Source organism: Apodemus sylvaticus, chromosome 22 (assembly GCF_947179515.1).
Source record: "Apodemus sylvaticus chromosome 22, mApoSyl1.1, whole genome shotgun sequence".
Taxonomy (NCBI): Eukaryota; Metazoa; Chordata; class Mammalia; order Rodentia; family Muridae; genus Apodemus; species Apodemus sylvaticus.
In genome coordinates, this window is record NC_067493.1 from 17264470 (window position 1) to 17335312 (window position 70843).

Genomic DNA, 70843 nt, shown 5'->3' on the forward strand with positions numbered 1-70843 from the left:
AATGTGACCATCCACAGACTTCAGCTGATGGGTAAAGGAGAGTCACTTCCTTGATATCAGTAGAACGGGAACCGAATTGGGCATAGATTCTCACGTCACCTTCTGCCCACAGTCCTTGGGCCCAAAGCAAGTCACAGGATGTGCACAGCTTTAAATGGGGCAATAAAAGGCAAACTTAGAAGAATGTGCCGAGAAAAGAGAATTCAGTTACGTCCAGCCCTGATGACTGGGACATCCCGTAAATGTCACTGGAGAAAGGAAGTTGGAGCAGAACACAGGCGTGTGTGACCACCCAGGAAGGTCTTCTTTCTAGCTCTGTGACCTCAACTAGGGACCGCCGTGAAGATTTTTCCCAGGAACAATGGCAGGTGTTAAAAGGCAGTCAGCCAGGAAGTCACTGGACCACAGAACACTGAGTCCTTGGGTAAGCAGGCCAAAGACCACCTCGGTGTAAGAAATATGCTTCACCCATCCACAGCCGACCTCCGGCAAGCCATTCCCCTGCACCGAGCTAAAAGAGACCACCTCTCCTCTATAACAAGTCCAATATTGTCTTTGTCAAGTTCACATGAACGACTTCCTCTTCCTTCCCTTGGTTGGAGCCTCAAACTTCCTAAGGTCTCGAGTGACCCCACTCATGGCTGAATTGGTGCCTGCTTGGTTTAGCATCTAACGTGTTTTAACAAGTGTGTGGGGGCGTGAGGAGACGCTGCAGGGAGCTGGCGGCCACCGATGTATACCAAGGGGACAAAGAAGACACAATCATAATTAATTTAAGAATTTGCCACTGAACCTTGATGTCACAAAGTCCCGGGATGGCATATGTAAGCTTTAGGCAGAGGAAACATTTGAGATTTCCTCGCTCACCGACCTATGATTCTTAATGAATATCCAACAACACAGAGTGGTCTAGAAAGATCTGGAAGGCCGCCTTGGTGGCTAAGAGCACTGGCTACTTTCGAGGAGGACCTGGATTACATTTCCAGCACCCACACAATGGCTCACAAGCATGTGTAACTCCATTTCCAGAGGACCCAAAGTCCTCTTCTGGCTTCCACAGGCACCAGACATGCAGGTGTACAGAAACATACATGCAGGGCAAAGATCTCTGAAAAGTACTCCTGGCTGGGCAGTGGTGGCACACGCCAGGAAATGTCCTCTGACTTGAGAGGTGCCATTCCTGTGCCTGCTGAAAATAGTCGTTCCAGTCACAAGAAAGGCTTTGGTTTCTCACCTTATCTACGTGAGATGGTACTTCATTACCCAGCCATATGACCCAAACAAGACGGCACCAATGGACATGCTGACATGGAAGGGAAAAACTCAAGGGGAACACAAAAAGCAGCAAAAATTATCTTCACCAGAAGAGAGCCCCCCAAATTGCTTATCTAATACCAAGTGGTCAGCTCTGAGACCATATACATAAAAGTAACTTGTTGTATTTTATGCTTATGTATTTAGGAATGTATCCATATATGTGTATGTGTATACATATATGTATATGATATATGTGTGTATGTATAGCATATGTATATGATATATATGATATATGTATGTGTATACAAGTCTATTGTTATATATGGCATATATATGATATATATGTGCATGTGTACATAAGTGTATTGTTATGTATAAGTATATGATATATATGATATGTATGTATGTATATATAAGTGTATGTGTTGTGTATAGCATATGTATATGATATTTATGATATATATACACATATACACATTTACACATATACACATACACACACACACACATATATATATATAAAACAGCAATTAAAGAAAAGAGAGATTGTGAATTTGAGAGAGAACAGACCATAGTGGTTTCATGGGAAGGGTTGAAGAGAGGAAACGGAGGGGAGAAATAATGTAATTTTATTACAATTTCAAAAAATAAATTATTATTTAAAAATATGCTTTATTGTCTTTAACGAAAAGAAAAGAGGCCGGTGCACGCCTTTAATCCCAGCACTTGGGAGGTAGATGCAAGAGAGGATCTCCATGAGTTTGAGGCCAGCCTGGTCTACAACAGAGAGTTCTGGGCCATCTGGGGCTACACAGTGAGAGCCTGTCTCAAACAACAACAGCAAAACAAGACAATAGAAACCCTAACATTCCTTAGGAATTCTTCCTGTCACAGAAGATGTGTGTTAAATGGATTTGTGTGCTTTTCCCCTCACTATGGACGCCTCTGTCGTGACTTCAAGATGGGAAAGGAAGATACTGATGATGTGTGGACGTTTCCACACTGTTGGTGGCAGTCCAAGCCATTCTCAGGACGGACGGACAGACGGACGGACGGAGGGTGTCTGTGACACACGGTTCCTGAGAAGTGGCGGAGAGAATATTCCAAGGTGGCGGCGATGAGGTCGGAAGTGATGGGACGCTTGTACGTGATGAGGTACCCATTTCTCAAATAAAAAAAAATCTGCGAAGAGAAGAATTATGACCACTATTTACAACAACTTTTCATAAACATCCCCAAATTCCAGGCACAGGACAAAAGACATGACTCACCCCACACGGAGGGCGGCCCAGCCAGGGAAGTGGCCCCGGGGAGGATTGCTTCCGTAATAAAGCCTGAGGGTGACTCTCAAGAGGTCTGTAGGAAGCTGATAATAGGGCATTTTGCTGGAGGGTCGCTGGTAAAAAATCTAAGTTTTGAAGAGCATTTCCTTAGTTAAAAATGTCTCACTTCCAGATCTTGACTTGAATGTTTACAGGTCCATGTCTGCAAAGACCTCAGACTTGTAATGACAGACAGATAACTGGTTTGTGCTTATAACTGTGTCTCACGGAGGATGGCTCCTGAGAGCGTGCCGTGAAGCCTCCATTGCTGCGGTTTGGGTCCTGCCCCACCTCCTTCTGTCCTCCCACAGGAAGCCTTCCCACACCATTGGAAGCATCTGCACGCACTGGGGCTTGTCAAAGGGCTGCACCCAGCCTCACTGCTCCCATCTGGTCTGAGGTGGGGTCAAGAGTCTGAATCTTAGTAACGTTTCACAAAGTTCTGAGGAGGAGACCTTCAGAACCAGTTCAGAAATATGGAAACCTAGTCAATTTCTCACATTTCTAATTGCTCACATTAGAAAAGAAATAGAAAGTCAGTACTGGTGTGCAGAAACCGCAGACCCTGGCACGTTGCTGGTTGAGGGTGTAATACAGTGGCCATGGACAGAAGTGTGCAGTCCCTCCAAAAGTTGTGGATTAAAATACCATGTGATCCAGGAACCCCTTATGTTGGACACATACTGAGCAGATCCAGAAGCAAGGTCTTAAAGACAGATTTGGGGCTGGAGAGAGGGCTCAGCAGTTAAGAGCACTGACTGCTCTTCCAGAGGTCCTGAGTTCAATTCCCAGCAACCACACAGTGGCTCCCAACCATCTGTAATGGGATCTGATGCACTCTTCTGGTGTGTCTGAAGACAGTGACAGTGTACTCATATATATATATAATAAATAAATCTTAAAATTATATATATATAATAAGGACAGATTTGCTTATTCACGTTCACCATGGCCAGAAGGGCAAAAGCACCCCAAATATCTACTGATGGATTATTGCGTACAGTTCATATTTGCCTCAGAATACGACACAGCCTCGAAATGGATGTGCTTTGAGAACATCAGTCTGTTTGAAATAAAGCTTTCACAACAGACAAATCAGTGCAAATGGATATAGAACCTGAAGGAGTCCAATTCTTATACAGAAGAGCAGAAATGTGCCAGGGCAGGGAGCTGAGGGGGCAGAGGGAGTGGTGGTAGGTGGGCACAGAGACTCACATAAATGGCAGTGAAGGGCACACAGTGCTATCAAACGCTTAACAGCCATGAACTACATACTTGGAAATGCTTCACCTGGCAAGCTGTGATCCAAGCACGGAGAGGTGACATAGGAGGATCATGAATTCAAGGTCATCTGCAGCTGAAATCTGAGTTCAAGACCAGCATGGGCTATGTGGGACCTTGTCTTGAAGAAATAACAAAAAGCAGACAGTGGTGTTGTGTGTTCAACACAACTTAAAAGTTATTTTAAAAATCAAATGGAAAGGCTGACACACAAAGAATAAATTGTTAGCCCTACGTTGTTTTGCAGATGGAAAAATCTGAGTCAAAATTCTCTTAACGAATATGGGATTCATAGAGACTGAGAAATCTTCACAGCCAAACAAGCGACACACAGCACAAATCCGAACCTAACCCACGGACACAGCCAGCACTCCATATTCAAGGACGGTTTTAAAGACGCCAAGGTCAGGGCTGGAGAGATGGCTCAGTGTCTAAGCCTACTCACTGGCTGCTCTTGCAGACGACCTGGGTTCACTCTCAGCATGAAATCACGCATACACATAAAATAAATAAATCATTAAAAACAAACCAAAAAGACCAATGTGTACGGATGCTTATTTTTCCCAAGGACTCATACAAGCTTCTTCAAATGTAGATTGAAGTTAGCAACTTACAAGGCTGGAGAGATGGCTTCAGCAGTTGAGAACACTGTCTGCTCTTCCAGAGGACCCAGGTTCAATTCCCAGAATCCACATGGCAGCTCACATCTGTTTGTGACTCCAGTTCCAGGGGGATCTGACACCCTCACCCAGGCATACATGCAGGCAAAACACCAATATACATAAATAAAAATCTTTTTAAAAAATAAGAAAAAGAAATTAGTAAGACATTAATCTCATCAAATTCGTCATTACAAGCTGTCTCCATTCTGTTATAAATACATGTTTCCTTAGACAAAATGGTGCACAGTTATTGCTGCATTGGAGTTTACTTTAAATCTCACTATTGGAGACAGTGCATCCCCCAAAGGATTTCTAGAAACTCCCCCATGTTCCAGAGCCTTGACCTATGACCAAATCCAGAGAAAGGTTTGGTATTGCCCAGCGATAACCTCCAATGACCTGGCCTCACAATTACCCACAAATTCACACCCAGGTTCCCTATGGCCGTCAACAAAACCTCCTACCAACCTTTTACTGATGACGTTCCTGGGCGGAGGGGCTCCATACACGCTCTCCAGTGGTTCCACTAGGGGCCCTCAGCCGGCAGCAGACAGATCCACGGACAGCCAAACCCCCAGGCTCTTTCCTCCTGTCTGATTTTCAGGAAGTTTCCTTCCAAATCTTTGAGTACTTCCTGTCCCCTTATCTCAGATACGTGTTTGGCTCAACGGGATTTTTTTTCCCTATAGGGCGTATATGGAACTCTAGAGGAAACAGGACAGACATAAATACACTTTGTTGAGGCTATAGGAGCTGGGAACAATAGCCCATTGCTAATAGGGACAACAAGCTAGCAAGGGGTGACTATTTTTCTACATGAATGTGACAATCACATTTACCCCATAGCTGCTTCCAATGAGCCAAAATTCTGTCTGCAATTTGCAATCACTTCCGGACCCACTGTCCACTTCAGGATGGGTGAGGGGACTGGGTAAGGCTGTAGATGCAGCTCCTCCCCCACCTGTCTCCTTGGGAAGGTGTGCCTCACTGTCAGGATGAAAGATAGGCAGACAGCGACACTGCAGAGAAATGTGAAGAGGGTACCAGGACTGCGGTTGTCTTTGGTCACAGGACAACTTTGGAAGCAAAACCACTTTCCTCGTATCTCCCAGGGCGACCATCTCCTCCCCACCACAGCCATGTCCTCCTGACACAATTACAACCCAAGTCCAGACTCAGCTCACACCTTCATGTGGGAGCTCGGAGAAAGAGATTTTTATTTTTTCAACTCTCACCCCACGTGATTTTCGTTTCTAGGATGGGCAGGTGAGGTCACAATCTATAAATAGAAAAGAAAGAAAGAAAGAAAGAAAGAAAGAAAGAAAGAAAGAAAGAAAGAAAGAAAGAAAGAAAGAAAGAAAGAAAGAAAGAAAGAAAGTATTTCCCTGGGGACTTGGAAAGGGGGTTAAATGTGGCCCAAGAACACAAGAAGCAGGCACACAGCCTGGAACTCTTGTTTCTGTGGCGTCTGCGGCTCTGGGCCCCAACCTAAGAAAGAGACACAGGAAAGACTGAAGGGAGAAGCAGCTGGTAAAAGTCTCCTAGCTGCTCTGCCTGGCCCTCCCCTCCTGGTCACCCTCCATTCTGGTCACATTGTTTGGTTTGGTCTTTCTGTCTTTGTTTTTATATGTATTTATTCATTCATTTATTTTTTTCTGAGACCAGCTCAGCTCCTACTGTGAGGCCAAACCTGGCCTTGAACTCAATGTCTTCCCACCTCAGCCTGCTGAGTTTGGGATTACAAACTGTGCCCCCTGCCCAGCTCTGAGCTGGCCTCTTTTCGGAAAGCAACTCCCTTCCAGGAAGTGGTGTTTGGAGGGATTGTGTTCCTTCCCCCAGGAAAGAAAGAGGGGGGGAGGGGGAGGAGGAGAGAGAGAGACACAGAGAGAGAAAGAAATGGTGGAGTGTGTGTATGCCTCTGGCCTAGTTCCCCATGAGCTAGAGGAAGCTGAGGCTTGAGGTAAACCTTGGGCTTCAGGAAGCTACCCAAAGGGGCCACTGGGCTGGCCAGGGAGAGAAGGAAGTGAGAAAGAGGGCCAGTGTGGGCTGGCCCTTTAAAGATGCCCTGATCTAAGGCGGGGCTTTTAAGGCCTTCTGTCTTGGTGCAGAGCCTTCTTATCCCCCAGGTCCTAAGGACCTGAGAACATGGCTGTACAGGAGACAGGACCCTGAGGGGAGTGACTTAGCTTAACTGAACCAGTGGAGTTGGGCTCCCTTCCATTTAAGAGGAAGGTGAACCTGCCGGGGCTGGGGAGAGGTTCTGGCCCCGGGAGAGTGCAGTAGGAAGCAGTGCCTGGGAGGAAGACCTTCTGAGACCCACCCTTCTGACACCTTGCAGACTTCCAGTTTCCCAGGAAGCAGCCAGGGAGGCCCTCCAGGGCCTTATCCACAAGGCTTGGGGCAGCACAAGAGCAGGTGGGGCAGGAGGAGCCAGGAGGAGAAGGCGTGGCCAAGAAAGACTGGGAAAGAATCGTCCCAAAGCAAACCTTTAAAAATCTCAACTAGTGCCGGGCGGGCGGTGTTGGCTCACGCCTGTAATCCCAGCACTCTGGGAGGCAGAGGCAGGCGGATCTCTGAGTTCGAGGCCAGCCTGGTCTACAGAGTGAGTTCCAGGACAGCCAGGGCTACACAGAGAAACCCTGTCTCGAAAAAAAACCAAATCCAAAAAAAAAAAAAAAAAAAAAAAAATCTCAACTAAAATTGTCTTCATAAAACTGCATTCTGGACTAATCTTATAGATGGTTCCATTGACGCCTTGGTGGGGGGAGGGGGGGGTTGGGGTTGGGGGCGGGGCGAGCTGGAAGCAAAGATGCTTAGAGGACTTAACTTGTCCTAAATAGAGACAACCTGAGAACCGGACCTGACTCGGGACGCTGGTTCCCTGGTGCCAGCACCAAATAACCTTATCTGATTGAAGCCACCTTCACGGTCACCACCCTGCAATTTTAATAAAAAGACTGTTGCATTTCAGTTTTTTCACGGCAAAATGCTGTTTGGTTTTGAACCAAGGGACAAGGGACTAAGGTGTGTATTTACATATCAATGCAGACCTGGCCTCCAGGTTCTCCCAGCATCCCTCAGTCCCTACCTGGCTTACCCTGCCTACAACCCTGAACTTTCCAGTCCAGGGGTTGGGCTATCCTTCCCCCAGAGGCTCCTCCCTATATAACCGAGACATTTTGGTCCTCCCCATGTGCTTCCCCTCTCTCTCCCTTTCCCCATTCCCTCCCTCTCCCCCCTCCCTCCCTCCATCCCTCTCTCTCTCTCCCTCCCTATGCACACCCTTTCTCTCTTCCCCCCCCCCCTCTCTCTGTCTCTCCCCACGGTGACCCTGACCTCGGTCCTAGGGGGCGGTGAACTCATCCAAGAGCACCTTCCCAATAAACTTGCATTTAATATAATCTAAATTGCCTTGAATTAGCTCATTCCCCCACCCCCCACACCCCCCCCATAGAAATAACCTATCAGATGCCATCTTGGACTTTGCCCGCAGGAGCCATGGCAACCACAGCAGAATAATACAAATGCTACTCAAGTCTGTGGCAATGGTCAAGGAGATACAGGGGAATCAGGATGCGCTCATCTGCAAGTGATCTATGGAAGACGTCCATGAGATTACCATCTATGATGGGGTGGGCTTTGTTGTGATAGAGATTTGGGGGGAAAGGGGTCACCCACGCTTCTGTAAATAAACCTTCATTTATGCTTGTTTCTTAAAAAGTGCAAAGAACCCACTGGGCTCATTGGACTTGGGTGAGATTGCTCCCTTAGCTTGTTGTTGCTGGTTTTCTGTGGTGAATAGACTCTCCCCAGGGAAAGTGACTCCAGGTCCCAGAATAAGAACTTCCAGTCCAATAGCGATAGCTCGCCGTGGTCTGTTTACGAGGTGCAGAGTTGGCATTCTTACCCACAAACCCACGGGACCACATTGCACAAGGCTGCATTGCACAAGCCGGTCCAGAGAACTGGGAGTCAAGCTTCCCGCCTCGTGACTTTGTTTAAGCCTGAAAATAAAACAGATAGGCCAAGGGAAAGCTCCAGAGTGACATGCATAGATGATGGAGAGAGAGAGAGAGAGACCGTGGGGGCTCCAGAAAACGACTCTGGAGCCCTCTGCTCAGTATGCAGGCGGCTGCACCACGGCCCCTCCTCTCCGTGGCTGAGGAAGACTGGGTCTGAGTCTTTACCACAGCTTTTAACTCTCGAAAGCTAGGGAGGGTCTTTCTAGAATCTTTCGACTTTCCACTTTCCCAGATGTGTGATTCTTTTTTTTTTTTTCAACTTCTGGCACCTTCTGAACCTTCCCTCCCTTTTCAAACCCTAGGGGAACTGCTATTTAACAGCCTGGCTCTGTTCTAGCAAAGGAGCACGCCTGGGAAAACCTGCATGTTCTGTGGGCCCAGGAGAGGGGGTTACTCTGTTAATGGCCACCAAAGGGTCATTGAAGACCTCACCTGTTCACTCCTTTTCTGTCACCCTCTCACAGACAGGCCACGGGAGGCATGGCTGGACACTGCATATTTGGATACCCACTGGATATTACCTTAGGGGCTGGGAAATATACTGATAAAATACCCGTTGGTCATACGTAAGGCACCAAGTTCAATCACAGGGAAATGAAAGTAAAGAAGTAGACAGGCAGCCGGGCGGTGGTGGTGGCGCACGGGCGCAGAGGCAGGAGGATTTCTGAGTTCAAGGCCAGTCTGGTCTACAGAGTGAGTTCCAGGACAGCCAGGGCCACACAGAGAAACCCTGTCTTGAAATAACAAAAAAGAAGAAGAAGAAGAAGAAGAAGGAGGAGGAGGAGGAGGAGGAGGAGGAGGAGGAGGAGGAGGAGGAGGAGGAGGAGGAGGAGGAGAGGAGAAGGAGAAGGAGAAGGAGAAGGAGAAGGAGAAGAAGAAGAAGAAGAAGAAGAAGAAGAAGAAGAAGAAGAAGAAGAAGAAGAAGAAGAAGAAGAAGAAGAAGAAGAAGAAGAAGAAGAAGACAGGCATGGCCAGAGAGAGGTAGCTCACTGGTTAAGAGCAACAACAGCTCTTACAGAGACCTCAGTTTCCATTCCCAGCACCCAGATGATGGCTTACAACCATCTGTAACTTCAGTTCCAGAGGACCCAGCTCCCTCTTCTGGCCCCTTCAAGCACTGCATGCATTTGAAGCACATCCTTAGACATAGGCACCTGCACTTATGTGCACATACCCCCTCCCCAAAACCCCACATATGCACAAAATTAAAAATAAAGACATGTTTAAACTGGTGGGAATTAAGGACAAGAACAGAGGTGGGGTACTGATGCGAGATAGTTCCCATCCATTCACATTGAGGCAATGAGAGGCAGTGATTGGAGGGGAGAGAGGAGGAGGAGGAGGAGCTAAGGGAAGGCGGGGCGGAGAGAAAGGGAGCCTGGGAACTGTAGGAAGGAGCAGGGAGGAGACTCAGATCCTGATGGCACCAGATTGTTTCTGGTCTGCTGAGAGGTTAGAAATATTGGGACAAAACTTTATCATTGTAATTTGGCATTATGTTATTGGGAGTTTCATACACATAAATATATTTGGTTAACGATTCAAGTTTAAGAGTCATGCTTTACCAGATACTTGTAAGTAGTGGGTGCTGGGCAGGAGAGTGGGACCCGCTGGAACTTGGAGCAGAGGCCTGGTGGGGTGGGACTATATTTTAACAACTTCCCACTACAGGGTACCTTTCTGGAATCAAAAGAGTTATACAAGGGTTGGCATTCAAATAACTTGCTTCATTAACTTCCTTTAGGCGTGAGGCATATCACAGGGACAACCCCTTGTCCTAAGTCAGGAAGGGTCTTTCTGGTAGCTGTACCCTGAGTCATCCCAGGAATAGCCCTCAATAAATGACTGCTGTGGTTCTGGGTCCAGTTTCCCCATGCGCACTGGCCTTGGTAGAAACATTAATCACATCCCCTTCACTTTAAGAAGTTTGACAGGGCTGGGCGGTGGTGGTACACGCCTTTAATCCCAGCTTTTGGGAGGCAGAGGCAGGCAGATTTCTGAGTTCGAGGCCAGCCTGGTCTACAGAGTGAGTTCCAGGACAGCCAGGGCTACACAGAGAAACCCTGTCTCGAAAACAAAACAAAACAAAACAAAAGTTTGACCTGGAAGCCATCGGAAAGAGTCACCCTCCTCGTGATCGATATCCCATCCCTTCGGGCATTCTCAGTTCTTGTTCTTAGAGCCATTGCTTAGTGATCAACACCATTTTGGGAGCAGATCCCCAAGAATCGAGTGTGGGTTTGGAGCTAAGGCACCTACCTCCTTAACATATGCTAACCATTCCGGACAACAAAGTTGCCCTGGCTCCCTTTAGTTGTCATAGATAACAAGTTCTTCTATACACTGCAGTCTTATCAAGCTCCTTCACTTCTTCCCACCCCTCCATCCACCTTTTCATGGTACAAGTTATTAACCCACTTTTCCCATGAAATAAATAACTCTTTACCAGCCATTCCATCTTCCCCGGAAAGTTTACCTCGAGGGTTTCTAAAAAATGAAATTTGGTACAAATCTCCTATTTTGTACTAAATTCTTAAAATGAATGACACCAGTGACCTAGGATATTATCTCATGAATGGGAATTTTTTATTTTAAGAATTTCTTTTTAAAGATTTCTTTTATGAGTATGAGTGTTTGACCAGGATACGGCTGTGCTCTGCTTGCATGCAGTGCTCCTGGAGCCCAGAAGAGGGCGCTAGAAGACCTAGAACCGGAGTTACAGATGATTTTTGAGCTGCCACATGGGTGCTGGAAACCAAACCCAGGCAGTGCTCTTAACCCCCGAGCCACTGCTCCACCTCCCTCATGGATGGAATATTGTGTGACAAAGATTTATTGCTTGAAGCCTTAACCCCTGCTGTGCCTATTGGGGCGCGCAGCCGGGGAAGTAAAGGGAAAAGGGCATCCTCCATAGCATACTTAAAAGGTTAACCTGGGTTACGAATCTAATAGGGGAGGGAGAGACTCCAGGAGCAAGATCTTGAGGACACAGTGAGAAGAGGCCAGCTGATGTCAAGGGGCCGAGGCTTCTTCAAACCAGGCCCCTCTCATCTTGGTGCTTGTCTTCCCATTGCTGCCCAGTACTGGGGCACAATGAAAGACTTCTTTCCTTCACGCTAACTCCTCGCTGCCCATCATGCATCTCGGACAGAAGGAAAGGAAAGCACCACGCATTATAAATTTGACTTATATAAGTTTTGAGCCAGGCGGTGGTGGCACACGCCTGTAATCCCAGCACTCTGGGAGGCAGAGGCAGGTGGATTTCTGAATTCGAGGCCAGCCTGGTCTACAGAGTGAATTCCAGGACTGCCAGGGCTACACAGAGAAACCCTGTCTCGAAAAAAAAAACAAATCCAAAAAAAAAAATTTTTTTTTTTGGAGGTTATATGACTAGCCTCCTCCCAAGCCCCCAAGACTAACTTTCTAGAATTCTTTTTTAATTCCCTATCCGAATAGAATGTCAAATCCTAACCGGGCAGTGGTGGCACACGCCTGTAATCCCAGCACTCTGGGAGGCAGAGGCAGGTGGATTTCTGAGTTCGAGGCCAGCCTGGTCTACAGAGTGAGTTCCAGGACACAAAAAAAACCCTGTCTCGGAAAAAACCAAAAATCAAAAAAAAAAAAAAAAGAACCAAAAACCAAAAACCAACCAACCAAACAAACAAACAAACAAAAAGAATGTCAAATCCTGTGAGTCTAACTCTAGATTTTTTTTTCCCTCTCAAAACGGCCCATTTCCAACACTGTTGCGTTCTGCCCTCACTCCCTCAAGTTTTCCTCTCAGTGGAGAAGCCGGACAGAAACAGTGCGCTTTACATTTGAGGTAGACTGTCTTCTGGTAGCACTGGAAAGAATGAATACAGTGCTGTGAGGCTGAATGGTACCATCAGGTGTAAAGGTTTTAGAGCAGTCAGATGTTGTCTTAAAGCTAAAAGATGGGGTTTATCCACTAGAGCAGACAGTGGAGGGAAGGACCAGAGACAGGCAAAAAGGATGACAAATAGATCGCATCTTTATTTTCTGTTATAACTGCATAGCTGAGACTGAGAGATGACTCACACACACACACACACACACACACACACACGCACACACAGACACACATGCATATATGCACACACACACACAAACATATATGGAAACACACACACCAATAGACACACACTCATACACACATACACGCACACAGACACACATGCATACATGCACACACACACAAACATATATGGAAACATGCACACCAATAGACGCACTCATACACACATACACATACACACATAAACATACACAGAAACACACACACCATACCCACACACTTACACATATGAAAACACACAAACATACACTATACACACACACCACAAACACAAATATACTCACACACATACCATACACACTCACATACACACACACACACACACACACACACACACACCATCTATGTGGGACCTTGATGTGTGACAGTCTGCAGCTTGGCTACAGCCAGTTTTCCCTGCCCCTCGGTTACCTAGCTGTTGCCAGGTAACCCAGCTTAGTATAAATGGAGGCTTCCCGCCCCTCCTCGCTCTCTTATCCTGCTCCCTCAACTCTCTCCTCTCTCCCCATCTCCTCTCTCCCTCTTCCACATAGTCATGGCCAACCCTCATCTCTCTATCTTCTCTTTCTCCTTTTCTCTCTTTATTCTTTTAATAATAAAGCATAAGACTATACAGTGTCTCTTATTAAACCCGCTGCCTACGAGCCTGGAGCAGCCTCAGGGTTTCCAGCCGCCATGGGAAAGGATTAGCCACCTCGCAGCCAAGCAGAGTCACTTTAACAGGTATCTGGGGCCATGCAATCGCCCCGCCTTCTGGGCAAATTCTTTTCAGCTAGGCTATCGGGCAGCACACGGTATATTTGGTCCTGCCAGTTTCCCAATTCCCTCAGGCTCTGCCTGCCAAAGCTCTCATATGCAGGACCTGCCACCTCCGCACCTTCCTTTTCCTTTTTGTCCCACACATATACACCCCATACACACAGACACACACACACACACACACACACACACACATACACACCCCATACACACTGGGAAGTTCAAGAGAATGGCACTGGGATCTAGTGCAGCCTTCTGGCTACATCCTAACAAGGCTGAAACCATCACGCAATGTTATAGAACAAGCATGGCGGCCTAGGCCTCTTTCCCACCAGGCTACAGAACCTTATCTAACCAGAAACACCTCCCAGAGGCACCAGCTCCGCCTAACATTCACATCTGAATATGGGTACGAAGTTTCCATCCCCTGGAAGGTGGGGTTGAAGTTGGGATCTCTCTCTCCCACACTCCATCTCGTGGTCCCCCTACCCATTGTCATAACCCCATGAATAAAACGGAGATTGGTCCTGATGCTTTGACTCTTTCAGGAGTCGGTGTGTCCAAATGCTAAAGGTCCTTGTCCCCAGTTGGTTTTTTATTGATCCATAGAGGATGCAAGCAGCTAATGGCTGGGCAAAGGGAGACGGGCAGGACGCTTAAAGTTGCCCCGGCTAGGAGATGAAGGATCACCAGGATGAGGTGGGAGGCGGGAGAGGAGAGCTCAGGAGAGAGAGCCAATGAGCCATGTGAGAATTTGGGTAAGTCGCCACGGAGAGCGGGAAAAGGTTTAGGAGTGCCCAGCCTCTGAGGTAGCCAAGGCATTTTAAATATAAGCTAATGTGTGTGTGTGTGTGTGTGTGTGTGTGCATGCATGTGTGTGCACGCGTGTGTGTGCGTGTGTGTGTGTGTGTGTGTGTGTGTGCATGCATGTGTGTGCACGCATGTGCACGAGTGTGCGTGTGCGTGCGCGCGCGCGCGTGTGCGTGTGTGCGTGTGCGTGTGTGTGTGTGTGTGTGTGTGTGTGTGTGTGTATGTGTGTTTTTCAGGGATCCAGAGATAGCTCCTGGGCAGGTGCATGTGTATGCATGCAATCTGCCTGAAGTCAAAGCAGTGCAGCACAAACTCACCTCTACAATTAACTCGTGCATTGAGTTGCTTTAACCGAGATGAAATTGGAAGTCCATTCACACGTCTGTTTGGAATCAAAGGAAGAAGTAAGGGCTGATGAGGTGGCGCAGAGGGCAAAGGTTCTTGCTGCCAAGCCCAATGACCTGTGTCCAGTTCCTCACATGATAGAGGGAGAGAATCGGCGCCTGGGAGTAGGCAGTCCTTTGACTCTTACAAATCGGTCATGGCAAGCGCCCCACAAGACGAAGTAAATAAATACACACGAAAATAATAAATAAATAAATAAATAAATAAATAAATAAATAAATGGAAAAAAAAACTGAAAGCAGCAGCAGCAGCAGCTGTAGCATGTCCAAATGAACAAATTCGTGGCCGGAATGCACCTGAGGAAGGAGCGACAGGTGGATGGATACAGAGTGTGTCTGGGCAAGAAGGGGACATCGGTCAGGATGTCAGCGCAGCAACACAATAGTCAAAGAAATGCATATTTGAGAAATAAACGGGAAAGAAAAGGTCACCCACAGAGTCCACCTTGGGTATATTCTGAGTGGAGATTCCCCTTAAAGTCCACAGAGGCCTGATACCAAGATCCACAACATTCTAGTCCTTTCTCTGACATGGTGTGGCATTTACAGCCAACCCAGCGGCCAGTCAGCAGCCAGCCAGCGGCCAGCCAGCAGTCAGCCAGCGGACAGCCAGCAGACAGCCAGCGGACAGCCAGCAGACAGACAGTGGCCAGCCAGCGGACAGCCAGCAGTCAGCCAGCAGACAGCCAGCAGCCAGCCAGCGGACAGCCAGCAGACAGCCAGCGGACAGCCAGCGGCCAGCCAGCAGACAGACAGTGGCCAGCCAGCGGACAGCCAGCGGACAGCCAGCGGACAGCCAGCGGACAGCCAGCGGACAGCCAGCGGACAGCCAGCAGCCAGCCAGCAGTCAGCCAGCGGCCAGCCAGCAGTCAGCCAGCAGTCAGCCAGCAAGCAGTCAGCCAGCGGCCAGCCAGCAGACAGACAGCAGTCAGCCAGCAGACAGACAGCAGACAGACAGCAGACAGACAGCGGCCAGCCAGCAGACAGACAGCGGACAGACAGCGGACAGCCAGCAGACAGCCAGCGGACAGCCAGCAGACAGACAGTGGCCAGCCAGCGGACAGCCAGCGGACAGCCAGCGGACAGCCAGCGGACAGCCAGCGGACAGCCAGCGGACAGCCAGCAGCCAGCCAGCAGTCAGCCAGCGGCCAGCCAGCAGTCAGCCAGCAGTCAGCCAGCAAGCAGTCAGCCAGCGGCCAGCCAGCAGACAGACAGCAGTCAGCCAGCAGACAGACAGCAGACAGACAGCGGCCAGCCAGCAGACAGACAGCGGACAGACAGCGGACAGCCAGCGGACAGACAGCGGACAGACAGCGGACAGACAGCGGCCAGCCAACGGCCAGCCAGCAGACAGCCAGCGGCCAGACAGCAGCCAGCCAGCAGTCAGCCAGCAGTCAGCCAGTAGCCAGCCAGCAGTCAGCCAGCAAGCAGTCAGCCAGCGGCCAGACAGCGGCCAGCCAGCAGTCAGCCAGCAGCCAGCCAGCAGTCAGCCAGCGGTCAGCCAGCGGTCAGCCAGCGGACAGCCAGCGAACAGCCAGCGGACAGCCAGCGGACAGCCAGCGGACAGCCAGCAGCCAGCCAGCGGACAGCCAGCAGTCAGCCAGCGGCCCTCTCCCACGCCTTCAGTTGCCTCTGATTGACTTATAATACCTGATACAACGCATAGCTGGTATGCTTGGTAGACACACTGTGCTAGTTCAGGAACAACGACAATGACAACGACGACAACGACAACGAAGACGACGACGACGACGAAGACGACCACGAAGTCTATGCATGTTCAGCCCAGATAAAATATTTTTATGAGTATTTTTATTGTTCGTTTTTTTCACAAAGACGGCTTCATTTCTTCACATTATATTATTACATTTCAAAGGCAAAAAACACAATTGTCCGTTCCAAATGCCAGCGTCAGATACAGTCCCCTGTATCTCCCCCGACCTATCCAACCCCCATGCTGCCCCTTGTATCCCCACCCCCTCCCCACTCAGCCTCCCTGCTGTAAGCTGACACAGCCTTTTCATTGCCCTCCTGAGCCTCTGATCTTTCCCAAAGGCCACTCCCCATAGGTTGCCAACCAAATGACAGACAGAAGAAATCACAGGATAGGACGTCATGGTCATAACTCCAGGGTGACTGAACCCTCAGTCCTTGAGCACCCAGTGAGGGTGCTGACCACAGCATCTCCTGCCCAGGCAACTGTCCAAACCCAACAGTAGTTTTGTGTTATCTTGGGCTTGAGGTCAAGGTAGTCCTGTGATCTCTAGGAGGTGCTCAAAGGAGCCCAAACTCCAGGAGGGCTGTGAACTGGTGGCACCCCACTCCCCGCAGCAGCTCAGAAATGTGCCCCTTCCAGGATAGGAGCTTCAGGTCTTTACCATAATAGATGAGTCACTCTAAGGCACAAAGAGCAGAAGACCAGGAACAGGCCACAGGCCGGTTATAGGAGCACAGTGAATTTCCAGGTGCTGCCACCCGGAGCCTCATTTTCCAGCAGCTGCTCCTGGGCGTGGCCCCCCAGCACCTGGGAGTGGGCGGGGCTTCCTTCTGGACTTTTTATAAACCGGCATGACTGATACTGTGTAGCTCTCTCTTATCAGTCTGCAAAGAAAATAGCATCCTGTAAACTAGCAATGGGTCTTTTGAAAGCACCCAAGGGTGGGGGTCTCCCAGCAGAACTGGATAACTTGGCTGCCCTACTTCCGTAATTCTGAGGGCGTACTCTGCCCAGGAATGCACACAGTAATGATACAGGCTGCTGCTGAGAGAGTAGAAAGAAGGGAGGATTTTTAATCGAGTTCCTCTTTAGATTCTCCTTGAAGCCTGGTCTACATAGTGACCAATCTGCCTCTGCTTCTAACTCCCGCAGGCTGGGATTAAAGGCAAGCAACCATCCTCGGCCCACCTTCAACTTTTTTTGTTGTTGTTTTGTTTTGTTTTTTCGAGGCTGGGTTTCTCGGTGTAGCCCTGGCTGTCCTCTGTCCTGGAACTCTCTCTGTACACCAGGCTGTCCGGGAACTCAGAAATCCGACTGCCTCTGCCTCCCAAGTGCTGGGATTAAAGGCGTGCGCCGCCACCGCCCGGCTCACCTTCAACTTTTAACATAACCTGATAAACCCCAGAAATTTCCTGTAAGAAAAACAGAGCACGATAGTGGCCGGGGGAGCCTGGGTCCCGAAAAGTGCTGTATAGCGGCTTTCTGACGCCAATAGAGGAGACTGGCTGATGTACCCAGTAAATAGTAGCAACACTTGAGTCTTCTTACAGGCTGAGTCTAGGGATTGGACTAGAACCGCAGTTCTCAGCCTGTGGGTCGCGACCCTTTCACAGAGGTCATCCAAGACCATTGGAAAACACAGACATTTATATTACATTCATAGCAGTGGCAACATTACAGTTATGAAATAGCAACAAAAATAATTTTATGGTGGGGGGTCACCACTACATGAATTGTGTCAAAGGGTCACAGCTTTAGGAAGCATGAGAACCCCTAGAGTGTGCCTTGCTTTAAACACATTGATCCACAGTCCAAAGGATCACCCTAGTTCCTTCTTTATAACGTCTTTTCCAGTCTCTTAACTGTTTTCTAGATAAGGGACTTACAGTTGCTGGTAGGTAATTAGCATCCATCCTGAATTATCTCGGGCTATCAAGACATAGCTAGGCAGTTACTGAGTCAACTTTAAAGCCATAGCTGAGGATTTTCCTTCCACCTCCGTCCAGGTTTGGCTTTTGTTCTGTTGTTAACGCATTTTAATGAACACGCACAGCATTGCAGGTAGCCGTGAGTTATTTGTGTCCATTTCTTTTTCATTATTTTATCTTATGGGTATGTGTGATTTGCCCGCACGGGTGTCTGTGCATCACAAGCATGTCTGGTGCCTGCAGAGTCCAGAAGAGGGCAATGGATCCCAGGGTGCTCTGAATCAAAGCCGGGTCCTCTTAACCACTGAGCCATCTCTCCAGTCCCCGCCCCCACACACCTTTCCATTAAACCTTTTTCTGATTAAATATAAACATAGAAGACACAGAACATTACACTGTCTGCAGTATTTAATAGGAAATTAAAAAAAAAAAAGTTAGCAATCACGCCAGGCAGTGGTAGAGCACGCCTTTAATCCCAGCACTTCGGAGACGGCAAAGGCAGATTTCTGAGGTCAAGGCCAGCCTGGTCTACAGAGTGAGTTCCAGGACAGTCAGGGCTACACAGAGAAACCCTGTCTCAGGAAAAAAAAATTTAGCAATCTACTCGAAGATCATAGCTATTAACATTTTTATATTAGTCTATGGGCTTTTCAAGTTTTTAAGATTTATTTATTTTTATTTTGTTTTAAGTGTATATGTAAGAGGATGCAAATATGTATGTGTGTATGTATGTATGAATGTATGTATGTATGTATATATGTATGAATGTATGTATGTGCACATTTGTACCGAGTACCCATGGAACTGGAAGACTGCATTGGGTTTACTAGAACTGGAGTTACAGATGTTGAGAGACTCCTCAAGGATGCAAAGAACCAAACCCAGCTCCTCTGCAAGAAATGTAAATGCTCTTAACTGCTGAGCCTTCTCTCCAGCCCCAACTATATGAACTTTTCTACACATTCAGATGGATACTTATTCTAGCAAATTTGGGATATAAAGTGTACTTTTTAGTTCACTGTTTTTCTCTATTTAATATCATAACATGGAAGTCTTTTCCTTATAATTAAACACTTTGTGAAAATAAAGCGACCTTTCTAAACACAAAACTGAATGTATACACTATTCTTCCACTATTTTATAGAGACATGTGTCTATTTCTAAGTACATACTTGATTACATTTAGATACATTCTTTTTCTTTGTTGTTTGGTTTTTTTGGTTTTGGGTTTTTTTTTTCTTTCTTTCTTTCTTTCTTTCTTTCTTTCTTTTTTTTTTTTTTTTTTTTTGGTTTTTTGGATTTGGTTTTTTTCTTCGAGACAGGGTTTCTCTGTGTAGCCCTGGTTGTCCTGGAACTCACTCTGTAGACCAGGCTGGCCTTGAACTCAGAAATCCACCTGTCTCTGCCTCCCAGAGTGCTGGGATTACAGGCGTGCGCCACCACCCCCCTACTTAGATTCTTTCAAAGTAAACAACTTCATGATCTATAATATCCATCTAATTAGCTTATGTGGATCTGTAAATTCATATCATTTCCTCAGCAGGACATACCAAGTAGACAATGTGTGATAATTGCAGTGCAGCTTGGTATGTTGTATTTCTAGAATGTGTGTGTGTGTGTGTGTGTGTGTGTGTGTGTGTGTGTGTGTGTTCTTTAATCCACAACTTTTTGGTCATATTCTATCCCTGCCCCAAGATGGCAGGGCAGGACAAAGACACATGTAAGTCACATGACACACTCAAGGAAGGACAGCAGTCAGACTGAATCCTGGGCAGGGAGGTCCTGGCCCTAGGCGATGAGGGAGTGCTGGCCTGGGTGAGCCCAGTGAGGGCCACCGGCCCTGCTGTCAAATGAAACTGGCCACGGCAGCCAGTTCCTCTGGTGTTATGTAGATAAACTTGCCCTGGTGGTCAGTCAACCTGTTAGAGTTCCCTCTGTCAGCAGGTCCTGCATAGAATGTGGTTTACGGTGTCCTGAGTCCTTAAGCCCATCTGGAAAGCCCGATCTTCCAAAAGCCCAATCTTGGACTGCTTAACGCAATTGATGAACTCTGTCAGGAAGCGAGGTTCAGCCTCCTCTGCCTCACGCTGAGCCTTTCGAGCCCGTTTTTCCTCTAGTTTCCCTAGTTTCTTGGCTCCAGTTTTCCCTGTTGTGTGAACCTCGGCTGGCTTCTTGATGACTTCTTCCTCCTGGGCTGGAATAACAGTTTGACCCTGTATAACAGTCTCATCCCCTTCTTCCCAGCCCACTCGCTGGGCTCGACGCTGGCCACGTCCCTCCGACATCGCTGGAGCCTGCTTCCAGTTCTCTGCCCTTCAGACTCCTGGGGCAAAGAGCCGCCTACCTGGCCTGCTCCTGCCCTCTCTTCCTCATTGTGCAGTGTTTCTCCCTGCTGCTGCCTGATCCCGGCTGCGAGTCAGGAAGAGGATCCGGCCACTGAGCAAAACCCTTGCCACCAGATATACCCAGGGTCCCATCACGACGACAGACAGCCTGGCAACGCAACCAGCGTGCCTGCAGGTCCCAGGTCGCCTAGAAAATATTTTCTTTAATTTTTTTTTCTTTCTTTTGATTTTTCGAGACAGGGTTTCTCTGTGTTGCCCTGAGCGTCCTGGAACTCATTCTGTAGACCAGGCTGGCCTCAAACTCAGAAATCAGCCTGTCTCTGCCTCCCAAGAGCTAGGATTAAAGGCATGCGCCACCACTGCCCGGCTAGACCAATTTGATGGTTTTTAAATTTTTTTTTGATTTGTTTTTTTTTAAGACAGGGTTTCTCTGTATAGCCCTGTCTGTCCTGGAACTCACTCTGTAGACCAGACTGGCCTCGAACTCAGAAATCAGCCTGCCTCTGCCTCCCAAATGCTGGGATTACAGGCGTGGACCAACTCCACCCGGCTTTAATTTTTTTTTTTTTAAATGCTGACTTAGTATAGTTTATTTGTATGCTTATGTGTTTGAGTTCTGTGTAGTGTGTGCATGCAGTTACCCTTAGAGGTCAGAAGAGGGCACTGGAGCCCCTGGAGTTGAAATCACAGACTGTTGTAAGCCATCCTGAGGTTACTGGGAACTGAACCTGGGCCCTCTGCAAGAGCAGCCTGGGCTCTTAGCCACTGAGCCATCGCTCTAGCCCTCACCTGAGGTTTTTACTAGAGATGTACAACAGTCCATAGTCACTTCACCTCACCCTAGACAAATGAATTATCATAAAAAAAAAACTTGCTCATTTGGAAGGTAAAAGATGTGTGTTTGTGAATTGTCCTGGTTGTGTGTGTGTTTGATCATAAATGAGGTTGAACATTGTTCCTCTTTCCTGTAGAACAGAATTTCAGTTAGAACCGCAGTTAGCTCAGGACTTCACTTTATAGACTGGTTTATGACTGAATGTTTTCTCGTATTATGAATATACCAAGCCGGGCAGTGGTGGCGCATGCCTTTAATCCCAGCACTTGGGAGGCAGAGGCAGGCAGATTTCTAAGTTCAAGGCCAGCCTGGTCTACAGACTGAGTTCCAGGACAGCCAAGGATATACAGAGAAACCCTGTCTCAAAAAAAAAAAAAAAAAAAAAGAATTGTAGTTTTCGTTTTCTTTTTTTTTTAGATTTGGTTTTTTCCAGACAGGGTTTTTCTGTGTAGCCCTGGCTGTCCTGGAGCTCACTCTGTAGACCAGGCTGGCCTCAAACTCAGAAATCCGCCTGCCTCTGCCTCCCAGAGTGCTAGGATTACAGGCGTGCGCCACCACCGCCCGGCATATGCCACCACCGCCCGGCATATAATTGTAGTTTTCTAAATGTTCTGGACCATCCTTATTTCCACAAGGCAGAGGATTGCTGCCATAAACCCAGCATCTCAGAAAAAAAATTGAGGTATCAAAAAAATACACATATCAGATAACTCCTAGCAACATATTTGGTGTTTAACTGTCATGTCTGAAACCATACCGCCTCATTTCATTCATTTGACAGCGATCTGCTGTGGCTGGCCTCTGTTCTAGGTGTGAAGGCTGTCACACTGCAGTCCACTGTGCTCGCGGAGCATGTGTCCTCTACAGATATAGGGACCAAAAGAGGTAAACAAATAAATGAGACCACGTAGAACGCGATGTGCTGAAGGAAAACAAACAGGTTGCTTTTACGATAGACAACATCAAAAGGAGCTCAGAGCCTGTCTCTCTAAGGTGACATTAAGGCTGATACCTAAAAGATATGTTAGGTTTCAATGTGTCCCCTGGAGACCCCTATGCTAGAAACAGTCTCCAAGGCATGTGTAATGAATGTATCTAGAGATGGGGCCTGTACTCGTTACTTAGTTAATTAATTGGTTAGTTTCAAGAGCTAGAATCTGTGGAAGAGGGAATCTCACTGGGGAAAAAATACCTCCAACCAGGCTAGCCTGTGGGCAAGCTTCTAGGGGCATTTTCTTGATTGATATTAATGTCAGAGAGCCCAGCTCACTGTGGACGGTTTTGTCTCTGGGCTGGTGGTCCTGGATTGTGTAAGAAATCAGGCTGAGCAGGGCAGTGGTGGCCAATGCCTTTAGTCCCAGCACTTGGGAGGCAGAGGCAGGCAGATTTCTGAGTCTGAGGCCAGCGTGGTCTACAGAGTGATTTCCAAACCCAGACTGAATGGAAAACCCACCATGAGGCAGAGTCTCTTTTGGGGGTATCCTGATCATTTCCCCTGCTGTGGCGGGCAGTAGATCACAATGAATTCATTACACACACACACACACACCACACGAGTCAATCAGGACTTCTCCTCTGCAAGGGAAGGCCGTTCATTCTTTCTCAAGGGCTCCCCTCCTGGAGAGATAACTCCCCACGGAAGTAGGCACGTTGGGGAGGGGCTTACTAGGTCCAAAGACTCTGTCCTACTGAGGAGTCAGGCTGCTGGTCTGGCTGGCTTCTAGTTTCCCTCTGCTCTGGGGAAGTGGGACCAGAGAACAGGAAGTCCACCGCCGTTGTCAGGAATCGGCATCTTCACAGTGGGATACCTCTGGTTTCCAGCTATGAGCCTGGTTTCGCTTTCTGTTGATCTGCACTTCTCTTAAGGGCCCCAGAGGCATGCGCAGTCTCCTCCTCACTGTGCTCCCTGCCCATGCATTTCTGCTTCAACGTGGGGACTGTGCATTTCTGACAGAAAGCTTCCTTTGGGCTATCCAGGCCCTGCAGAAGTACTAACCTAATACCTTTGTTGTGTTTTATAAAAAAGAAAGAAAGAAAGAAAGAGAGAGAGAGAGAGAGAGAGAGAGAGAGAGAGAGAGAGAGAGAGAGAGAGAGAAAGAAAGAAAGAAAGAAAGAAAGAAAGAAAGAAAGAAAGAAAGAAAGAAAGAAAGAAAGAAAGAAAGAAAGAAAGAAAGAAAGAAAGAAAGGACCAGGATGTGTTTGGTAGAGATATGGTGAGGTGGGAGGGTGTGTCTCTACAGGCCCATATTGAGACATCCCTTCCCCCTGAGGTACCAGTCGTATGATATCTAAGTATGGAATAGAGTTTATTTAGTGAGAAGGGGGGTTGAGGAGGGAGGAGAGACAGGGAAAGGCAGAGACAGAGAGAGAGAGAGAGAGAGAGAGAGAAGAAGAAGAAGAAGTAGAAGAAGAAGAAGACAAAGATGAAGGAGGAGGAGGAGTGAAGAAGAGGAGGAGGAGAGGAGAAAGAGAAAAGAGGAAAGGAAGAAGAGAAAAGGAGAGAGGAGAGGAGTGGCCAGCCAGGATCAAGTGGAGAGAGGGGGAGGGGGAGAGGAGGGTCAGAGAGTAAGAGAGGAGGGCTCAGCAAACAGCTCCTTTTATAGTGAGGCAAGCATACCTGGCTGATACCAGGTAAATGTGGGGCGGAGCCCAGAAGGAACGGTAACATCCTTGGAAGTGGAAAAGTCCTGACTTCCGATATCCTGGAGAGGGCCCTGGCCCTTCGTGCGTCCATCCGTTCTCCAGCGGCCTTCAGATGTTGCTTTCCAATGGACATCAGCAAACTCCCCGACCTTAGTCAAGCCAAGGAAGGCCTATTCAGCCTAAATGTCCCAAAGCCAAGGTGCTTACAGGTCTTAGAGCCACGCACAGAAAACAGGTATAGTTAAAGCTATATGCAGAATATAAAATATTCCCTGTGCTCACGGTAGTGAAAAGAATCTAGCGTGATGCCCGAGACTTATCTGCTGACTGGACAGGTGGCATCCTGATGGGCACAGGAAACAGGAGGTTAACAGATTATAAAGAAGATGGTATCTGTTGAGCACTGCAACTCCAAAAATCCAAAATGTTCCAAAAATCTAAAATCTTCTGAGCACTGGCGTGCCCCAAATTACAATATTTTCCTACTTTAGATTTTTCACATTAGGTATACTTAACCAGTAAACTATGAGAATAGTGGTTTTAATTACACTTCCTGACCCCTGAAATCAGAAACAAGAAACACATCTTGTTCCAAGCCTTTGGATAAGGGGCACACGGTCTATTCCGGTGGAAGCTCTGGGTGTTGGGTCTAGGGGAGGGTGGGCGATGGTTTTATAAAGCCAATGATATGTTTTGCAGAGCACGGTATGGTGCGGTGGGAAGGGGTACCTCAGCCAGCTCACGCTGAGACATCCCTCCCTCCTAAGTAGAGTAGAGTGTATTTGGGGGGCATGGGAAAGGGAGTTGAGAAGGAAATAGAGGCAGAGAAAGAGAGGGAGGAGAGGCGGGGGGGGGCGGGGAGATTGGCTGGGAACGCATAGAGAAGGGGGAGAAGGTGAGAGAAAGAGAGGTCAAGGAGAAAGGGCAGAGAGGAGACAATCCCTTTCATAACAAGCCACGCCTACCTGGCTGTTGCTAGGTAACCGTTGGGTGGAGCCTAGGAGAAACAGCAGTGGGTTTGAGGAGTGTGGGCAGCCTGTTCCAGACAGCCCAGTGACCGGCAGGGCTGTGGGAGTGAGGGTGGAACCGAGGTCTGTAGGAAGCGAGCTCTCAGAGGAAACTGCAAAGGGGCCTCCCAGAGCAACAGGAAGGCCAGCCGGGCCTGGTTCTGAAATCTAAATGGAACCTTTTGATCAGTTTCTAAGCAATGGAGGTCAAGGAAGAGAAGTTACAAATGTCTCACCTAGATAAACTCAGGTCTCTTTAGGCAAATCATTGACCGAGTCATATGGTCCTATTACCTTTGCTGTCTACAGTCTGCACTCAGGACAGAGCCGTAGTACACGCTTATCGGCTCAATGTTGGCACTGTAAGGCTTGAAGGCTTGGTGTAAGGGGGCGGGGCGGGGGCGGGGCGCTCTCATCACCTCTCAGTCAATTCGATCACATTCCTTTTGAAAACACGAGCTCGCAGTAGCCACGGTTTGTTTTTGCTGTTTCCTTTTAGACCATGGTCCTATCCTGCACTGCATGGGCGCTTCTGCACTTAGTGTGTCTACTCACGGGAGGACTCCACACTCCCCCACACTCCCCACAGTGGGAGCTTCTCCTGAATAGCATTGCATAATGCCATTCCTCCTATCCTTAGCTTAGACAAAGCATTTGTATAATCAGCCCATTTTTTTGTTGTTGTTGTTGTTAAATTATTTATTTGCATTTAATCAATTTCTGTTTGGGGATTTAGGGTGGAGTGCAGGCCTGCCGCAGCATGTGTAGGAAGGTTAGAAGACAGGTTATAGGAGTCAGTTCTCTTCTTCCACCTTGTGGGCTCCAGGGTTTGAACTTCGGTCCTTAGGCTTGGCCGCAAGCACCTTCACCTGCTGAGTTATCTTGTCAACCATTTAGTCCAAGTCTTCTCTCATAAGTCTGACATATTAAAATAGTCATGGTAAGCAGGGCTTAATATGATGAAAAGGAGAAATTCAGATACAGACCACTGGCATTAAAGGTCACTACTTGGTAACGATTAATAGTACACTCACTAAAATTAAAATTCCTAAGTCAGTGAACTAAAAAATGTAGAATTTCACAATTATGCTTAAGGTTCTGCCCTGAAGATTAAACCTGTGGACCTGTGGATGCACTTTTTGCACTTAAGCATTTATGTGGGGTTTTTGGTTGTTGTTTTGTTGTTGTTGTTTTGCAACAAGGCAGAAGCCCATTGAACCTTGTGAGTCTCCTGGTTAATCACAGATGCCCTGACTTTCTTCTTCATGCAAAAAGGTGGGATAGTAGAACAGTGTAGGAGAGAGGATGCTAATTTGTCTCTATAGTCGCGTGGCTTTTAGAGACCTTTTGCTGCCTATTGATTTCCATAAGAAATATGGCCTGGGACATAGATAACCTCTCTCCTCCTCCTCCTCCTCCTCTTCCTCCTCCTCCTCCTCCTCCTCCTCCAGAGCACCTGTTAGGCTTGCACTTTTCCACACATGACCTGTTCTAGCCAATGGCATGTAAGAAGTGACTTTTACCCTCTGTCTTAGTCAGGGTTTCTATTCCTGCACAAACATCATGACCAAGAAGCAAGTTGGGGAGGAAAGGGTTTATTCAGCTTACACTTCCACACTGCTGTTCATCACTAAAGGAAGTCAGGACTGGAACTCAAGCAGGTCAGGAAGCAGGAGCTGATGCAGAGGCCATGGAGGGATGTTCCTTACTGGCTTGCTTCCCCTGGCTTGCTCAGCCTGCTCTCTTATAGAACCCAAGACTACCAGCCCAGGGATGGCACCACCTACAAGGGGCCCTCCCACCTTGATCACTAATTGAGAAAATGGCCCACAGCTGGATCTCATGGAAGTACTTCCCCCACTGAAGCTCCTTTCTCTGTGATAACTCCAGCCTGTGTCAAGTTGACACGCAAAACCAGCCAGTACACCCTCTCTGGGGTAAACCTTCTAGAGCTGGTATCAGCTCCATCAAGTTCCCTTCCCTCTCCCCTGTGGCAGTGATAGTGTTGGGAAGAACACTTTATTCAGCACCTGTGTCCCTGAGTGAACACGACAGGAAACAAAAGTCTCCCCGGGACCCAAGGCGGGCATGCAGCTCAAGAGATGGTCACTGACCCCAGGGTAGTCATCTTGGAGCCCATTTGATTTTTATTTGAAAAGACAAGCCACTGAACTGAACATGTCACTCCTTGTGGTTAAGAGCTGTAACAAGCAGAGAGATGGCTCAGTGGTTAAGAGCACTGACTGCTCTTCCAGAGGTCCTGAGTTTAATTCCCACCAACCACATGGTGGCTCACAGCCATCCGTAATGAGATCTGACACCCTCTTCTGGTGCATCTGAAGACAGTGACAGTGTAAATTAAATAAACAGTATTTATTTAAATAAATAAATAAGTAAATAATCATAATGATAAGATGAAGAAGAAGAAGAGAAGGAGGAGGAGGAAGAGGAGGAGGAGTAGGAGGAGGAAGAAGAAGAAGAGAAGGAGGAGGAGGAGGAAGAAGAAGAGGAAGAGGAGGAAGAGGAGGAGGAAGAAGAAGAAGAAGAAGAGAAGGAGGAGGAGGAGGAGGAAGAAGAAGAAGAAGAAGAAGAAGAAGAAGAAGAAGAAGAAGAAGAAGAAGAAGAAGAAGAAGAAGAAGAAGAAGAAGATCATTAACATGTTTGCAAGAGATTGGAAATCAACCAAACTGTAGCTCAGGTAGCAGCACTGTTAGTCTAGGTATATGAAGATTGCACAGTGCTGTAAAACTGTCAAAAGTGGGATGTGGTTGTCTGGGGTCATCAGCCTGCCATTTCTCCTGTACAGAATATCCTTTACCAATTAGTCAGCTGCTTTAGTGGCCCTTCCCACTCTGAAGCTGTTCCAGTGTGCTGCCATCTTAAAATGTGTCTGGGGCTGGAGAGAGGGTGGCTCAGTGGTTAAGAGCACGTACTGGCATGGCGCCAGAACTCTGGTCTTGCCTAGACCACAAAAATAGCCCATATTCTAGACTGCTACTCCTTTATCAATATGGCTCTGGCCTGTTCACATCTGACCTTGACCTCTAGATAAGAGTAAGAGGCATAATTGCAGAATTGTCTCCACTTCCTGACCCAACCACTCCAGTGGAAGGTCTTCCCTTTTTGGACAGGTCCCCAAATCACAGAGCTTTTGTTTCTCTTCTGTTTGCTTCTCTTCCTCAGGAAGTAACACCCTATCAGCTGCAAGTGCGTTCCAGCAGTGCGTTTTGGGGACCATTAGCATCATTCCCACTGTCTAGGGGGGGTTCCTGTGGCTTTGTGAGACTTACTTATATCTTCTTGATAGAGGAAGAATGGACTTTCCGAGAGATTAACAATTCTCTCCCCCGCGGTGGGGCAGGGGTGGCTGGAGAGATGGCTCACTAATTAAAAACACTTACTGATCTGGGTTCCGTTTCTTTGTCCTCAGGGCAGCTCACAACTGCCTGTAACACCAATTCCAAGGGATTTAGCACCATTTTCTGCCCTCTGCACGGGGTGGAATAAATAATTACATAAAATGTAATGGATATTTCTTTTAAAATGTCCCAAGGCCAACACCTTCCCTACTCTAAACTCTCTCCTCTCGTGAACTTCCTGCATCTCTGTCTTCTTTCTGGCATTGCTTTGGCAGTTGCTTGCTGGGTCCGCTGGAATGCTACGGTGAACTGCAACCCTAGAGTGTGACGTTTCCAACCACTTTTTTGTTTTAGTATTATTAGTAGTATTAATATTAGTATTATTAGTATCGGCTTTGGACAGAAGTCTTGTTATGTCGTTCAGTTAGTCTCGAACTCTCGAGCCAGATGCCAGGGCGATCCGCCTATGGCTCCGCGGCGCTTCAGTGAAACCCAGCAGTCCTACCCAGAAACGCTTAGCAGAGCCTTCTAAGCTGCCGGGATCACCCAACTTGCCCAGCAACTCGGGGAGATTCAGCAGCTGAACCTTCGGGGGCGGGTGCAAGAGAATGACACTAGGCTAGGCCAATCCCTGCGGGGGCGCCGACCGCCAGCCCCAATCACAAGCGAGCTAGGGAAGCGGGTGACAGCTCCGGCCAAAGATTATCAACTCCAAGCTGAGTGATGATGCTCGGCGGCCGAGTCACCACTAGGGCCCAAAGAACGAGAGTGCGGCGGCGCGGGGAACGGCGCGGACTGAGTCCAGGGCCATTAGAGAGAGAGCTTATCTCTCTTTGCCCTCTAACAGGACTCAAGTGTCCGCTCCCAAGGGACGTCCCCCCTCTTGCGCTCCTGCTCCACCTCACTGTCCCTTCCTTCGGCTCTCCCCAGCTGGCAAACCCGTGCTGAAAAGGCGGGGGCGCGCTGCGCGCCGCACCGGCTAACCAAGAACACAGTCCTGAACACGGTCCCACCTGTGCCTAACCTAGCAGGAAGACTGTAACCGTGGGGTGAGTTTTAAAAACGAAAACAGAAACTCCCATTCCGATCGGGAGCTGCTTTTTACGAGGCCCTTAATCTGCAGCCAAAATAATAATAGTTGCGTAACCTCCGGGTCCCCGGGGAACTTCATTGTTTACCTTATGGGAACCAGCCGGTGCGATTCGGCTCAGCACTGTGAGCATTAGCGAAGCGGAGTTGGCGGGGGCGGGGGGGGGGGTGCTGTTGGAAAGTTAGTTCTGAGAGGCCCTGCTCCTCGGAGGGAAATGGGGTACCCTCTCCCGGCAAGGGCACTCGCTCAGAAATCTGGAACTCATGTTTTTGCTTGCTCATGACACATTGTTCCAACTTCCCCACTTTTGTAGCCTGTGGGATAAGAAATCAACTAATGATTTCTATCCCGTTTCTCTCCCCCCGCTCCCCGCTCCCCGCCCCCAATAGACTCGACCTGCCCACTTGAGCAACATGAAGATTTCGTTCATAGAGCCCGCCATTCTCCTTAATGCGTTTGCTATGACTCTGACCATCCCGCTGACAGCGCAGTACGTGTACCGGAGGATATGGGAAGAAACCGGTAACTACACCTTTGCTTCTGATAGCAATGCCTCTGAATGTGAGCAAAACAAAAGCGACCCCATCTTTGCTTTCCGGGAGGTAAGAAATTAAAACCTCCCGTCTTGTAGTAAACAGGAAATGGAAACAGGTTCCAAACCAAAGAGGCTCTCCAAGGTGTGACCACACCCCCACGCACGAAAATCAAATCAAGCGGCCTTCTCTGCGTTCCCATTTCGATTAATAGTTTCGCTTTTTTCTTGTTTTGTTTTGTTTTGTTTTGTTTTGTTTGTTTTTCAAGACAGGGTGTCTCTGTGTAGTTCTGGCTGTCCTGGAACTCTCTCTGTAGACCAGGCTGGCCTCTGTAGACCAGAAATCTGCCTGCCTCTGCCTCCCAAATGCTGGGACTAAAGGTGTGTGCCACCACTGCCTGTCAATGGTTCCTCTTAACTAACATCTTTACTCTGGCCCTAACTCTCTAATGCACCTCCACACCTGTCTTCCCCCGCCCCCCTTTGTGGGACCAGCTCTTTCGTCCTTAGGAAATCTCATAACGATCTCACCCACTCTTTGTTGGTTTCTTGAAAACAAAAAAGTCTGACAAATTGGACCAGGCTCAGCTGTCTCTCATGGGGGTGGAGCAGCATTTGTTGGGGTCAGGAGGCTACCTTAGATAAGATAAACAGGGCTCCCTGGACTTGAGTCCTGTGTCCACATCTGGACCCGCGAGTGCCTACTTTAGCTCTCAGCATCCTAAAAAGGCTTAGCTAGATGTGTGGGCCCCCCCCCCCACTCGGTTCTCTGCGTATTTGACAAGAGCTTCGTCATCAGTCTCCTGAGCCCCGAGGCAGGCTTTGTCAAGCAGGGTACAGGAGTTGGCATCAGCTGTTTCTCTACAGGGCTGCATTTACAAGCTCAGAACTACTCTCACTAGGGATATTTCGCGGCAACAAAAGACTGACGCTGTCTTCACCCGCACAGATGAGAAGAGGTGGGGCCTGCATGGCTGTCTTCCCCATCGGAGGGTCTCTCTTTCTCACTGGAGGCACTCGCCAGTCCAGAAGTGGACACAGGACTCAACTCCAGGGAGTCCACATCGGAGGCAAATGAGCCTGGGTTGAGGACCTGACAGAGAGCCCCCAAGGGAAGGCCTGAGGCCACCAAAGCAGCTCTAAGGTAGAAGCTAGAGGGGACAAAGTCCAGCTGCATGGTCAAGGCCTCTCCTCACTCATAGCTTCCTGCTGCTGAGGCGAATTTTCTTGGAACAGAGCATTCTGACTAGCCGTAGGGACAGCACAGGCCATAAAGAGTCATAAGGGTTCACTGTCCTCTACAAAGTCTGCTCAGGCCTGTAACACAGGCTGGAGGAGGGTTGTGAGTTCAAGGCCAACCTGGGCTACCCGTCTCAAGGTAGTAACAATAAAGGGGCAGAAGAATGGCTAGATAGATAGACAGACAGAGACAGACAGACAGATGGATGGATGTAGGTAGACAGACAGACAGACAATAGGACTGAGAATGTCCAGGGGCTCATCCTTTCTGAGATTGAGTCAGGGATTGTTGTCAACCCTCCCCAGGTGACGGAGGAAAGTACCTTTTGGTGTTCTACACTGAAGGAAGGCCAGTGTTGGGTCCTCCAGTTCTAGTTGTTGACTAAATGCGTGCGTGTGCGTGCGCACGCGCGCGCACACACACACACACACACACACACACACCATAGAATAGTTTGGCCTCATTTTGCTTTTAGGCAAAGTTCCAATTTGATGTTTCTTTTCCTTTTTTTTTTTTTCAATTGGACTAATATTCAAGAGACTATTTTTTTGTTTTGTTTTGTCGTGTTGTGTTTTATTTTGTTTTTTCAAAGACAGGGTTTCCCTGTGTAGCTCTGGTTGTCCTGGAACTTGCGCTGTAGACCAGGCTGGCCTCACACTCACAGAGATCCACCTGCCTCTGCCTCCTAAGTGCTGAAGTTAAGTGTGTGTTACCATGGTCCAGCCGAGAGACTTCATACTCCAAGGCTTGTTCTCCAAAGTCGGTGCCCTCAGACCTCGGGTGCTTTCCCTAAGAGTGGGGAAGTAGAAACCACTGCCCCACCCCACCCCATTCCCCTGTCCAGCCCTTCCCTGCTGGCCATGGCTGAGACAGAACAGGACAAGAAGGAGGCTGACATCCTCATTTTTGCCTGCATCCCTTCCTTCTGGGTCCTTTCACGATGATGCCGTCCTTGTATGACTTCTCGGAGACGACCTCCTCCATCTGACTCTGAAAGCCTGCCTTCCTGCTCCGAGCTTCCATTTCTAGCAACTGGCTCTGTCATATGATCTCAGCCCCTCGATTTCCAAATATGGGGCTAGGAGTTTGAATACTGGCCACCTTCAGAAATAAGGAGCCAGCCCTGGGAGAGTACTAGAAAAACAAGATTCCTTTCTTACTACCTTGCCCCAAGTGCCATTGTGTGTAAAAGGACCTCGCGCATTATGACAGGGAGCCCTGCCCTGATTGGCCAGGTTTGTCTGTCTTCCTTGTCAGAGTCTATGTCTTGGTTGCTGTGATAAAACTCTGAGCAAAAAACAACGTGGAAGGGGAGTTTGTCTGGCTTATAGGTTAGAGCCCATCACGGAGGGAAATCAAGGTGGGAACCTAAAATAGAGACCTCGGGAGAACGCTGCTTAAAGGCTCGCTCCCAGCTTGCCCAGTGGCCTTTCTTAAGCAATCAGGACGAGCTGCCCAGGAATGGCACCGCCCACAGTGGACTGGGCCCTCTCTCACCAATCAACAATCAAGAAAAATGCCCACAGACATGGCCGCAGGGTCCCTCCTCCAAGCTGTGTGTCAAGTTGACAGCTAAAACTGACTAGGACACGTCCCAATAATATACCAACGTGTGCCTACGTGCTAGCATGTAACATTTCAGGGTATGGGAAGAAGAAGAATCTAAGCTTGGAATGGTGGTGCATTGCCTGTAATTCTAGCACCCAGGAGACAGATGCCGGAAGATCATGAGTTCAAAGCCAACCTGGGAAACTTAGTAAGACACCCTGTCTCAAAAATCCAAGGGCCTGCCAGGCGGTGGTGGCACACACCTGTAATCCCAGCACTCTGGGAGGCAGAGGCAGGCGGATTTCTGAGTTCCAGGCCAGCCTGGTCTACAGAGTGAGTTCCAGGACAGCCAGGGCTACACAGAGAAACCCTGTCTCAAAAAAGCCAAATCCAAAAAAAATAAATAAATAAAATAAATAAAAAATCAAGGGCTGAGGATATAGCTTAATTACAGAGGGCTTACTTGGCATGCAAAGCCGTTGTCACCACCAAATAGGTCATAATAAACCATATTATTATTACTGAACATCTGTAATTCCAGTACTAGAGAGAGAGAAGCAGAGGGTTAAAAGGTCAAGACCAACCCAGGCTATATAAGGAGACCTTGTCTCAAAATCTAAAAATAACTAAAGAATAAACTGAGCTCTTTCACCTATTTGATAATTGAAAGACTGTATTTTAAGGGGAAGTCTTATTTCCCAACCATTTTTATTAACACTGACGTACGTACATACATACATACATGTGTGTGTGTGTGTCTTAGTGTTCTTTTGCTGTGAAGAGACACCATGACATGACTGAAAGGGCTTAAAAGGGGAGAGTATAGGGGGTTAGGGGAGTGTGGCTAGGCGGCGTGGGGGAAGGTGTCCAGGCGGGCCCTTGCCTGGGCACCTCTGCCTCTGAGAGACCACACACACTCAGGCATAGTATAGAATAGAGTTTATTTAGAGTAGGGGATGGGAGTTAGTGGTAGAGAGAGGTAGAGAGAGAGAGAGAGAGAGAGAGAGAGAGAATAGAGAGAGTGGAGGCCGGCCATGACCACGTGGAGGGGAGAAGAGCCCCAGGGGCAGAGAGGTGAGAATGTGGGAGAGCAGAGAGCAAAGAGGGAGAGGAGGAGCAAGTAGCCCCTCTTATAGTGGGCCAGATCTCTGGGGCGGGGCAGACCTGGCTATTGCCAGGTAGGTGTGGGGTGGAGCTTAGACAGAACCCCAACAATGACCATGGCAACTTTATAAAGGAAAACATTTAACTGGGGCTGGCTCACAGTTCAGAGGTTTAGTTTATTGTTGTCATGGTGGGAAGCATTGGCACCCAGGCAGGCTCGGTGCTGGAGAGGAGCTCTAGAATCCAGTTCTACATCTGGATCCACGGCAGCAGGAAGACACAGCCACTAGGCCAGGCTTGAGCTTCTGAAACTTAGAAGCCCACCCCCAGTGACACTCATCCTCCAACAAGGTCACGCATTCTAGCAAGTGTCTATGGGGGACATTTTATTATTATTATTTTTTTTTTTTTGGCTTTTCGAAACAGGGTTTCTCTGTGTAGCCCTGGCTGTCCTGGAACTTACTCTGTAGATCAGCCTGACCTTGAACTCAGAAATCCACCTGCCTCTGCCTCCCAAGTGCTATGGGGGACAGTTTTACTCAAATCACCACAATATATATGCACACACACACACACACACACACACACACACGCACACGCACACACACAATGTTGCTGGGACTGGAGGATTACAAACTAGTGACCAGCCTGGTTGAGGCCTTGTCTCAAAAGAAAACTTTATTTTTGCGTTAATCTATTTTTTTCAGTGTTCCAAGTTCTTGAAGCCTTGTGACCAGAAGTCTCACTCACCTCCACGCTTGTCCCAGGCAATGCGTTTAATCTCCGCGGGGACCTTACACCATAGTTGGGGCTTTTGGCTAAGCAGTAAAGAAGTGGGGTCTAGCTGTGCTTGTTGACTTTCGTAGAGGAAGGACCTTTCTAACCACTTGATACACCCTTTGCTTGTTAAATAATTACTTCTCAAGTAGCAAATTAATAACAGGAATCTGATAACAGTGACTTCTTCTTGGGCAACTTTTTTTTTTTTAAGTGTAGAATAGAGTTTATTCAGGGCTGTGGGAAGAGGGGTTAAGAGGGTAGTAGAGGCAGAGAAAGGCAGAGAGAGGGAGAGAGTAGAGAAGTAGAGGCCGGCCATGACCACATGGAAAGGAGCCCAAGAGATCAAGAGAGAAACAAGCAGGAGGCAGGAGTAAGAGACGGGGCAACTTTTTGAAAAGATGTTTTTACTTTAAATGTACGGATGTTTCGCCTGTGTGTGTGTGTGTGTGTGTGTGTGTTTCTGTTGTACAGTGCGCTCAGAGGGCAGACGAAGGCATCAGAGACTGATGTTACAAATGGCTGTGAGTCACCATGTAAGTGGTGGAAACTGAACTCGGGTCCTCTGAAAGAGCAGCCAGTGCCCCTGACCACCGAGCCATCTCTCCAGGCCCATAGCCTGTTCTTATGCCCCCAATTATAACTCCAGAAGGAACTGTTCTTTGAGTTTGTCTTGTTAAAGATCTTGGGTTTTTTGTTTGTTTTGGTTTGTTTTTGTTTTGTTTTATTGTTTTTTGAGTCTGGGTTTCTCAGTGTAGCCCTGACTGTCCTGGAACTCACTCTGTAGACCAGGCTGATCTCAAAGTCAGAAATCCGCCTGCCTTTGCCTCCCAAGTGCTAGGACTAAAGGTGTGCACCACGACTGCCTGGCAAGATCTTGTTTTTGTTTTTGTTTTAAAGCAACAAACAATTTTCCCAGACTACAGAGGAGGGTGTGGCTGTTCAAGACTGGGTGAGAACTAACAGAAGAAAGTGGAAGACAGACTTGGGTGGACCAGTATAAATGAGAACAGGAACCCCAAGGGGAAAACCTGCTTGAGAAATTGGTTAAAAGGTGACTTTATATCTATTTACTCAGCAATTACTTACCTGATGACTACTGTAAGTACAAAAAGATGCACTCATAGAACAGGCAAGACTCAGTACTGAACCTTGTGCCGGGCAGTTCGGATGTCTTTAACGTTAACCCTCCCATCAAAGTAAGATTTTGTTCCCTCCTGTCAGAAGAAGCGGGTGACAGACACAATCATGTGATAGTATCCTCTACTGCCTGCAAGTGGCAGAGGCCTTATCTCCTTCAGCCATGACTTCATTCAGTATCCACCAAGAGCCTGCCTTGTGCCCAGTGCTGTCTTCAGTGACACGGAGGGTAAGAAGACAAAGGTCTGGCTCTCTGTAGATTAGGTTCTAGTGGGGCAGAAAAACACTCAATGTTTTATGGTTTATTAATTATCAGGCTGCTTTCTGGCAGCATGGGCCTTTTGCTCTTTACACATAGTATTTCACATTATAAACATACCATATGGCCAATGCGTGAAGGACAAAACTAAGACATGGAAAACACAATATGCCTTTTTTATTTTATTTTATTTTATTTTATTTTATATTTTATTTTCATTGGTGTTATGTTCTGCCTCCAGGTTAAAACATCAGATCCCCTGGAACTGAAATTAGAGACAGTTGTGAAGTGCCATGTGATTGCTGGGATTTGAACCTGGGTCCTTTGGAAGAGCAGCCAGTGCTCTTAACTGCTGAGCCATCTCTCCAACTCCCACAATATGTCTTTAAAAGACTTTTTAAATGAGTGTGTGTGTGTGTGTGTGTGTGTGTGTGTGTGTGTGTTGCCTGGATGCATGTATGTATGCTATATACATGCCTAAGTGCTTAAAGAGGCAAAAAGGAAGATGCCAACCCCTAGAAGTGGAGTTACAGAGAGTTAGATATTACCACGTGGATGATGGGAATGAAGCCGGGATCCTCTGCAAGAACGGCCAGTGCTCTAACCACGGAGCCATATCTCCAGCCCCACATTATGTCCTTAAAAAGTTCTTCCCATCAAATGGCTGCCGTAGTGACTGTCCCAGCTCCGCAGGTGTGTGCCCTTGTGTACACATGGCCCCTTGTCTATTGTCATTGTATTCTGGTCCATGGCTGCAGCTGTCTTACGCAGTGCAAGATTCTTCTGGATCTATCTCATTGCTTCTATAGTAAATGAAGGAATCTATTCTCACGCGTTCTGCCGGTGGACACAAAGATTAAAAGGGTCTGTTTAGTTAGAGACTGTAGAGCAAATATATAAGATGTGTATATGTTTGCGTCTCTCCTGTAACCTAGGCGGGCAGTGTTGGTTTCTGCGCAAAAGTCCTGTCTGTTCCCCACACTCACTCGCGGTGGAGCCGTGGGCCGCAATGAGTTACACCAGGCCAAACAGTTCCACGTGGGACTTTATTTAAGATAGGGAAGGGGTAGCGGGCGGGAAGGAAGGAGAGAAAGAGAGAAGAGAAAAGGAGGAGGGGGAAGAAGCACTGCCCGGTTATATACCGGTGGTGACGTAATTACAGGTAAAGGTAGGCTATGGAATTCTGGGTAAACGGCAGCTGTTGCCTTGGCAACAGCCCTATACATTGTCTTAATATTTGCTTGTATGGCGTCACAAGCTTTGCAGGCCTCGGGTACCTACAGGCAGGAAGACACATCACAGCAAAGGTCCTCATCACTGAGGGTGCAGAACAGGAGTCACAATGATCTCTCAGTGCAAATGGTTCACGGGGGTGGGATGGGGTTGGGTGGGACTGAGAGAATCTGTGACAACAGAGTCTGTGACATGCACACGTCCTTTGAACAGACGGACACACCACGGCATACGTTTTTCTCCTTGTAGCTTTGAATCTCTACCCTGCATGGTGTGTGGGTCTCATGATGAAGTATGGGTGTGTTACCTGCTAACGTGTGCTTTATAATCGTTACTCTGGCCTCACATGCCCCGGGCTTCCCACTCATAACCAGAAGCAATGCCAGGGTCTTTTTATGGTCGTAGCATCCGTCGACTCGTTGCCTTTGTCCTTACAGGAAGTTCAGAAAAAGGCATCTCTCTTCAGCCTGCAGATGGAAATGAGTGGCTTAGTTCCGGGTCTGGTGTCTACCTTCATGCTTTTGTCGAGCAGTGACAACCACGGACGGAAGCTTCCCATGGTCCTGTCCTCGCTTGGCTCTCTGGGAACCAACGGTTGGCTGTGCGCGATGTCCTACTTTGACCTTCCTCTCCAGCTTCTGGTCGCATCCACCTTCGTTGGCGCCCTCTTTGGGAATTACACCACCTTCTGGGGAGCTTGCTTCGCCTACATTGTAGATCAGCAGAAAGAATATAGGCAAAGAATCATCCGGATAGCCATCCTGGATTTTATGCTCGGCGTCGTTGCTGGGCTAACAGGCCTGGCATCCGGTTATTTTATCCGAGAACTGGGTTTCGTGTGGTCCTATTTCATTATTGCCGTAGTAATTGCAGTCAGCCTGGCCTACATTTTATTTTTCCTCAGTGATCCCATAAAGGAGTCATCTCAGACTGTCACTATGTCCTGTATCGAAAGCCTCAAGGATCTGTTTTACCGGACTTACATGCTTTTTAAAAATGGCTCCGGCAAGCGGCAGTCTTTGCTCTGTCTGCTGATTTTTACCCTTGTCGTCTATTTTTTTGTGATTTTCGGCATCTCCCCGATTTTTACACTTTATGAGCTGGGCCCTCCGCTCTGCTGGAATGAGGTCTACATAGGCTATGGTTCCGCTTTGGGTAGTGTCTCCTTTGTGAGTAGTTTCCTAGGCATATGGCTGTTTTCTTATTGTTTGAAGGATATTCACATTGCCTTCGTTGGCATCTTCACCACCATGTTAGGGATGATGCTGGCTGCGTTCACCAAGACCACTCTGATGATGCTTTTAGGTAAGTGTCTGATTTTATGCAAGATGAAGTCAGCCTGTTGGGGGGGGGGGGGCTTACACTCAGTACAAAGCTCTCTGTGAACCCATTCTGTTTCAAGTGAACAGCTAGCTTGCCAGAAGCCAACAATCAGAATGCCAGGTTTAGCAAGACATGACAAATACTCAGAATCAACATGATTTTCCAGATTTGTATATTTGCCAAGAATAGGTTGAGGGACATTTTTTGTGTGATTCAGTCCTTGAGGGTAGCTTCCATTGGAAGGAGTGTCCCCTCGAATGCTGTGATGGAAAGGGTTGTGGAACTGTAATACAGAATCTTGGTCCAAGTCGGCCATTTGTACCACGAAGGTATTAAGTCCTTTCCGCTTGCCGGAGACACAGTTTAAAGACTCAGAATGGGACTTGACTTCCTCCTGTATCGCTGGGTGACCTTGGCATGTCTGTCCCTCTGAGCCCTTCCTATGGTGGGCACAGGAGTGCTCCGTTCAGAGGGTCTTAGATAAATGGAAAGCACTTAGCGCAGTGCCTTTTAGGCAGTAGAAGCTACGCCCCTGTTTCCACAAAGAGTGCCAAAGCCATATTAAGTCAACATATGCATGCAAATACTCTGGAAAATGTAAATATGTCGTTTGCAAAAGCAAATGCCATTATTTGGTGGTATGAGTAAAAATGATTCTTTTTGTTTGTTTGTTTGTTTGTTTGTTTGTTTGTTTTTCCCAAGGCAGGGTTTCTCGGTGTAGCCACGGCTGGAAGCATAGTTTAGCTGGGTGGTGGTGGCGCACGCCTGTAATCCCAGCACCCTGGGAGGCAGAGGCAGGCAGATTTCTGAGTTCAAGGCCAGTCTGGTCTACAGAGTGAGTTCCAGGACAGTCAGGGCTATACAGAGAAACCCTGTCTCGGAAAAAAAAAATCCCCCTCACACACACACACACACACACACACACACACACAAGATGCATAGTTTAAAGCTGCCTATAATGGAGCACACCTTTAATCCCAGAATGTGGGAGGTAGGGGTTGGGAGGTCCATGTGAGTTTGAGGACAGTGTAGTCTACATAGTAAGTTCCAGATTAGCCAGGGCCGCATAGTGAAACCTCTGTCAAAACAAACGGACAGAAAACCACACACGTAAACATGTGTGTGTGTGTGTGTGTGTGTGTGTGTGTGTGTAATTTATATATGTATGTATTATATATATAATTTAAGAGCAGAAATAATTGTGTTCATACTTTCCAGCCAGAAAATGAACCAACAAGACAATAAAGAGCCAGCTTCCCTATAAAGGAATCCTTAGAGTAAGGGCATACAAGCCCCAAGAATTCCCGTCCTAAGAATAAAAAGTGTATAAAAGGAACTGGAGGGATGGGTCGTCCGTTAAGAGCAGGTACTGCCCTTACGGAGGACCTGAGTTCAGTTCCCAGGCTCATGACCACCTGATCTGGGGGATCCAGCACTCGCTTCTGCCACCATGGGCACACACACACATGCACACACCACACACACACACACAAACACACAGGAAGATAATATTTTTAAAATAGGTAAAATGTAATTAGTAGTCAGAACTTGCTAAATAAGTTATTGCATCATTAGAAAAATAGGCAGATGTGTCTCATCTGGACCAAATAGGCAGACTGAATACACCTGTACCAAAATGTCCATGGATACTATTTGTAGGACCAAAACCAGAATTCTAGAATGAAGTAAGCCTCAGATGACTGGCCAGTAGTCGGTTAATCTATTAGGTAAAACTGCAATGAGCTGGATCTTCAGCTGCAGTGAGTCAGGGTGTTCACAGGAGGCAGTGTCTAGGCGGGAGAGCATCCTGACTGCCTGATTTGCTCTAGGCGAGCAAGCATCTGGACTCGGTCTGATTTACCTGTATCATTTGTTTCTCTCTCAGTCAGGATTCCATTCTTTTTCACCATCATGCCGCTTTCCGTCCTGAGGTCCATGATGTCAAAGGTGGTCCACTCGACTGAGCAAGGTGAGGTTGCTTTAAAGCCTGTAACGGATGTCCCAACTTCAGTCATTACAGTTGATGGTTCGAAGCTTCTGAGTAGCCTACCTCATTCCTGCCAGGGCCTCCTTCTGACAGAAGTGCCTAGCTTTGTCGAAGCTGGGTTATACTCAGGCAGAGGGGCCCTGCTTGGGGGGTCCTGCTTTAGAAGTCTTCTCTGGCCTTGTCTCAGCCAGAAGAAGAAAGGAGACCTTGGAGTCAAGAGGTTTGACCCATCATGCACTTCAGCTCCTCTACCCCCTCTAGCTGCAGTCTGGCTACCAGGGCCACTCTGCTTTATATCCACTGAGTGCCTGGACGATCCTCTTCCGTGGACTGTGCCCAGCCCTCGTGTACTCCCTCTCCACCAAACTGGGGACCAGTGGTGACTCTTCATAGGCAGGTCTGTCCTGACCTTGGAGTTGTACAAAGGTGTTGATACCTGGATGTGACTGATCCCTTCTGAGCCAGACATTGAGGGGAAGTCAAATGGGGTAGGCTTTGGACATCTTACTCATTGCTGTTTAGTTTCTAGATGGAACTCTTGAAAAGCCTGGGAATTGTGTGTTCTCATTGATTGCACCCAGCCTTCCACAGTATAGACACGACATACTTTATCCTTTGTGGGTTTGTAGTCTAAGAAGCAGTGGCATACATATGAAAATTTCAAACTTATTATTTTGCACACTGACCAAAAAATTCATGAAAATAATTAAACCAATTTTAAGCTGGATAGTATTTGTATATAATTTATACATAACCTTAGGCTTCTGCCCTCTCTAGATGACCTGTAACTCCTAAGATGCTATAAATGTTTAAATAGTCATTTTACTGTATACTGTTGTTTAGGGAATAATGACAAGAAAAAAATTATGTCTGTGCACACGTTTAGTGCCTAACTATACGTTTGATGGATGGTTGGCCAAACCTTCAGATGTTGAAGCCCATGGATACAAGGGGCCATCCATGCTTAGAAGGTGATAGTAACCTTCAGTTACATTCTTGCTTTGGGCTCCAGAAATGTGTTCTTCTGGGCTTGAATCAGAAGCCAGGTTGGAAGCACAAAGCTGGTTCAAGCCCAGGGAATGGAATGTGATACAGAGGGTGGACCGTGTGGAGGCAGCCAGAGAGGGGGCCCAGAGAGGGCGGCCCAGAGAAGAATCACCACAACCCCAGGCTGCTTCTTTCTCTTGACTGAGTGTGTAAGGTGGCCATCAGGGAAGTCCCCTGTGGCAGATGGGAGCACAGGAGCCTAGAGCTTTGGAGGTGCAAGTAGAGATTCGCCACACGGGGTAGATAAGAGCTGCAGGGCCAGGTGGTGGTGGTGGTGCACACCTTTAATCCCAGCACTTGAAGAGCTGTAAGCGGGTGCTGGCATCTGTGGTGCTGTCCTCCCTCTGTATTCTATGAATATCATCAGACTTAGGTACTTTTCCTGTCTTGTATTTGAGCCTTGAACGAATGTTCTTACAGAGCATTCGTGAACCACTCCTAGTAGTGCACTTGCCTTTGTGTCTGTTTAGTCAATGCTGGGGAAAATTGCAAACTTCACTCAGGTTTAAAAGAGGACAATTGGTTCTTGGCCGCTCGTAAATCAAGCTTTGTCTTCCTTGAAGGCCTTCATAAACTATGTTGTGATGGTTCTTGTCTCAGTTAGGGATTTACTGCTGTGAAGAGACACCACGACCAAGACAACTCTTATACATAAAACTTTGATTGGGCTGGCTTACACTTTCAGAGTTCAGTCATTATCATCATGGTGGGAGCATGGCAGTGTCCAGGCAAACAGAGTGCTGGAGGAGGAGCTGAGGGTTCTACACCTCGATCAGAAGGCAGCCTGGCCGAGACTCATTCCACATTGGGTGGAGCCTGAGCACTAGGAGACTTAAAAGCTGGCCTCCACAGTCGCCCCCTTCCTCCCACAAGGCCACACCTATTCCAATGAGGCCACACCTACTCCAATGAGGCCACACCTACTCCAATGAGACCACACCTACTCCAATGAGGCCACACCTACTAGTGCCACTTCCAGTGGGCCAAGCATATTCAAACCACCACAATTATCTAGAGAGCACTTAGGAAAAGAAAAGTCTATAAAGGTGCCATGGACAAACAGACCATTGTTCTTGACTTCCACAGTGGTTCCTCTGATGGGACACCAAAAGAATAGCAACAACAAAAAAAAGAATTTAGTTCAGGGGCCGAGAGATGGCTAGGCGGTTGAGAGCACTAGCTGCTCTTGTCAGACCTGGATTCTGTCTCAGCACCCAATGGTGACTCAGAACCATCTGTAAACTCCAGTTCCAGGGGATCTAACACCTTCTGGCTTTCATGGGCACCAGGCATGCATGTGGTGCATACACAGCCGCAGGCCGTACATTAATATACATAAAATAAATCTAAAAAAGAATAATTATAATAATTATCTTGTTCCTATCTCTGAACTAAGAAGAATGTTAGATAGTGGTCAAATTTCAATATCTCAATATAATCCCAATTCTTTATTTTTTTTAAAAAATGATTACTTTATGAAAATATGATGAACTTTAATCAAAGGAGAGGGGAGAGGCCACAGAGGCCACCAGGTGAAGCTGCTCTCTGCTCTATGAAATCTGAGTGTCTGGAGGCTGGGGCACAGCTCAGATGGAGAACACACGCTTGAGAAACCGGAAGAGAGAGAGAAATAGCATTATGGTCATGTTTCTGAAAATCCCTGTGTTTTTAAAAGTCTTCTGACCTAGACTTGCTGTCTTGCTTTGGGAACACTCTCAAACTCATAGTGAGTATAAATCAGGACACAACAAGACGGTTCTGATTTCTGAATTGCTTGATTTTTTTTTTGGGGGGGGGGGTGTTTCCAAGACAGGGTTTCTCTGTGTAGCCCTGGCTGTCCTGGAACTCACTCTGTAGACCAGGCTGGCCTCGAACTCAGAAATCCACCTGCCTCTGCCTCCCAAGTGCGGAATTAAAGGAGTGTGCCACCACCACCCGGCTGCTTGATTTTTTTTAATAATTCCTTTTAAAGATTTATTTATGTACATGGATATTTTGTCTGCATGTATGTCTGTCTGTACACCAAAAGCAGTCAGGTGATCCCATGAGATGACAGTTGTAGATGGTTGTGAGCCACCACGTAGTTGCTGGAAATTGAACTCAGGACTCCTGAAAAAGCAGCTAGTTCTTTTAACCATTGAGCCATCTCTGCAGCCCGCTTGACTTCTTTATTATTATTATTATTATTATTATTATTATTATTATTATTAGGTCTTTTGGATTTGGTTTTTTAGAGATAGGGTTTCTCTGTATAGCCCTGGCTGTCCTGGAACTCACTCTGTAGACCAGGCTGGCCTTGAACTCACAAATCCACCTGCCTCTGCCTCCCAGAGTTCTGGGATTACAGGCGTGCGCCACCACCGCCCGGCCACACTTCTTTTTTTAATGTCTATACTCACTCTGCATGTATTTGGTCCAGCTTATGTCTCCAACTATTCAACATGTTAGATTGCTTAGAGGAGTCAAGCATCAAGCCAATGCTATTCTGTAAGAGCTCATTGTAGCAGACAGATGGCACCCGGCCTGACCTACTTACCTTAGAGAATAGATGGACTCCCTTTTGTATCAGAACCAGCACTGTACAGTCAGGCCGTGTACTGTGTACTGTGGCGCTATTCCCGGGAATATCAAGAAACACGAACAAAACTAAGCAAGTAGGAAAGCCAGTTAAACCAACTCTGCGCATCACCATAAATCATGAGGGCAGTACATCTACATGCTCCTGGGTGATTGGTGAGCAGAGTCCACAGTTAAACCTTCATTTATTCATTTAACACATGTTTATTAAATGGCTACCATGCATCAGCTGGGCCCCGGGGACCTCACAGAAGCAGAACAGATGTGTGTGTGGAATTGAAAGAGCTGGCGCTCAGACAGGAGATACGTAAATGTCCACACAGGAGGTCCTGTCTGTGGCTAGATTTCTGTCTAACAGGAAGGGTTAGCTTGAGGCTGGCATGGAGAGCACCGCAGTCTCCAAATGAGTCAGCTGCTGGTACCTTTGTAAGCTTTCGTCTGTAGCCATCAGAGCTCAGCTATTTGAGGTTTTCAGCATCTCTCCCAACAGGTCCACAAGGAGCAAACACCTCGGCTCAGATTGTTCGTCTGCAAAATGCATCGGTGACTTTGGCGGGGGTGGGGATGGGGGGGACCCAGAGTTGTTGCTGTTGAGACAGGTTCTCATGAATGACCTTGAATATTTGATCCTCCTGAGCCCCATCGGAGTGTGTGCCAACCACACCTGGCTTGTGCGGTGCTGGCTTCTCTTGTGCTAGACAAGCACTCTGCCTCCTGAGTCACATCCCCAGTGCCTCCCACGGGTATTGAGAGGATGGCTTTCATTCGCCAAGTTGTCCTCCATGGCTGTTTTCAGTGAAGGAGTTCTCTCTGCTCACTTTTGACTATTTTGTAATTCAGCTTTCTCTTTCTCCCTCCGTGCCTTTGCCCCAAATAGGTGCACTGTTTGCTTGCATAGCTTTCTTAGAAACACTTGGTGGGGTTATGTCAACTACTGCGTATAACGGGATCTATTCAGCCACTGTTGCCTGGTGTCCTGGCTTCATCTTTCTGCTGTCTGCCGGCCTCCTGGTCCTCCCAGCCATCAGCCTATGGTACGTAGCTCTCCCATCACTGCATCCATGGGCGATTGGGTTAAATGAATTGTCATCTTCTACCAGCAAAGTGGCACCGACTCTTGACCATTTGCTTCAGAGGATGCTTTTCTCAAGAATTATCGGCCGTGAATGCACCTGTCAATAACTTGAGAACTTAAAATGAGACAGTGCCATTGGCTGTTGAGAACTAGCAGGAAGTGGTGGCCTTTGGTCTCAGACATAGAGGAGTCACTTTATGGGATTCTAAGGTGCCATAGCATAACAACTGAGTATCTTGGGGATGTAGGGAAGAGAAGAAAAAATCAATGAGTTTAGTAATTTTAGAACACATAAACATATACATAACAAATCAGTGGGGTTCAAGATGCCAGGGTATACCTGTTACATAGAACTTGTATAATTTATTAAAGGCCACGTATGGGTGGGAAAGGCAGGATCTTGTATAATAAGATACCTTATGTATCTCTTAACCCATTCCAAATTCTTGTTTGTTTCATAGTGGTGTCCAGTGCATTGGCTGGGAAGAGGGAAGCTACACACTGCTCATTCACGAAGAGCCCAGAGAGCACACATCAGACTAGTGACAGCCAGCAGCAGTGCGCACGACCCTATGCTCGACTCCTGAAGAATATGAACTCCACAATCAGTATTTCAATAGCAAGCCACGGGACAAAATCCTGTCTCCTAAACCAAGTGAGTTGGGAGGAAGAATCCAGTTCTGCTTGTGTGGCCACCCAGCAGCACACTGTGGTCTTCAAAGAACAGGCCCCAGTACTGTCCACACTTCTCCAGGGACCAGACAAACACCGTGGAGAGCAGAGGAAGGCTTGGGAAACCTTGCTTAAAAGCAATAACTTCACTGCCATACTCTAATCTCTCATGTGGAGATTAAGGAGTTTTGACCTCAGTCTCTCTGTCAACACAATGGGCTCGCTTGGCCACTCAGGGATTTTGAAGACATAATAAGGAATTTTTATTTGGAATAATCACTGATATGGAAATAATGTTTCAGGCATTTCTAGTTCTTCCTGTACTTGACTGCTGTCTTAAGAGCCTGTCAAGGCTCTACTAATGGAATGAAAAATCCTTGAACAGAAGCTCCTTTTAAAATATGCGTTTTTCACTTTTCCTAGTATTTAATTCAGTGACAAGCCTGATGGTGTTTTTATATGTAATGAAGGGAGTGGGTAGAAAATCAGATTATAAATAAAATTGTCTTAGATTTGAAAACTGAGCCGACAGCGCAGTGTAGTATAAAGTCACACCTGACGGTCTGTTCTCACTCCACAGCACAGCAGAAGGCTGTCTGTCGTGGCGCACACACCCTGGCTGGCTTTCTACCTCTGATCTCTTCATCCCTTCCTCCTTCTCTGGCTCCACACCGGGCTGAGAAGGATGTTTGTAAAACACAGATTTTATCTTTTCCAGCAACTGTTGCTCATAGGGAAATAATCAGGCAAGCATGTGACTCCCAGCCCAATCCCGTGCTATCCCAGTCACAACATCCCACACCCACACTTAGATCCACCCTCCACCCCAAACACCTCCTCCTCTCCTTTCTAGACACTTTCAACTCATCCCTCTTCTCATGTTTGATTAAAACTGTCTTAGCCCCCAAAATCCCTGCTTTCCCTGTGGCCCTCACCCCCAGCCTTTGCAGGGCTTCTACAGCCTTTGTATAAACAAGAACCCCACCTAGCATTTTCCAGTGTATTTTTGAGTGTGTGACTGCCCTGTCTCCTAAACCGAGTAAGCTCTGAGACAGCTACACTTCCTGGAACTGGAGTTACAGATGGCTGTGAGCTGCCACATGGGGGATGGGAACTGAACCCAGGTCCCCTGCAGGAGCACCCAGGAATCTAACACTGAGCCATCTTTCCAGCCCAAGACCATATTTCTTTCCCTCCTGGTAGGTTTCCTTGAGGACAGGGGTGGTCTTTGGTCATTGCATGCTCAGTAAATGTTTGCAGAACTAAATCTGAAGACTACAATTTCTTTACTTTTATTTGCAAGAACTGTTTAAATTCGAACTCTAATGGTTTGTGAAGTAACCGCTCCTCACTGGTTCCTACACTAAACCTGAAAATGAATCAAAAGTGTTATTAGCCCGTGCACCTTCCAAAGCTGATTCATCTTGTTTCCATGAGACTTTTTTTTTCCTGTGCAGGTGTATATGTGTTTGTATCTGTATAAGACAACTGCAGCTGTTGAACCTTAGTTACCACCCACCTTGGTTTCTTTTAAGAATGGGTCTTTCTCTGGTCTGGGGCTCTCCAAGGAGCCTGGACTGGCCGGCCAGTGAGTCAAGGGATCCTCCTCTTTCTACCTCAGAACTGGGATTCCAACTCACACCAACGTTTTTAGATGGTGTCTGAGGAACTGGACCCAGGGTTTCCTGCTGGCAAGGCGAGTACTTTACCTGGCTGTCTCCCCAGACCCTTTACCAGATTTCCGTTCTGATACAGATGCCAACCTTCCTATAATCTGAAAAACCACTTACGTTTACACCCCATCAGTGTATCATATTGTTAGTAACCCCGTAAAGGGGATCTTCATCTTCCATGTGACAGGCGAGGACGGTCTCAGGAACATGTGGCTGGACTGTGGCCTTTTTACAGCATCAGTGTATGCAGACGGACTGGACACTACGGTCGGCGACAGAGCATTTGCCTACCAGGTGCAAGGCCCTGGTTTTGATCCCAACACTGTAAAGCAATGGGCAAGCATGCATCCACAGCACCTGTCCTTGTTGCTGGTTTATGATTGGACAATGAAAAGGGGCGGGGCTGGGAGTGGTGGAAGAAAGAACAGAAGGTGTGTGAAAGGAGAGGCTTGCTTGGGAGGTCGGAGTATCATGAAGGAATCAGACCTTAGATTATCTAAAGGTTAGAGATTGGGGGGAGGGAGGCTTTTGGGAGGGGGGGAGAATTGGGAAATGTTTTACCATTAGCAATGTAAATGAAGAAGATGCTCAATAAAAAAAAACTTTTATCATTATAAATTGACATCTTGTAATTGTGAGTTTAGTATACATAAATCTAATTGGTAAACTAAATGAGCTTTAAGAGTTTTGATTTACTTGGTTACTATAATGTGGGTCCACCGACAGCAGAGAACTGGCAGCCCGTGGTTAGTGGAAGGAGGATCCTCCCCTTATAGGGGCTATGGCAGAGGAAACACAGCTGGATGTAGGAACCAGCTAGGGGAGATCAGCTCAGCAGCAGCCTCGCTGAGCAGGAGCCCCCACCCCCAACCCCACCCCGGACTGAGTGCTGGACTGACCTGACCCCGCAGGTCTCGGTGCAGAGGCCTGGCGGGGCGGGGCGCGATGGCCTTTATTATTTTCCTACAGCGACTGCCATGGAGACTATGCAGGCTGATCTTATACAGTGGAGGGTCAGTAGATGACTTCCTGGTTGCGCACAAACCTTTTTGAGGGACTCAACTGCTGGCCCAGTAAGTGCAGCTCCCTCATGTCCTCAAGTTTTTGTCGTGGGAGAGGACCGTGTCTCCAGGATGACCACACAAATCAAAACGCACAGTCATCCATGTCCTTTCTTCTTGCTCTTTACATCCATCTCTCCACATCTTTTTTTTTTTTTTTTCTCGTTTTTTGAGACAGGGTTTCTCTGTGTAGTCCTGGCTGTCCTGGAACTCACTCTGTAGACCAGGCTGGCCTCGAACTCAGAAATCCACCTGCCTCTGCCTCCCAAGTGCTGGGATTACAGGTGTGCGCCACCACACCCGGCTTCTCCACATCTTTTTAACTCAATGGCTTTGTTACCCGTGGTCAGAGTCCACAAACGTTAGTGTCTTGTCTTGAAACCCAGTCAGAATATTTTATTACAGGATATTGTAGTGATTGCTTCAGTTTTATTATCAGCTATTGCTGTTAAGCTTTGACTTTGCCTAATTTGTAAATTAATTATCACAGGTATTGTGTCTTGAGGAAAAACCAACAGTATGTAAGAGTTAGATAATAGTTGCAGATGTCCACTAGAGGTCCTGGAACAGGTCTCCATGGACCAAGGGGCTCATAACAAGGGTGGGTTTGTGGTCAGTGTTCTAAAGAGATGCCTGTATATTAGAACCAAGGTGCATGTTGCGGGGGGGGGGGGGGGGGGGTGAGAGACGGGCAGGAAATGGGGAAGGAGGGAGAATTCCCCTGGTTTTATGCTCTGGGTATCTGAATTCAGTAGATCCACAATGGGATCCTGCAGTCTTTAGAAACTAACCCAGGGCTGGCAAGATGGCTGCCCAGATAAAGGTGCTTGTTACCAAGACCAATAACCTGAGTTCAATGCCTGGGATCCAAATGGTAGGAGAGAACTGACTCCTACAAGCTGTCCTCTGCACACACACACACACACACACACACACACACACACCAGTAATAAATTTTAAAAATATTTTTGATACCTTCATACAGTCTATTTTAATCAAATCCAACACCCCAAATTCCTCCCCAGACCTGTCTTTGATGTAACCTCCCTACCCAACTTATGTCAGGTTTTTGTTTTTAAACTCTTAGGGTCTTGGGAGTGGGTGCAGTGGTCCTAGCAGGTGTCATACCTTTAAAGACAAGGGATTCCCTCTCCCAGTGGCTAGTGGTAAGATTTCATGTTCACGCCCTACCTAACTCCACACCAAGGATCTGGCTTGAGCTCACACAGACCTGTGCATGCTGCCGAGTACCTATGTGCCTGGTGTGTCTAGAAACCCCATTTCCTTGAAGCTTCCAGAGGTAGTTGGCATGAACCCCAGAAAATAAACATAAAAAAGGGAGACACACTCCACCACACAGGGACTACCGAGAAGGCCGCAAGCCTGTTTCTGTTTCCATGAACACATGAACGTGGCCGAAGGGAGATGCCGTGTGCCACACTCCGTTAGAGCCAGTTCCTGTTGCTGCCCTATTCTCCCTGCTTCTCCCTCATCCTTAAGTGAGTTTTAGTTGAATACTAATATTGTGATCAAACTTGGCGTTGCCCCTCCCCCAGCCTCACTCCCACAAGGGAGAGGAACCGTGAGTTAATAAGGAGCTACCACAGAGATCCCTCAAGAGGGGCTGAAACTCCGGCCTCTTCCACCTGGCTGCTCACCTGTCCTTTAGGAGAACCCTTTTAAGCAAATGGGTGTCTCCCCTGGTTGTGAGCTGTGCTTGCAAGTCACTGAACCTAAGGTAGGATATGAAAGCATTTGTCAGCTCTTGAATGCTGTCTGAATCCGGGCCAGTGTGGTAGTTAGGACAGAGCCCTCGCCTGGCTGTAAGTCCTTGTAGACAGAACAGAGGGGAATTACAGGTCAGGCTGCAGTGTCTGCTGGAGAATCGCTTGGTACTGAGGGAGGACATGGAGCCGTCTTCCGTCAGGTCTGGAACCTTCCCGTAAAAGGCCTAGACACTAAGACTGAGAACTCCGAAGCAGGGCAGGAGCACGGAAACCCATAACCCTCGCTCCAACACAAGCAGAGCATCTAACGGAGGATCCAGGGTTTCTGGATCTAAGGAGGATTCCTGCACATTTCAAGGAACCCAAATAATTTCCAAACTCCAAGAAAGGACAGTGGACTCCCGATTAGGAACCACCAGTTCACTTCTCAGCTGTGGGCTGTTCATTAGTAGCTTTCCTGAGAGAGGATACTATTTTGATATAAACGATGAAGAGACGTGACATATGCCTGGAACCCCAGCACTTTGGAGGCTGAGGCAGGAGGACTATGAGTTCAAGGATAGCCAAAAATATAAACCGACGGGTTGGAGTGATGGCTCAGCAGTTCAGAGCATCGGCTGCTCTTAGAGGACCCTGGTTTGATCCCCGGCAACCACATGGTGGCTCACGACATCCGTACCCCAGTCCCTAGGGCATCTGATGCCTCCCTCTGACTTCTCAGATATCAGGCATGCACATGGTATACAGACATACATGTAGGCAAACACTCTACACATAAACTCAAATATTCTTTAAAAATAAAAAACAAGATTCTTTTGCGTCGTTTGACCACACACGGCCGCCGTATGCACTGCAGATACTCAGCTGTATTCTGTGTTCCGCCCACTGAATGCCAATAGCAGCTCAGACCAAAAGGTGCCACCCAAAATATCTGCAGACACTGTCAAGAGCTTCAGGTCAGTAACTCAGTTAATAAAGATGTTCTGAAAAAGTTAACAATCAAAATATTTCAGATCTAGTGAGAAAACAAACTGACCCATTCACTAGTATTTCAAAAACACTGAGGTTTTTCGTTTTTGTTTTGGGACAGAGTCTCACTGTGTACTTCTGCCTGGTCTGGAACCAAGGCAGGCCTTAAAATCCACAATATCCACATGCCTCTGCCTCCTCAGTGCTGTGACTGAAGTGTGCACTACCACACCCAGGATAAATAATTTTTATAGACCAGTTCTTTAATCAATATTTTAAAAACCATTATGCTGAAAATGTATTTAAATAAAGCAGTGTGGAACTATTCATGAGTGTATAATAGGAACATTCTTGTACTTAAAAACATTTCTGTACCTTAATATGTAACTTATAAGTGACCTGCACTTTCCTTCCACAGAACACTGCCTGATAAGCTAAAGGTGTGCGCGGCAAATCTACGAAGCACAATAGTTGACACTACATGCCCCAGGTGCTGTACCTAACTTCTCGCATAAAAAAGACCGAACTCTTGCAAACTTGAACTTTTCAATGTGTAAGAATACTTGGCCATAACCTTAAGGTGCAAGTAGCATCCCACAGGGCAAAGCTAAGGCTCTGTGCTGGGTGCTGCCACCAAACCCAATCACAAACATGATTCTGAAGGAGGCTCCTGGGAACTTTATTGGGTTTGGAACATTTATAAGGACACGTTAACTCTAGGCTCTCAACTGACTCACAACCCCAAACCAAACCCCAGGCGCTTCCACAGGACCCAGCGATCCTCAGTACATCATGCTGTGTGGAGGTGGGGCTGTGGCAGACACAACTATGAACCGCATCTGCCTCTCCTGTGCGGCGCCCCGTGTCACAGCAAGCCCAGCTTATATTCCACCATCATGTGTGGCTCGCCCATCAGTTCACTCTGTGATGGATCTGGAAAGAAGCAGAAACAGGCACTGTCACTGGGCATTCAGACACAGAAGGAAATTCAGGAGTCGTCATGTCAGGATCTGTGACGGTCTAAATCAACCCAGTGTGACAACAGCAGGCTGGCTAGGGCTGGAGAGGGGAACCCAGTGTGACAACAGCAGGCTGGCTAGGGCTGGAGAGGGGCACTGACTAAGAAGGCTCAGAGGAGGTTGGGGTGGGCGGTAAACCAAGGTTGAATCTTGCTTGAAGGGACCCAACTACACACAGTGCGCACAACAGTTGAAGAGCCTGGCACCTCCCTCACACAGGCATATATGCAGGCAAAACACCAATGCACATAAAAATAAATCTTAAAAAAAAAGAAAAAAAAAAAAGAAAGAAAAAGACTTTTTTCCAAGGTTCTGACACTTTCTATGGCTCCTTACCTGACTGAGGTCAATCTAAGTTGTAAAAACATTTTATCTTTCCCATTTTCTGTTCTCTCCCTCTCTCTCTCTCTCTCTCTCTCTCTCTCTCTCTCTTTCTCTCACACACACACACACACACACACACACACACACACACACACAGAGACAGAAATCAGAATTCCGAAGCAAGAACACCTTAAGACCCATCACCTCATCAAGAGGACAGATCGGCAACCAACAAATTGGGAAAAGATCTTCACCAATCCTACATCAGATAGAGGGCTAATATCCAATATATATAAAGAACTCAAGAAGTTAGACTCCAGAAAACCGAACAACCCTATTAAAAAATGGGGGTACAGAGTTAAACAAAGAATTCTCACCTGAAGAACTTCGGATGGCGGAGAAGCATCTTAAAAAATGCTCAACTTCATTAGTCATTAGGGAAATGCAAATCAAAACAACCCTAAGATTTCATCTTACACCAGTCAGAATGGCTAAGATTAAAAATTCAGGAGACAGCAGGTGTTGGAGAGGGTGTGGAGAAAGAGGAACACTCCTCCACTGCTGGTGGGGTTGCAAATTGGTACAACCACTCTGGAAATCAGTCTGGCGGTTCCTCCGAAAACTGGGCACCTCACTTCCAGAAGATCCTGCTATACCACTCCTGGGCATATACCCAGAGGATTCCCCACCATGTAATAAGGATACATGCTCTACTATGTTCATAGCAGCCCTATTTATAATTGTCAGATGCTGGAAAGAACCCAGGTATCCCTCAACAGAAGAGTGGATGCAAAAATGTGGTATATCTACACAATGGAGTACTATTCAGCCATTAGAAACAATGAATTCATGAAATTCTTAGGCAAATGGATGGAGCTAGAGAACATCATACTAAGTGAGGTAACCCAGACTCAAAAGGTGAATCATGGTATGCACTCACTAATAAGTGGATATTAACCTAGAAAACTGGAATACCCAAAACATAATCCACACATCAAATGAGGTACACAAAGAACGGAGGAGTGGTCCCTGGTTCTAGAAAGACTCAGTGAAACAGTATTCGGCAAAACCAGAACGGGGAACTGGGAAGGGGTGGGAGGGAGGACAGGGGAAGAGAAGGGGGCTTACGGGACTTTCGGGGAGTGGGGGGTGGCTAGAAAAGGGGAAATCATTTGAAATGTAAATAAATTATATCGAATAAAAAAAATTTAAAAAAAAAAAAAAAAGACCCATCACCTGCACTGGAAACGCTGGACTAGACTGTAGCAATACACAAAAAGCTCTTGACAAGTCCTAGCAACGGGAGCTTCTGGGACAAGTCTCACCCTCGCAACACATTCACAGCATTGCCTAGTGCCTCAATATGAGACTGAATCGATGTTCAAAATCCCCTTTTCTCTTTTTTTAAACACATAAGTACAGAAGATTTTGATATGAGTTAACTGTGTAATAGTCTAAGCGAGTTTAGGAATGAACCGCAGGTTTCCCAGCGTTCATGAAGTCCTGGAGCAGCGGCTCACTGGGCTTCTGCTGTGTCCACCCCCAAACAGCAGCAACACAAACAGTGGAGCTGTGCTGGGTTTTTCCAGTTCCCCTGCATGCTGGGGGCTGTGCACGGGCGGGCGGGGCTGGACCTGCCTATCCTCCCTGGGCCTGGAGCATAGGATGCTGTGGGCACTGCTCTTACTCATCCATCTCATCCACAAAACCGTCTGGGGATCTGGTGATGAACGGCAGATTTGTCCTTCCTCCTCCTCGACTGCCGTGGCACACACTGGATGGGGTGTCTTTAGTCAGTTTTAAAGGAAGATTTTATCTAACTCCTTCCTTCTGAAAACCAGTCCCACAAACGCTGTGGACCCTGAAGCACACACCACCACGGAACTCCAGACGGAGAGCAGACAGCAGTCTCAGTAAGCACAACACAGAATGAATGAGTGACTGTTAAACCGACTGAAATGCCTGCCGGATCTCAGAACAAACCAGCCTGACTTACAAAGTAATTACCATTGAATCTCATCTTAGGACTGAGTGACTACAAGTGACTCCCGTGACGTCCCTGGACAGACAGGCTCTGCTGGCTGCTGTCACCTCATACAGTACAGGCTCCGCAGTGCTGAGTGCCACTCACCGTTAAGAATGTCCTCAAAACCAATGGTCTCATCGTTGCCCCTCAGAATGTCCAGCGAGAGGTTCGAGCTCGGAAGAAACGGGAGACGCTGAACCTGGGAGAGCGAAAGGAGCTTCAGAAGGCTCAGGGAGGCCGGCCACGCGCAGGCCCACACACACCCTTCACTCTTTATTTGAAGAATGTATAAAACGAAGTAAAACTGTCATTCAGCCAGTGGGGAAGAATAACTCACATCTTAAGACAGACCAAGTTTTAAAGTGCGCTGGTGCTGGCACGGCACTGTAACTTTACCCACATCTGCCAATGCTTACTACGACTACCTGGCCCACCATGCCCACCTCTGCCTTGGTATACTACAGCACAGATGTGATGAGAAGCACACCCCGAACCCATCTCGCTCCAGCTAAGGGAGACCAGGTTCCAGAAGGATCCAGGCGTGTGAGAGTCACTCTCCTCACCCAAGGGCACTCTGTGTTGCTCTGCAATGCTTAGCACAAAGGTAAAAGGTAACCTTTCCAAGTACAGTGCTAACCGGAACTGCAGACCAAACTCACTCAGGAGGCCTTAAACGTCACAGTGTCATTGCAGCCAATGTGACCTCTGTCGTGCAATAGGCAGGTGTGGACTGGAAACCAAGGGAAGCGTGGGGAAGGGGCACAGGCTGTGCAGACATAGCGTCTGGATTCACAGTCTGATGATCCCTCACCCAGTCATGGGGATGGGGGAGACGGGCTGTACAGAGACAAGCCATATGGATTCACCGGCTGACGAGCACTGACCCAGTCACACAACTCTTAAGTTACCTGCCTGAAAAACTGCACACAGAAAGGGTGGCCACTGCCACTGGAATGTGGTCACACCCATGGCCTTTACAATGTGAAAACAAATTTCTCCAGCTGTCATTCAAAACCAAAAAAGGAAGCAAGGAGAAGAAAGAAGAAAGAGGAAGCAGCAGAAATAGAAGTGGGAGCCTCTAAGCGGAGGAGAGCAGAGGGTCTGGGAAAGAGCACCAAGGGTGGGGCTTGCAAACCACAAGGATGGGGAGCAGGAAAACAAGGAGTACACAGTAGCAAAGACTGTCGACAAAATGATATTTAAAAATGCAGGCCATCAATTTTATCAGCAACGCGCAGCTCAAATCAAGGCAAAGACCGAATACGGGGAAGGCCAAGCTCCGTGCCAGGCGTCATTTCACGGAAACCTCCGGAATAACCTATGCTGTTCTGACTGTTCTTCCATTTCACACCGGCAAGGAACTGAGGGATGGCTCAGTTACGAACGAACACTGGCTGCCCTTCCAGGAAAACCAGGCTAGATTAGCAGCACCTATACGGAGGCTAAGGACAGCCTATACGTCCTAGATCTGGTGTCTGATCATTCTACACACGGGGCACAGACACTCAGACATACATGCAACCCTCCCACACAATAAGACTAAATAAACTTTAAGCAACAACAAATGCGCTTCAGACTGCTACTCAGGTTTTTAGATTAGTTTGAGACTGAGACTTAGATTGGTCTCAAACACTCAGACCCGGCCATTCTCATTTGAAGCCATTTCAGAGCTGTATTCTTGCAAAGTACTAAAGGTAGGTCCAGAGCCACAGACCTTTAACATCCATGACCATCACAGCACTGGCTGCAAGACTCAAGTCTAGCGGGCCAGAGAAAGGATCCTTAGTAGCAGGAAACGAATGCATCAGAGTCCAAAGCAGGAGACCAGATGCTGACCATGAGCAGCTGGGCAAGTGAGGAGCGTGACACAGGAGGTGCTTGACAGCCACTGGCGGCAGGGAGACCTGGTAAGGAGCAGACTCTGGGCTGGGGGTGACAAGGCACCGAGACTAACGCTCCAGTATCCACAAGGTGAAGGATAATGAGCTAGTCTACACAACCCGTGTGAAATCCAACCAGAAAAACAGGTCAGGAGAGTTAGAGAAAGTCAACAGAACTGAGTAACTGAGAGGGACAGGCAGGAAACAGGAGGGACATGAAAGCTGGCCCCTAACACCACGAGCATCTTAGGTGACAGACAGAAGGAACCACAAAGCTGCAAATGGGTTTCAGAGAGGAAGGGGACACCAGTTTGAGGTCCACAAAAGTACAGAGAAAAGGAAGGAGCTTTGAATGTCAGATACTACAGTGTTCAAGTAAACAGGGTGAGAAAATGCCCGCCCTGCTCAGGAGCACTGCCCCCACCCTGTCATGCACCGCCCACCCTGGGGGCCGGAAGACAATGGCTCAGAGGAGGGAGCAGAGGCACTCACGTGGGAAACAATGGCTTCCAGCAGCGGAACCTCACAAGCAGACAGTGAGGAAAGACATGGGGCACACACCTTTAACCCCTGCACCCAGTAGGTGTTAAAGGGCAGGCAGATCCCTGGGAGTTCAAGGCCAGCATGCTCTACAAAGCCCAGTTGAAGCCCAGTTATGTGATGAGAGAGAGCCTATCTCAAACTATCTCAAACTAGTTAGCCGCGGCGGTGGCGCACGCCTTTAATCCCAGCACTTGGGAGGCAGAGGCAGGCAGATTTCTGAGTTCAAGGCCAGCCTGATCTAATCTACAGAGTGAGTTCCAGGACAGCCAGGGCTTTACAGAGAAACCCTGTCTCAAGAAAACAAAACAAAACAAAACAAACCCTAATTAGTTAGGGATCTGCAGCTACAATTTAAGATGTGATCTGAAAGTATGTAGCCGCTTCTGATGAGCCAGAGCAAGTGCCTGCAGCAGAGAGGCTGCAGGCGGGGAGCTGTTCCCTGGAGTGGTGTGACACAATGGGGCCCGGAACCCCGGCAGGGGACAGTTCTCCCAGGCAGAAGGACATCTGCACACAGCTACTTCTTAGCAACAGACACACCCAGCTGTGTACGCACAGCTGCCTGCAGAGGGCAGAGAAGCACAAAGGCTCTCAGACACTGCATCTACGACGTGAAGCCATTTTCCACATAACTTCTCCTCTATGAAGCAGTAACAAGGTCATGTGCTACAGAGGGAGGCGGGACAGGGAGGGCCGCGGGTGAGGTCTGACAGCTACCGTGAGAATATCCATCCACACACAGGACAGAGACAGACTCACCTGCTGCACTGCCTTGAACTCCATCTGTAACTTCAGGGGAGCAAACAGACCCTGGATGTTCCTCAGGGTGGCAAAGTTCATCTGGTCCTGGTTGAGCTGGAACTACAGAAGACAGAGTAACTCTAATTAAACGCTTGTTACAAAGGGAGCTGTTCTGAATGCGCAACGCTGAAGATCCCGAGGCCAGGATTTAACGTCGGAACCACTCAAAGCGTTAATTTCTTCTTTATAGATCTTACGCCATTTATGTCCCTACATCTGTGTGTGTTTACACGTGTTCATGTACATGTATACGTGCAGACACCAGGCAGAGTCAACACCAGGTTTTTCCTCAACAGTTCCCATGTCATTCTGTGAGACAGGGTTTCTCACTGAACCCGGAACCCAGAGACTCAGGAAGGCCAGCCAGTGAGCACCAGGGATCTGTCTGTCTCCCCTCCTGTATCCAGTAATGGTACCCCAAATATCTTCAAATGTGGCTGTCTGATCTCTAAGTGTGCATGCCTACTTCTATTTTTCTAGCAGAGGATAAAAAGACAGGGCTGGAGAGATGGCTTGGTGGTTAAGAGCTCTGAAGGTCCTGAGTTCAAGTCCCAGCACCCACACGGCAGCTCACAACAGGGTGATGGCCTCTTCTAGTATGCAGAAGTAGATGTAAACAAAATACCAATATACATAAAAAAATTAATTTTTTAATAAGTAGTTTGTTTTAAAAAAAAAGATACAGATAACATACTCACATTTTTTTCTGATAATTCAAGAGGATGACTGGGCAAGAGTTCATTTTTCACACAAGAAAACCTAGAAGGAAAAAGAACCACAGATATTTAATAGGGTACTACACATAACCCTCCATCACAGCTCAAAGCTGCACACGGGAACAGCCATCTTTTGGGCTTTCTGCTCAGAGGCGGCTACGGTGCAACTTTCTTTGGTTGCCCCGATTCTGACACCAGGTGCCTCCACCATGCTGCCCAAGTTCGACCCCAACAAGATCAAAGCCAGTACCTGAAGTGTACCAGAGGCAAAGTTGGCAACATATCTGTCTTGGCCCCCCCAAGATCTGTCCTCTGGGTCTGTATCCAAGAAAAAGTTGGTGAAAACCTTGCCAAGGCTACTAGTGACTGGAAAGATCTTAGGGTTACAATGAAACTGACCATCCAGAACAGACAGGCCCAGACTGAGGTGGTGTCCCCTGCCTCTGCCCTGACCATCAAAACACTTCAGGAGCCACCACCAGACAGAAAGAAGCAGAACACCCAGTGGAAATATCACTTTTGATGAGATTGTCAACATTGCCCAGAGAGCTCTCTGAACTATTTAGGAGATCCTAGGTACCGCAGAGTCTGTGGGTTGCAATGTGGTAGGGGCCTTTAATCCCAGTACCCAAGAGGCAGAGGCTGGTGGATCTCTGAGTTCAAGGCCAGCCTGGTCCACAGAGTGAGTTCCACAATGGCTAGGGCTACACAGAGAAACCCTGTCTTGAAAAAACAACAACCCTCTCCGACCCCACCCTCCCCACCCCTTGCAAAAAAACAAAACAAACAAACAAACAAACAAAAAAACAAATCCAAGCCACTGTTATTATCCAATAGTAGTGTGCAGTAGGTTTTCTGGGGGCGAGAACATTGTCATCTTGATGGTATAGGAAGTATAGGAACAGAAACATTTGTGAAAATACATAGAACTATGAATGAAAGGCAGCCAGACTCAGCATGCATCTGCTACAGACACTGCTGCTATACTACTTCATGGAGGCTGTGATGGTTTGTATATGCTTGGCCCAAGGAGTGATCCAAGAGGTTTCAGTGGAGAATTTCAAAATGTGGCCTAGAGACTGTTTTGCTGGTATGCTGGTGAAGAACATGGCTACTCTTTGCCCTTGTCGGAAGAGTCTGCCTGAGGCTAAGGTGAAGAGACTCAGATTAATTGGCATCACCAAGGTGAACTCTTCTGGGAAGTGTTTTCTGAGAGCACAAAGAAGCTGTGTTCCAGAGATAGCCAAGGTTGTACCTCATGCTGCAGCTGTACTGGGTACTGTGTAAGAGTCACCCAGGTGGTACTGGTTTTGAAGGCATGAAGGGGTCATGAAGAGCAGCTGAGGCTTGGCACTGTGGGAGACCATGGAAGGCCATTGGTGAAGGTACAGCCTCAGTTGCAGTTGATGGCCCAGGACTGAGGGGCTCCTGCAAAGGAGCTGAGTGAGACTTGGCACCATGCAGACAGCCAGCCTATGAAAGGCTATTGGCGAAACCTAGTTGCAGCAGAAGGCGCCCATCATATTGGAGATGCCGGTATACCTTGGGATGACCACTAAGAACAGCAGCAACAGTGGAGTGGATCAACCTGAGCTTAGAGTAGTACAGAGGGCAGAGCGGGAGGAATAACAGCTCCTCCCCTTGGAGGAGCCCAGAAGATCATGTGTGGATCCCAGATACTGAAAACAAGACGCTGTAACGGTGAAGCTGCCTTGGAGACCTCAAGATGTTCAAGATGCCAGAGCCGTGCGCTATCTGCTGAGGAAGACTGCTAATGCAGTGCCACCGGCCCAGGAGAAAGAAATGTGTTGCATTCAACAAAAGTGAAAAAAAGAGTTAGAGATCTGAAGCCCGCCTTGAAATCAGACATAGAGATGCAGAGTTTGGAGTGCCCAGCGGTTTCCTGTCAAGCTTTGGGAATTAGAGTTAAGTGGTTGGATGAATCTCAGAGGAGACTTTGAACTTTTACATTGTTGAGACTGCTGTAGACTATGGGGACTTTGGAAATTAGACTAAAAGTATTTGCATTATGCTATGTTTAAGTATGGCCCCCATAGACTCATGTATTTGAACAAGCCTATGGGAGCCAGGGAATGAATTGATAGTTTGTATATGCTTGGTCCGGGCAATGACACTATTTGGAGGTGTGGCCTTGTTGGAGTAGGTGTGTCATTGTGGGTGTGGGCTTAAAGACCAAGCTGCCTGGAAGTCAGTATTCTGCTAGCAGCCCTCAAATGATGTGCAACTCTCAGCTCCTCCTGCACCACCCCTGCCTGGATGCTGCCATGTTCCCACGTTGATGATAATGGACTGAACCTCTGAACCTGTAAGCCAGCCCCAATTAAATGTTGTCCTTGTAAGAGTTGCCTTAGTCATGGTGTGTGTTCACAGCAGTAAGACCCTGACTAAGATGGAGGCTTTTCAGTGGATGTTAGCTCTTGTCCTCTGTCTATAATAAAGCCCTGACAGTAATGCCACTGAAAAGCTGTGGCATATTTTTAACATTTAACTGTTCCCATTGAGTTTCATTTTTATTTTGATGTCTTTCATGGGTTCTCATGTAAATTTATTATGTACATGAATGTTTTGCCTATACATCTGTCTTTGTACCACCCGTGTGTCTGGTGCCCTTGGAGGCCAGGAGAGGGCACCAGATTCCCAAGACTGAGTTACAAACAGTTGTCAGCTGCTATATGGGTGCTGGGAATCAAATCCCAGGCCTCTAGAAGAGCGGCCAGTGCTCTTAGCCACTGAGCCATCCCTCTGCCCCTAAAAGAACTCACTAAGCATGTGTTTATTATTACTGCCGTGTTGACGGGCTGCTGCGCCCAAGAGACTGGCTAAGACTCTTCAATACTGTATTTTTATAAAGACATGTCAAGGGGCTGGTGAGATGGCTCAGCGGTTAAGAGCACTGACTGCTCTTCTGAAGGTCAGGAGTTCAAATCCCAGCAACCACATGGTGGCTTACAATCATCTTAATGAGATCTGATGCCCTCTTCTGGTGTGTCTGACAGCTACAGTGTACTTACATATGATAAATAAATCTTTAAAGAAAAAAAAAAAGACATGTCAAACCACATGCTTAAGGACCAGACCCTGGTCACTGTCCTGCTAAGTACTGTCTAAAGCAGGGTCTGAGGGCTGAAAAGCCCTAGAAAACCCCCACAGCCATCCACTGAGCACTGTGGTCAGATCACTATCAGAGAAGTAGACCATGAAAGCCACCTTCCTGTGCAGTCTTCCTGTCCAACCAGGAAGAAAAAAAGTGACATTCCTGAAGAGGTGGGGGGGGGGGGCTCATCAGGACTTGGCTGGGGGCTAGCCTATTAATTTTCTTTTAAAATTGTCTGTTAGTATTTGCCCTGGTTCCCACAGAAGCCAGAAGAGGGTATCTGATTCCCTGGAAACGGGAGTTACGGCTGGTTATGAGTCTCCACAGGGCTGAACCAGGGTCCTCGTAAAAACAAATACTCTTAACTGCGAAGCCATCTTTCAAGCCCTCAGCCTATTAATTTTACTACAAATTATGCCTCCAAGATGCCATATCCTGTGTCTTTTACTACTGATCCAAAAGGGGTGATATATGTGCCCAGACCTCAGCGCCAGAATGCCACTCTACTACAGGAAGAGTTAGCATTTTCAATTAGGATGCAAATATGCAGGACATCACATTGACCTTGTATGACTGAGCAGAAAAGTGATGTGCCAAGGGCAGACAACTGCAAACAGGCGTCTAAAAAAGGAAATTATGGGGCTGGGGAGATGGCTCAGTGGTTAAGAGCAGGGACTGTTCTTTCAGAGGTCCTGAGTTCAAATCCCAGCAACCACATGGTGGCTCACAACCATCTGTAATGGGATCTGATGCTCTCTTGTGCTGTGTCTGAAGACAGCGACAGTGTATTCATATAAATATAATAAATAAATCTTTAAAAAAAAAAAAAGGAAATTACAGAAGCAGGTATGGCAGGGCGCGACAGAAGAAAAACAAAAGCAGCCACCACTCAGTGCTCCAGAGAGCCGGGCCCCACTCAGTGCTCCAGAGGGCTGGGCCCCACTCAGTGCTCCAGAGGGCTGGGCCCCACTCAGTGCTCCAGAGAGCCTAGCCCCACTCAGTGCTCCAGAGGGCCAGGCCCCACTCAGTGCTCCAGAGGGCCAGGCCCCACTCAGTGCTCCAGAGGGCCGGGCCCCACTCAGTGCTCCAGAGAGCCGGGCCCCACTCAGTGCTCCAGAGGGCCGGGCCCCACTCAGTGCTCCAGAGGGCCGGGCCCCACTCAGTGCTCCAGAGGGCCGGGCCCCACTCAGTGCTCCAGAGAGCCGGGCCCCACTCAGTGCTCCAGAGGGCCTGGCCCCACTCAGTGCTCCAGAGAGCCTGGCCCCACTCAGTGCTCCAGAGAGCCGGGCCCCACTCAGTGCTCCAGAGAGCCTGGCCCCACTCAGTGCTCCAGAGAGCCTGGCCCCACTCAGTGCTCCAGAGGGCCGGGCCCCACTTGGGTGTTTTCAGGTGCCGACTCCCTTACTCCTACTATGTAACACACGCACTGTTAGCCCTAGTCACAGATGAGAACACTGAGCACTTACCTGTCACAAGACATCGTCCAGGGGACAACAGAGCTGGGACTCCCAGACCAGGCAGCCACAGCACATCATCCGTTCTCCCTCCCTCTGTCTCTGATTTTTATTGAAAACAGTTTTCTCAATCATTTGCACACACAGAAACCCCATAAAATACAAAACCAGAAACCACAACATATAAACAAAAGATCTCTAAGTTAAAAAAAATAAAGCCGCCAGGCAGTGATGGCGCACGCCTTTAGTCCTAGCACCCGGGAGGCAGAGGCAGGCCGATCTCGAGTTCAAGGCCAGCCTGGTCTATAGAGTGAGTTCCAGGACAGCCAGGGCTACATAGAGAGACTCTGTCTCGAAAAACCAAAATAAATAGATAGATAGATAGATAGATAGATAAGAAGAAAGAAAGAAAGAAAGAAAGAAAGAAAGAAAGAAAGAAAGAAAGAAAGAAAGAAAGAAAGAAAGAAAGAAAGAAAGGAAGGAAGGAAGGAAAGGAAAGGAAAGGAAGGAAAGGAAGGAAAGGAAGGAAAGGAAGGAAAGGAAGGAAAGGAAGGAAAGGAAGGAAAGGAAGGAAAGGAAGGAAAGAAAGGGAAGGGGAAGGGGAAGGGGAACGGGAAGGAAGGGGAAGGGGAAAGAAAGAAAGAAAGAAAGAAAGAAAGAAAGAAAGAAAGAAAGAAAGAAAGAAAGAAAGAAAGAAAGAAAGAAAGAAAGAAAGAAAATAAAAAAATAAATTAACCTCTGAGCTTGATTTGGCTTGCCCTTAAGTGTAGTTTGTGTGTCCATGTAGACTCCACTGAAGAAAAGCAATTTCCATTTGCAAGAGGTTATCACGTGGAGATAGCTTCTAGGTTATGGATGGGGGCTTTTGTCCACTTCCTGACTACGCACTGGTACACTGGTACTCACTCCATCTGGCTTAGAGCTGCGCAGGCTCTGTGCCTGCTACCACAGGCTTGGGGAGTTCACATCTGCATCAGTACTGCTGTGTATGGAAGGCCTTGTTTCCTTGGTATATACATACACATCATCCTTTTTTTCCCTCTCCCTCTCTCTCCCCTCCCTCCCCCCTCTCTCTCTTGCAGGGGGTGGGGGGTACTTTTCAAGACAGGTTTTCCATGTCCTGAACTCACAGGACTGGGCGTAAAGGCACGCATGCACCACCACCGCCGGCCAGCCACCATCCTTTCCTGTGTGCGTGTGCGTGCGCGTGCGTGTTGCATGGAAGCCAGAACTGACATTAGGTGTTTCCCCTGCTGCTCTCCCTCTCACGTTCTGAGGCAGGCTGTCTCACTGACACAGTGACCATCTACTGGCTAGGCTCCTGCCTTTAAATGGGTACTGGGGATCCAAACTCAAGTCATACTTGCCCAGTCCGGTGTTAAGCATCTTAATTGCTATATTCTAACGTCTCACAGAGAAGAATTCATTACTCCAGCAGTCAGTAGCATAGAGTGGTCAATAGCTGAGTTATGAGCAGTAAGAATCCTACTAAACCAAGGGCTAGGGCTGTAGATCTCAGTGGTAGAGCGCTTGCTTCTCATTATATGGCATCCTAGATTCAATCTCCAGTACTAGTCCCCTCATCAAACGAGCCCACAGAATCCTACCAACGGTTCGGTGTACCAGGAGGACCCCCATCCTGCAAGCCTGCGCGCTGTTATTCTGCTACAAAAGTTGTCCCACTTCAAGGGACATGTAGCCTTCTTCCTCTCCACACTGAGTATACAACTCACTACAGACAAAATCAAATACATACTTATAGCCTTCCTAAGAGAGCACACCTTGAGAGACTGCACCTGGTTCATTAGAATGAGTCACAGCTGTAACGCCCCGACATACCCTTTCCGGAGAAGATCATGACTCTCAAAGGGCCCGCTGGCCGAGAGCTCCGTAACTGGAATACTGTCCTTCAGCTGCGACCCAAGGCCTCTGGCGTTCTACAACACAAAGTCGACACAATTAGTTAAAGGACAGAAAAGCTAAGGGCAGTGCCCTTAAGGATCCCAAGATCTACAGAGAGCCTGAAATGCTATGGTAACCAGCACACAGGATACAGTGTGTACCAGGTGTGGGGGTAGAAAACTCCTGGTCTGACTTCTGAATGTGCCAGCTGGGGAAGCATTTTATGAAAACAAAACAAAACAAAAAAAGGAATGAATATACTAACTATGACCAGTTTGAGATGACTGACATTAACAAAGACGCAAAATTCAAAGATGGATAGTCATAAGTACCAAAATCCTTGGGTTTTCCCCTAATCTTGGTATGACCCTCCAGATCTGCTTCACTGGAAAGAGCCTTCCCTTTGGTTGTAATGTTTTAACCCAGTGAAAAGACTGACGACAGAACCCCGGGGAACAGGCAGATCAACAACAAGAAAAGAGATGGAATTATGACATGACACCTAGAGATGAGGTCCTAGGAACTGACAGAAAGGGGGAGAAGCTGATTTCTATCATTAAAAATAAATGCAGCTAATTGAAATAGCACAAGAGGTTAAAAACAGCTCCTTTGGAACTGACACTGTCACCCTACATCTAACAGCATGAACTGCTCAGGTACAGATGACCTGGTCTCTATTACTAGTCTAGACCAAATTATTCTGAGAAAGTGGCTTTTTGATAAACGTACTTCATCTGCTTAATTTACCGGGAGGGGGGGATATATGTCACCAGCCCCAACTGGGTCTTTTCTTGAGCTTCACCCATTTCCCAATTCTGCACAGCAAAGGTTTCCCCCACAACACACAACCTCACCACAAAAACTGCTAATGACCCCCTTCTATGCTTCATTAACATCTGAGAAATAGAGTTCAGGGCTCCAAGGGTCTGGCACTGCGCCCATTCTTCACATAGGAAGCCATGAGGATCAGGAATACAGATAGTACGTAATCTATCACGGACAGTCACCTACATTACTCCCAGCCAAGCAGACTTCCAGGACTAGCCCTGTCTGATTATAGCTGTCCCAATGCTGACTGACACCCCTACAGTACAGTGTCCTCCTGAGGATCGATTTACTGAAAAGCACCAAAGGAAAAAAGTTTTGTTATGCACAAAGGATTAATTCTGAATTCTAGATTGCTGTTACTGTCCCTCCAGTGTCCTTAAGGTTCTAGTTCAGTGTCAGATAGAAGGTTAAGTCTCTGAAGACCTAAAACCATTTATATTTCAGCGTTTCTCACATTCCTTTACAATGGTTAGCGGTTATTTGCCCATACAAGCTTTCTGGACGATGGCCTGCGGAGGAGTGCTTGTATCAGGTATGTGCCATACATAGTGACTCAGGAGTCGGCTCAAAGAGAAACAGAAAGTGGGGAAGGAGGAGAGGCCAGAGGGGGGGGAAAGGGAGGGACAAAACGGAGCAACACCTGGCACAGGAAGAGATGTTTGTAAATCGAGGCTGAATTGTATAAATGCAACAGGCGATCGTGGACCTTGGGGGTGTAGGGTCCACTCACCCTGAAGGAGAGGGCACGTGGCGCGTCCCAACACCCACACAAGGCTTGGCTTTCAGAGATGCCCGGTGCTCAGGCCTGGGAGGCCCGGGGAACCGACGCGCGCGGTCCAACGGGAACCATCACCACCCGAGAGCGTGACACCCGGGTCACGCCCACGTCAGACACCCGCCGGGACCGCGCAGCCGTGACCGTGCCCGCACCACGAATACTCGCCGCAACTACGACCGTTCGCGCTTACTCACCATCTTGGAAACAGCTCGGTGAAAGCCTCGGAACCTGCTATAGTCGGCCGGCCAAGCCGCTCACTTCCGTTTCCGGGGCCGAGACAAACCTTCCCCCCCCCCCCATCCGCCGGAAGTGCGTCCGTCCGGCCAGGAAGGAAAGAGGGCGTGGGAGGAGCAGGGAGTCGCGCTGGGCCGGGGCTCCCACGCTTGCTGTCCCTGGGGGATCAAGGGCCAAGGGCGCAGCTAGGGTGTGCGCTGGACCTGGCCTCGCGTGACGGTTTTAGATGGGAGTGTGCAGATGCACAGACTTCCCACGGGCCATCCGAGGACGGCTAGGTAGTAATTTGCATAAAGTTCTGCCTCAGTCAAAACACGTACAGCAGGCTTTTACAATTTTATAAGTCGAAGGTCCAAGGCTGGGTATCGGTAGACCCCAAAGAAAGGACCAAGCTAGCTTAGTCACTGAGCTACAAGCAGAGGCGAGCTCCAGGGGTTGTGAGGTGTGGATGTTTCCGAACTTGGGAGATCACAACCTGTGTCCCAAGTCAGGTCTGGTCGCCTGTTCACAATAAGCAAGTTAAAAGGGGGAGACAGAAGAAGGCGATTTGGTCAGCGTGGCCAGGCTGGGAAAACGACAAAGGCTTGGGAGGCTCCTTGGGACTAAATCCAGTTTTAAGTCAGTGTCATCATGGCTAATGTATGTCAGACTCTTAGAATTACATATCAACATGGTTCTCCATGCTGTGCATGAGTCATCTCCCTAAATCTTTTCATTAAGCTCTTAAAAAAAAATTTTTTTTTTTTTTGGTTTTTTTGGATTTGGTTTTTTTCGAGACAGGGTTTCTCTGTGTAGCCCTGGCTGTCCTGGAACTCACTCTGTAGACCAGGCTGGCCTCGAATTCAGAGATCCGCCTGCCTCTGCCTCCCAGAGTGCTGGATTACAGGCGTGAGCCACCACCGCCTGGCTAAAATTTATTTTTAAGGATTTCTCTAAAACGTTTTGTTTGGCTGTATGCATGTGCATCCTGTGTGCACCTGGTGACCTCACACTCTTTTTTGCAATGCTTAGTGGTGTTTGCCAACACAAGAGAGTCTCAGGATCTCACAGAACTGGAATTCCAGGTTGTGAGCCACTCTGTGGGTGCTGGGAAAGGAATGCAAGCCCCTCTGTAAGAGCAACAGATGCTAGCTCCTTTGCTCTCATTTTGAGAGTTCAGGGCAGCATAGAGGAGAGGGCAAGGCAGCTAGCCAGCTACAGCAGGTCTAGCTGTGGTGGCAGAGGGCATGGCAGCTGGTCACTTGGGTCCTGCGATCAGAAGCGAAGAGAAATGAATGTTGTACCTCTTGCTTTTGCCTTGCCATTCAGTCTGGGATCTCAATGGGTACCTCCCACATTCAGGGTACATCATTTTTAGTTAAAACTATGGAAATGACCTGACAGATATGTCCAGACCCTGTCTCCTCTCAGAGGACCCAGGTTCATTTCCCATCGTTCATGTCAGGTGGTTCACAGCCATCTGTAAGTCAGCTTTAGAGATCCAATGCCCTCTTCTGGCCTTGAACTGTACTCATGTACCCAGACACATAAAACCAATTTTAAAAAAAACCATCACAATGCCGGCATTGCTTTGATCTGATCCGATGAACCCTTTCTTTGTTAAATGCATTTAAGATGCCGATTTATATGTCTGCTCCTCCAGGAAAATTCTAGCATCTCAAGCATAAGGACATTCCTTTTCATTGGCCAATACTAAAAGAAATGCTCAGCAGATATTCAGGACTGAATCTCCGTCACTCAGCATGTGTAATCAACAAACATTAGATGGTTATGTTTTTGAAGTAGGATCTCAGTAGCCCACACTGCCCACAAGGTCACTTTGTGTCTGAGAATGAGTGTGTACTCTTCATCCTCCTGTCTCTGTCTCCTGAATCTACAATTACAGGCATGGGCCATGATGCCCTAAAATGATTTTTTTTTTAAAAAAAAGCTGCAGTAATAAGGGCTGGAGAAATGAGCAAAGATCTATGTTCATATGTTCGGTGCCCAGCACCAGCCTGGTGGCTCACACCCATCTCTTCCAGGGGGTGTGATGCCCTCTGTCAGCCTCTATGACACTGCAAACAGTGCAGACATAAATGCAGGCAAAACACCCAAATGCAATGTTAAAAGAAATTTAAATTATTTAAGAGTTGAAGTTTAAAAAGTTTCTTACTAGATTGAACTTATTAGGGAGGGAAAGCTATTGATGAAAACTTCAAATGCATATCTCAAGGTAAACTTTCAAGGGTATTGGGAAGACACCACCAGAATACATAGCTAGAATACATGAGGACACCAATACAGAATACTTGCCACCTGGAATAGTCCATAACTTCAGAAACTGAATACCCATGGCAGTGGCTGTGGGTAACAAATTCTTCAATGTCCCTTTCTTATTAATTTTTAGCGTCCAAAGTACTGGGTTTCATAGTATACTTAGATTTCTTTCTTGTCTGTGCTCCCTTCCTCAACCCCCAGGTTTCCATGACCTTTAAAAGAAAGGGGTCATCGTCAATCTAGCCCACAAGACCCTACATAAACCCTTTACCCAGCTGCTTTGCAATTGTGTATCAGACTTTACTTTCTGATTTGGGCTCAACATACCCTTTTTTTCTCAGTTCATCATTTGCACGGGCAAGTCTAATAATTTTCTAAATAATTCTCCTTTACATGCCTTACTACCAAAGGAACTGCCAGTTCTTATCCTTTGACTATTGGCCCAATAATTCTTTTTTTTTTTAAAGATTTATTTATTGTTTATATGTTAAGTACACTGTAGCTGTCTTTAGAGATATACCAGAAGAGGGTGCCAGATCTCATTACAGATGGTTGTAAACCATCATGTGGTTGCTGGGGTTTGAACCCCGGACCTTCAGAACTGCAGTCAGTGCTCTTAACCACTGAGCCATCCCTCCAGCCCCTGGCCCAATAATTCTTAAAGCCATTGCCTTAAGTAATGATGGCTTGCTGTAGGGGTGGCGCACGCCTTTAATCCCAGCACTTGGGAGGCAGAGGCAGGCAGATCTCTGAGTTTGAAGCCAGCCTGCTCTACAGAGTGAGTTCCACGACAGCCAGAGCTACACAGAAAAACCCTGTCTCAAAAAAAGCAACCCTCCTCGCCCCCCACCCCCAAAGTAATGATGGCTTAAGTCATGGTGGTGGAACACCGGACCGTTTTAACACATTGTATTTGAAATGTAGTATTTGGAACTAGAGACTCTGATCTCAGGCTGGGTCCTTAGGTATATTTACTTAACATGTCTTTGTCTTCTCAACTCTAAAATGAGGCGATAGTAACATCTATCTCAAACAGTTATATAGTTTTATAGTATTCTAGGACTATAAGGGGAGGAGGCCTCCAGCTTTATTTCTCTTAGATCTTGAGATGGAAGTGTGTGGTGTCTTCGGCAATAAGCTCTTATTGTCTAGTTCTGGTGGACGACCAAGAGGAATTGTGGGAAGCCGTCCTGAGCTATTCAGATTTAATGCTTACTCATGGCCCTAAGGTGGTGGCTGCTAAAATATGAGAACAATTAACTAGAGACTTCCCCATGAGCTGTCGGTGCGAGTAGAGTGCGAGTTCCTGCCCTAACCTCGGAACTCCGGGTGTCCCCACCTGGATGACCTCCTCGCTTCCTGCTTTGATCGCTAGGAGTGTCTCTGCCCTTCCCTCCTTTGCTTTTGTGTGAAGGTCAATTCCTTCTCTGTAAGCCTTAAAACCCACTTACCTCCCCGACATTAAATGAGGCTTTGACACAAC

At 47.6% G+C, this 70843-nt stretch overlaps 2 protein-coding genes and 1 pseudogene across 4 annotated transcripts; 1 reads left to right on the forward strand and 2 right to left on the reverse strand.

Moving 5' to 3' along the window:
- Positions 1 to 20195: 20195 nt before the first annotated feature.
- Positions 20196 to 21426, reverse strand: LOC127672435 (DDRGK domain-containing protein 1-like; annotated as a pseudogene).
- Positions 21427 to 29157: 7731 nt separating this feature from the next.
- Positions 29158 to 46575, forward strand: Slc46a3 (solute carrier family 46 member 3). 3 transcript variants are annotated; one of them, XM_052167893.1, is made up of 6 exons: positions 29158 to 29496; positions 29927 to 30139; positions 37808 to 38675; positions 40579 to 40662; positions 45182 to 45338; positions 45841 to 46575. In XM_052167893.1, the coding sequence occupies exons 2-6, from the start codon at positions 29951 to 29953 to the stop codon at positions 45920 to 45922; spliced, it is 1380 nt and encodes a 459-aa protein (XP_052023853.1). In that variant the 5' UTR covers positions 29158 to 29496; positions 29927 to 29950; the 3' UTR covers positions 45923 to 46575. The 3 variants fall into 3 exon arrangements, with proteins under 3 accessions (XP_052023853.1, XP_052023855.1, XP_052023854.1); XM_052167895.1 differs by lacking the exon at positions 29158 to 29496 and having other exon boundaries at positions 29961 to 30059; XM_052167894.1 differs by lacking the exons at positions 29158 to 29496; positions 29927 to 30139 and adding an exon at positions 36586 to 36830.
- Positions 46576 to 52136: 5561 nt separating this feature from the next.
- Positions 52137 to 67170, reverse strand: Pomp (proteasome maturation protein). Its single transcript, XM_052168204.1, has 6 exons — positions 67062 to 67170; positions 65199 to 65296; positions 58773 to 58833; positions 58033 to 58134; positions 54956 to 55049; positions 52137 to 52414 (listed from the first exon to the last, which is right to left on the reverse strand). The coding sequence occupies exons 1-6, from the start codon at positions 67062 to 67064 to the stop codon at positions 52347 to 52349; spliced, it is 426 nt and encodes a 141-aa protein (XP_052024164.1). The 5' UTR covers positions 67065 to 67170; the 3' UTR covers positions 52137 to 52346.
- Positions 67171 to 70843: the final 3673 nt, after the last annotated feature.

Excerpts from the sequence above, each read along its gene's own strand:
- Slc46a3 (XM_052167893.1), top strand. The coding sequence starts at position 29,951 with ATGAAGATTTCGTTCATAGAGCCCGCCATTCTCCTTAATGCGTTTGCT. Across the intron at positions 30,140-37,807 it reads CCATCTTTGCTTTCCGGGAG|GAAGTTCAGAAAAAGGCATC; the intron begins GTAAGAAATTAA and ends TTGTCCTTACAG. Across the intron at positions 45,339-45,840 it reads CTCCCAGCCATCAGCCTATG|TGGTGTCCAGTGCATTGGCT; the intron begins GTACGTAGCTCT and ends TTTGTTTCATAG.
- Pomp (XM_052168204.1), bottom strand. Across the intron at positions 58,135-58,772 it reads TTGAATTATCAGAAAAAAAT|TTCCAGCTCAACCAGGACCA; the intron begins GTGAGTATGTTA and ends TGTCTTCTGTAG. Across the intron at positions 55,050-58,032 it reads AGTTCAAGGCAGTGCAGCAG|GTTCAGCGTCTCCCGTTTCT; the intron begins GTGAGTCTGTCT and ends TCGCTCTCCCAG.